General features: G+C 39.4%; 1 protein-coding gene across 2 annotated transcripts; it reads right to left on the reverse strand.

Moving 5' to 3' along the window:
• Positions 1 to 20888: 20888 nt before the first annotated feature.
• Positions 20889 to 34380, reverse strand: LOC130873106 (C-type lectin domain family 2 member D11-like). 2 transcript variants are annotated; one of them, XM_057767666.1, is made up of 5 exons: positions 34230 to 34380; positions 26561 to 26692; positions 24969 to 25147; positions 24292 to 24398; positions 20889 to 23432 (listed from the first exon to the last, which is right to left on the reverse strand). In XM_057767666.1, the coding sequence occupies exons 1-5, from the start codon at positions 34294 to 34296 to the stop codon at positions 23288 to 23290; spliced, it is 630 nt and encodes a 209-aa protein (XP_057623649.1). In that variant the 5' UTR covers positions 34297 to 34380; the 3' UTR covers positions 20889 to 23287. The 2 variants fall into 2 exon arrangements, with proteins under 2 accessions (XP_057623649.1, XP_057623640.1); XM_057767657.1 differs by having other exon boundaries at positions 34221 to 34378.
• Positions 34381 to 72089: the final 37709 nt, after the last annotated feature.

Consider the following 72089-nt stretch of genomic DNA (forward strand, 5'->3'; position numbering starts at 1 on the left):
TTTAAAAAAAAAATTAATCTAGGGGAAAAAGTAATCTAGGAAGTGAAAAAAAAAAGAAAGTGTGGACTCCATTACTAATGACATTATATGAGCTCATTAGTTGGACTAATATATGCTGTTAGTGTGGGATGTTAATGATAGAAAAACTGGCTATGAGTATATGGAAACATGCCTTCCGCAAAGTTTTGTTGTTATTCAAACACTGATCTAAAACAAAAGGGGAATTGTCTGTTAGAGTAGAGGGAACTACAGCCAATGCCTGTTAAAAGAGGTGAGAATTCATCTCCAGGCTCTAACATGTTTCTCTCTTTGAAGCCTCAGTATCACAGGGCCATCAGACAAAGACAAATGAGCTGTCCTCAACTGGAAGTGTATATTCTGAAGGATGTCAGTACCCACTTAAATGAGAATGAATGAATTTTCCAGACTATGGTCTAACATGTGAATTTAACCCTGAGAAAAACCACAGCCCTTTTAGTGAATTGAAGTTTTCCAACTCAATTACATCACTGAAATTTAAACACTATTTTGCATTTGTGATTCACAGAGATTCCATCTCTGACACATATTTGCCTTTCATGCTGTCCTTTGACATCATGGTTGATCCCCTCAAGAATGCTTGTGTTCTATAACTCTGAAAAATAAGAATCACATGACTGGCCTCAAAGTCGTCCACCAGCACAAAGTGTCCTTTGACCAGCTTGAACCAGAGCTTCATGGATGTGGAACATAAAATTAGCTATCACAAGTCCACTTTGTCTAGTACGTTGTGACTCTTATTAAGGGGTATTTAGTATTTCAAGTTAAAAATCAAACAACAACTAACTGTGCTGCATCTTCACTGGAAAAGAAAGTAAATTTTTAGAGGGATGTTGACCGTTCTCTTTGCATGCCATAACCTGTATACCATGACATAAAATTAATAGTATTTCAATACTAAAGTAAAATCAATACATCTTATATTTCATGATAAAATAAGGAGAAAACAAAAGAAAGATATTCACTCAGTGTACTTTACATTTGATCACAGACAATATTCACAATGCCGTGCCTGTTTATATGACATATGGTCATAGCCACTCTTTACAACTCACTTCTTTTACTATTTAAAAATAGAGAAAGATGTATGCATAACCTAAGCAGTCTTGTCAAGGTGTATTCCATCACTGATCTATCATTGTATCCAGCCTCTCTTGCAATGTGGTTGAATAACTTGCCAGAACTGTGTGAAATCCCCTCCTAAGAACAAGTTCCTCCTCTGGAAGTTCCCAATGTCTCAGACTTCTGCTTCCCTATAGTATGGGATTTCTGGGGAAGTTTAATTGTTTATATATTTTGTTTCAGTGGTGTGGTATCTGATGCAAACGCTACCTGGTGTTTTTTCTTCAGAAAAATCTCCTTTTCTTGTAAGAAACAAGGAACACTAAGAAGAAGCTAATTGAACAACAACAGTAGAAAGATTCCAGTTAAAATATCCTAACTTTATCTGTCATATTCATCTACACTGTTAGGTCATACTTCTTAAAATATAAACAAAGTTCCCTATACGGTCACATATGACGATGAATGGAAGTCTGCGCAGAGTGACACCCAGAAAACCATGTGTATGCTTCTGTGTGGGAACTGAATATGGGGATTGCACTCAGGTACCTGGAACTATTAGGTACTATGCAAGCCAAGTACAGGCAAAATCAAGCACAAGACAGAAACAGGGGTAATCCTATGCCTTCATTTGGATTCCTCTGAGGGGTAGAATTGTAAATTATCAACAGAATAAATGAGGGGGAGGTAAAACCTAGAATGATAAGTGTTGACTCCACGCCAGGCCTATCCCCACCTCAGAGGCTGAAGCAGGAGAATCAGAGTTCAAAGCCTGCCTAAACTACAGAGTGAGCACAAGGCTAGCCTGTGCAACTTAGTGAAGCCTTTCCTGACATAAAAGGTAAAACAAAGTCTGGGAATATAGGTCTCTGGAAGTATACTCAAGTATGTACAAGGCCCTAGATTCAATCCATAGCACTTTAGAAAAAAAGAAGAGAGAGAGAGAGAGAGAGAGAGAGAGAGAGAGAGAGAGAGAGAGAGAGATCCGATGGAAAGAAAATGCTGGCTCCATTCCACATCAATCTCTGAAATGGGTTCTCAGAAATTGTGGGAATATTAGATCGTCTTGGCTATAGTTCACATGAGATAATCTTTTTGAAAATATTCTTTCTTTGGGTTCACCTTCTTAATTAGCTTCTCTAGGATCACGCATAATAGGCTCAACGTTTCCTATTCATGGCTAGAAACCAAATATGAGTGAGTACATTCCATGGTCCTCTTTTTGGGTCTGGCTCACCTCACTCAGGATAGTGTTTTCTATTTCCGTCCATTTGCCTGCAAAATTCAGGAAGTCATTGTTTTTTACTGCTGAGTAGTACTCTAATATGTATATATTCCATACTTTCTTCATCCATTCTTCCATTGAAGGGCATCTAGGTTGTTTCCAGGTTCTAGCTATTACAAACAATGCTGCTATGAACATAGTTGAGCATATACTTTTGTTGTATGATAGGGCATTTCTTGGGTATATTCCCAAGAGTGGTATTGCGATGAAAGGAGACAGAGACAAAGACCCACATTGGAGCTCCGGACTGAAATCTCAAGGTCCAAATCAAGAGCAGGAGACAGAGCACGAGCAAGGAACTCAGGACCGTGAGGGGTGCACCCACACACTGAGACAATGGGGATCTTCTATCAGGAACTCACCAAGGCCAGCTGGCCTGGGTCTGAAAAAGCATGGGATAAAACCGGACTTGCTGAACATAATGGACAGTGAGGACTACTGAGAACTCAAGAACAATGGCAATGGGTTTTTGATCCTACTGCATGTACTGGCTTTGTGGGAGCCTAGGCAGTTTGGATGCTCATCTTACTAGACCTGGATGGAGGTGGGTGGTCCTTGGACTTCCCACAGGGCAGGGAACCCGGATTACTCTTAGGGATGATGAGGGAGGGGGACTTGATGGGGAGGGGGAGGGAAATGGGAGGTGGTGGTGGGGAGAAGGCAGAAATCTTTAATAAATAAATAAATAAAAAATAAATAAATAGGGTTTATAATGGAAAAAAAAGAAAATATTCTTTCACAGTGCACATGGTCTATTACCCAAACTTATTTCCAAAAATTACATTGCTTAATGGAATTAAATTGCTGTGTAGTCATTTATGAGCCAATCTCTCATCACAATACTACACTAGATAAAGCCTATTGCCTCTGCTAAACTATGAGTTACTGCTTGCTTGTGTTGGCTTTTATTTTGCAGATTTTGAAAATTAGCAGAGTGTGATTAATGATGTTGAACACATTCTCATATACCTGTCAGCCATTTCTATGTCTTTTGTATAAAAATCTATTCAAATCCTCTATCTACCTATAAGCCAGGTTACTCATCCCTTGCTATCTCATCCATGCATAGAGTATTGTGATGGTTGGTGCTGTCTGTTATTATTAACTTGACTGGATTAAGAGTTATCTAGGACTGAAGAAACATACCTGGTTTTGTGGAAGTGTTTCCAGAGTAGATTTTTTTGGCACAGTAACTCTGACAAAGAATACGCCTTCAGTGTGCACATAATTCCATTCATGTGACTGCATGGAAAAACAAATGCAGAAGGAATTAGCCACACCTACAAGTTTCTTCTTTATGAAGAAGTGTATCTACTGCTGCTACTGCTGCAGCTGTTGATGTTGGTCTTAATGATTGATGTGGGATTCCTCCCTGTATGCTGTGAATACCATTGGTTAATAAAGAAACTGGCTTGGGCTGATAAGGTAGAACAGAACTAGGCAGGGAAAACTAACGTGAATGCTGGGAGAAAGGGCAGAGTCAGAGAGAAGCCATGTAGCCCTGCCAGAACTTTACCTAGTAAGCCACAGTCATGTGGCTATACATAGAGTAATAGAAATGGGTTAAATAAATATGTAAGAACTACCCAATAAGAAGCTAGAGCTAATAGGCCAAGCAGTGATTTAATTAATACAGTTTCTGTGTGGTTATTTTACGAGTCTGGCCAGCCGGTAAATGAACAAGTGGCCTCCTTAATACAAATGATAATGATGGGGTAGTGGTGAAGGTGATGGTGATCAAGATTATGTCTAGTTTCTTTCATCTGACTCTAGGTAGTTTTTCAGTCCCTTGGTATCATTCTGAGGCTAGCAAGTTTCCTGGATTGGGGACAACCTAATTCTCTGCCTCTCCAACATGCAGCAGGCCCACTCATATTGGATTACCCAGCTGATACTGAGTCAACCAACACAATAAATTCATTACTGGGACTCTCTTCAAAGGGAAGTCTAAATTTGTCAAGCTGAGAGTTTAAGTTAGCCATCATGATTTTCTTTATAATATATATTCTTTTGCTTTCGTTTCTCTAGAGAACTTTGCCTGATGCAAGTGCCTAGTGCTATCGGCACTTTTGTTTCTCAAATAAATATATGCTCTTCTTCTGGCCTGAAGCCTACAACAGAAGAAGCAGAATCATTTGGCTACTGGAAATTTCTTCAATAGCTAAATTAACCAAGATGAAAAAATCAGAAACCTAGTATTAACTGAGTCTTTGCAAAACATATAATCTACTTCAATTTAATAACTACTGCAGGAAGATGGATGAAACTAGGGCTGCATCCAGAAAAACAAGTCTCAGATGTCCATCTGTAGAACCTAGAGAGAAATGAAAGACTGCAAACATGAGTACAATGGCAGCAGGAGAAATTGCTCCATACAACTGATTATAGCAGCCTGAGTGAACTCCAACTCTGGTGAAGCTGATGGTCTTGATTTCCACTGCGGAAAAAAAAAAAAAAACAAATCAGGATGAGACAATAACAAACAAATTTGGAATTAATTTTTAAAAATTATGAATTGAATTTAAGCATGGGTATTGGGGTATAGCAGTGATACACTTCCTACGGCAAAGCATGACCTGACAAAAGAGGTACATCAAGTGTCTCTACCAACACTTACATGATTATTCAAGAAGGTTGAATTATGTATTTTATTTTAAGTGTATGCCTGTTTTGCTGCATGTATGTTTCTGCACCATATGCATGAAGTTCTTGGAGGCCAAGAGAGGTCATCAGATCCTTTGAAACTGGAGTTATAGATGGTTGCAATCTTCCTCGTGGATGCTAGGAACTAAACCTAGGTCTTCAGCAAGAGTCACCAGCACTCTTAACCTCTGAGCCATCTCTCCAAATTACAAGATTTTGGAGCTTACACTGCTCAAAGGATTTAAAATTTTTAAATGGACTTATCTCAAGAAATTTCTCTAGTAAATAGGTCATAAGGTGTTTGTTTTCTGGGGTGCATTGTGTCAGGTGTACGCAGTGAGAAGTAACCAGGAAGTTCTCTGCCTATGTTGTACCTATAAACATGTCTAATCTTGATTGTGGTGTTCTCAGAAACTGTTTGTAGATGAAAAAGAAGGTTAAATAACATGGTGACTTATGCTTTCTTTCTAATGTGGTTCCTACCATTTTAATATGCTTATTTGAAGCAGATCTATTGGGTAAAAAGACTGTTGTCTGTATGCAGGTAGTATTCACAGCATGTTTTTGTTAGTTGTGCTGAAATTCTTGACTCTTAGACATTGAGAGATTTGAGTCCAAGGTGAGTTGTCATTTCCTTGCTGTACCTCTTTCTCTTTCCCTGTCTGTCTTGACTCACAGTGGATGGGAAAGGCATGACTTCAAAACTCAGTGAAACCACAGTGAAACACATTATCTTGCAATATGCTAATAAAAAAGTAGATACACCCAGTGTCTTGATTTTTAAAAAAGATAGCAAAGTTGGACATCTTTCAGATGCTTACAGGCAAAATTAACTCAAAATATAGCACATACATGTAGGATTTTAAATATTATTGCTTTTAGAAGGAAGCAATATTAGACAGACACTAAAAGAAATACTAGACACTGTCAGCATTATACTCTAGTGTATCTGAAAAGATGTCGTTGAAAAGGGGCGAAGTTAAGCCACCAAGCGGAAGAAACTATTCGAAAATCGTGTATCTGGTAGGAAATTTATGTGTAAGGTATATAAATGTCCTATACAATTGAAAATTTAAAAGATAACCCATTTTTAAAATGTATTTACAGGTGTGTGTACAAAGGCCAGAAGATGGAAATGGTCCCCTGTAAGTGGAGTTACAGGAAGATGTAAGGCATAACATGTGAGTGCTAGGAACTCAACTCAGCTTGTCTGAGGAAAAAGTGCTCTTAACCACTAAGCCACTCCAGCCAAAGATGTTACACTATTTAAACAGAGAAAAGAACCAGGCGTAAAAGCATATGCCTGTGAATCCAGCATTCAAGTGTCAGAGGCAGAAGGACTCATACAAATTTTGAAGTATAGCCCTTGACCACTGTTCACACAGTTGCTTTTTCTCTAGAGCTGCAGAATAGTTTCCTTCCTTAAAGAGCTGGCCTCCACAGTCTTTCATAAAGCCTTTGTGAATTCCATAGTTTGTTGGACACTGAAATCCCAAATGCTGTTCAGCCATCTTCACATGGCCTGACACACACTGGGGTCAGCACTTAGGCTGTGAATATCTCTTTCAATTCATTGAATTTGTTTTGGGTTGTTGAAAAAATGTGTTCATTGTTGGAGCTTACAAGACTTCGATGATATCTCTATGTAACAAATGGTTTCGACAACCAGCAGTTGCTACATGTAATTCTTAAAATGAGATGTAGGCAGCATCTTATTTTGGCATCACTAACTCTGTTTAGTAAAGGAAGACATAAAACACAGCTCTAAATATTTAAGAGCACCCGCTTTGAGCTGAGACCATAAAGACAGCAGTGTGTAAAAGCTATCCCCCGTTAAAGGTCCAACACTAGTGTTTTCTAATAGATGTCCAGTCCAGTTCCCTTATCAACTGCATACAGCTCTATTTCCAGTACTGATGGATTTATCATCATAAAGCAATCATCTCAAGTCTTCTTATCTCTCTAGACAATCAAATTCCTGGTAGACATAATGTCAATGTCACTCTTCCACCAATACCAAAAATTTTTTAGCAATATAAAGATTATATAAATACAAATTGAGATTAAATTCTGTAGGGCCCAAATTTACTCATCCTAAATATGTTAGGACTATGATCTTTTTATGAATAATAGGTATTGGTGTCACTTGTAAGTTGTATGGGATTGGCCTACAATTGAGCCAGTGGCAGTTTTATATAGTTATTTAGCTGCTCTAAGTAGTACTTTGAAGATTAAGAGTTAATCATGAATATTAAAGCTTCTAATCTTCATAGTCATGTTATGAGGTATAGGTGGACTCATCCAAGTGGATATGTGCATTTTGATTTTGTTTCTGAGGTAAGAAGCAGATAAAGAAGCTCAGATTGCTCAAACTAAATTACAAATTCCTGTTAATGGTGACACAGATGTGGCTGGAATTGAGTCATGTTACCTCAGAACAGTAAGTTTTCCATTCCAGGAGCAGTTTGCAGTTTGCTTTATTTTTCTTTATGCTTAATCTTAAATATTTTGAAGTGAATTGTGAGGTAATACTTGAAATTTCAGACAAAGTAGATTCAGATATAAATATCACTACTGGGTTTTCAGAATTTATCATCTTATCTATCCAGTACCACTCATCCATTGTCAGAATTTACATTGCCCCATTCTGCCTAATCCACTGGTTAGAGAGGCCTATGGATCTCAAAAGGAAATCATTCAAGATCATGATTGACACCCTAAATGTATAACCCATGTTTAGTAATACCATCATGGCTGCAATAACTGTGCTGACATTTAATTTAATGTTAGACCTTTGTCTTCCCCTTTATTTTCTGACACAGATTATGTCATAAATATTGAAAGTTTGTTTTTAATTTTCCAAGTTAATCTTTAAGCTAGTATACTAATATGGCGTGTTATGACATGGTCCTACATTTTTCTCATACATTTGTTATGACATCGTCTTCTGTTTTTTCTCATACGTTTGTGATGTTGAAATTGTTCTTGCGCACTTCTCTTTCCTATTGCCTCTACATGTCATCTTCCCAATTCAAACATTAGTTTCCCTTTTTTCTTCCCTGGGAAAAATCTCTTCTGCTTTCTTGTCACATGAATTCAATGGTGCTTCTGTTAAACCTGAGACTCTCAAAGAGAAAAAACCAAATCCACAATTGTCAAATTAAAGCAAACTGTATTTTGGGGTGCACCTGGGAATGGCCAGCCAGCTATCTCATTGTAAGTCAAGATTTGAGAGAACAACCATCTTGACCTCTTTAGGTGCTTTTCTAGATGACATAAGGTGTACACACAGGCAAGAGAGTCAATTGTTGTACATTGTAAGAAAAAACAATGAAAGGGAAGGAACAAGGGTAAAGATAAACATCATATGAACGGGGTCACAAGTTTAGTGTAGATTGAAAAACATGCTTTGCAATTTATACCAGATCTAAGAAACAGGAACTTATTCTTAGTTGCAAATAGAAACTTTAGCCTTTAAGGACTAAACAACACAGGAAGAATGAGAATATATTCTTTAAATTTAAACAGAAGCCTTAATCTGCATGGTATAAACAGGAGCTTATTCTTAACTGCAAGCAGAACCCTTAACCTGCAATGGATATTATTATTGTTGGTCTCAAACTCCTACTTCCTCAACTCTTATGTTTGCTTTCTCATTGTTTATGACTTGTTGTTTATGATTTTTTTCTTTCCCTCCTCACCACTTTGTTTTGTTTGGTAGGTAAAGTATCTGTTGAAAGAGGCTGCTTGTTGGTCCCGACAGCCCAGCTAGCTTAGACCCAAAATAATCACACAGAAACTGCATTAATTAAATTGCTGCTTGGCCCATTAGCTCTAGCTTCTTATTGGATAACTTTTACGTATTAATTTAACCCATTTCTATTAATCTGTGTATCACCACGTGACAGTGGCTTACCAGCAAAGTTTCGGAAAGTCTGACTCTGGCAGTGGCTCCATGGCATTTTTCTGACTCTCCCTTCTTTCTCCCAGCATTCAGCCTAGCTTTCCCTGCCTACCTGAGTTCTGCCTTGTTATAGGTCCAAAGCAGTTTCTTTACCTATTAATGGTAATTACAGCACACAGAGGGGACTCCCTCATCAAGTCTCTTCATGTAATCCCCACTGTCCAGGAGATGACTGTGTACATCAAGATGACCTCAAACTCACAAAGGTCTCCAGTCTTGGCCTCCTGAGAGCACTAGAATTAAGGGTGTGTATATACACCCACATGCCTATAGCCATTTCTTTCTTATGGTCTTTCTAGATTTTCATGGTCATTAACATGTATCTCCAATTGTTAATTTATATATTTCTGTAAACAAATATACATCTATCTATCTATCTATTTGTATATAGGTATATGCGTTTTTATACATATATATTTGAGTTTTAGAGAGAGGATTTCTCTGTGAAACAGTCCTACCTGGCCTGGACAGAGATCTGCCTCCCTCTGCCTCCGAAGTGCTGGGATTAAAGGCATGCACCACCACCACCTGGACAGTAAATTACATATTTAAAAGAGAGAGGTTGCAAATGATGCCAAAATTCTTTCTCACCTGCATATATTTCTAAGATTATGATCATTTTGTGCCACAAGTCCACATTATGACCTGTGTCCTGTCCATTGCCGGGAAATTTTCCATTAACATTTCTCAGAGAGCAGTTCTACTGGCAGTGTCTTCCTATGTCGATTATCTGCAATTTATTTCATTTCCTTCATTTTTTTAAAGGACGCTTTGGCCAAGTATAGCCTTAATTGACATGGCTACAAAAGAGCAGTTTTGAAGGATCCTGGAAGGTCTATGTGCTAAAACATTTTTGTCAGCCTGTGCCTCTTTTGGGAGTAGTGGAACCTTTACAAAATGAGGTCATAAAGAGAGAATGTGGTTCTTTCGAAGGATGCCCTTGAAGAGACTATCAAAACCTTGAAACTGGACCCACCACCACCATGCTCTGGGTTTGGGCTGCCGTGAAGTGAACAGGAGCTGTCCACCATGCACTTCTGATATGAAGCACCTGCCCCAAAGCAACAGTACTTCTGATTGCCCCTTAGAAGTCATCTGGAAAAGAAAAATTTCCCCCTAAGTTGATTCTTTCAGGCAATTTGTCCCAGCAATGCCAAGTTACATCTCAAACACAATAGCACATATCTGCAGCCCCAGTAACGGGGAGGCTGTGGCAGGAGCAATGCTATAAATCTTATATGAGTAAGCTACAGTTTGAAACCTTGTCTCAAATACTCAGAACTACAACAGTTCTGATTGGTCCTCCTCCCCCTCCAAATAGGTCCTCCCACTGTCTCTAGAGTATCTGCAGTTTCTCATGAGAAATCAGATATTTTTAATCCAAGGATCAAATTAGCTCACTCCGTATACTTCTCTGGTATGACTTTCTCTTTGGTTCCTTTTCCTTTCTCTAACTCTTTAATGACATTCTTATTTGGTTCATATATGATTTTTCCTGGCCTCTTTCCACTCTTGTCTCGTTGTCTTAAATGCATTATAAATATTTAAGATGGCTGATTCAGTATCCTTAAGTAATAATTCTAGTCTCTAAGTTTCAGGGCGGGGGTTATTTCCAAAAAATATTTTGTTTTACAAAAGAGACATTCGTTGTGCATTTTCAATGTTTTGTTGAGGACCGGATGCTATGAGGCTTATATTAGGGTTGCTCTGATACTTTTGTTCTCCTGGGACTGTGATAGATCTTGCTTTTGAAGGGGTGTAACTATCTGTAACTTTCCAAACTGTTTTTGTAGAGTCTACATTTCCGCTTTTACATAGCCATTAAAATTGCTTGTCTGTTGTCTCTGCCGTTAACCAACTATCTGACAAAGACTTCATGGAATGCTTCCCCTCCAGAGTGGAGAGGGAAAAGAAAACCAATGTAATTCCTTTTAAGATCCTAATCCACTTCAGTCTGTTCTGTGTCTGATCTGAGAAAGCAAATGCTTCAGAAATCATATACTTGGTTCTGATATTCGAATAAACAGGTCTCCATTGCTTACTAGACTCCAGCAGCTACACAAGAAACACAGCCAACCCAGCTCATAACACGATGGGATGTTGGAGAATAAGCTTAAATGTGATCAAAATTTATCAAAGTCTCTTCATCAAAGTATTTGTTTGGTGACATAAGTGTTCAATTAAGACTTAAAGGCACAAATTAGACTCAAGAAGGCCAAAGCATAGGTGATCATAGCTCAGGATGACTTAACTTATGACTTCGGATTTATGGTAGAACAAAATAAATGGGCTTCGATAGAAACTACATTTTGAACGCTGAATTTTTATATTGGTGGGCTAGTTGGTGTGATACGAACTTTGTCATGGCACTAGGCATTGCAGTCACACCTCCTCATCAGGCACACGGTAAGCAACTGACACTCTATGTATACTGCATGGCTAAAACATGACTCTCAGCATGTAGGGTCAGCATCCCAATCCAATCATCACATAATGAGCACTGGACTTACTTCAAGTAGAGTATGAGACATGAATTGTTGTTAGACCGAAAGACAGATTCCTGAAGTTTCCAACTCCAGCATCACTCCTGCTTGTCTCAGCTTGAAATGTTCATGGCTTCATACACAATGCTGGTATGTTCTTCAGCACTCTTAAATATTAAATATTTTTTTTCCTGTAAGGAGAATGGTGAAAACCAAAAAGCAAAGCTTCAATCTAAAGTAAATCATCTGTGTAGTCTAAACTCAGGATTAAGTTAATAATGTTGTAGATGCTGGGCCTGCATTTAATTTGCTTCATCTGCTCAACACTAGTGCTTGGCAGCAGTATACACAGTAGATATCAGCTGCTGATCACATGTCTGACTCAGAGCTGTGTCTCATTGCTACAGACCTTGGTCATAAGATATCCTACCCCATATCGCCAGCCTAGCAGATCTAAATTCCGCTTTCAAATCCTGACTTCTTGGATTTCAGCTGTGTTACATTTCCTTAAACATCAGACACAGGAAAGCAGCAATTAAAGCATAGTCCTCAAATGTTCTCGATGGTAAATTAAGCAAGACACATGCCATAACATCCTCTGAGGGAAATGCTTTGCTGTGTATGGGAAGTCCTGCAAGTATAGAATCTGTTGTACTCGGGACAACAGATTAAGAGTTAATTAGCTGCCCTATAGTTTAAAGTTGGTAATACTCTATTAGCCAGGTCTTTCTGACCTATTCCTTTTATAACCAAGCAAAAAGGTCTGCTAAATAGAATCCAGAATGTGAAAAGTCTCTCCAGAGAGTTGTTCCTTGGCTCCTAGGAGATGACCGTTGAGGTTCAATGACCAACCACCATCTCCTGTCAACTCATTCTTGACAGTAAAGCATCTATCCTGTGACAAATGGAAATTAACTCACAGCATCGTTACTAAGGGTCACCACTGCCCTTGGATTTAGCTTCTATGAGATGGGAAACAGTGCCAGACGATAGGTAATAACTGTGATAACTTGAATATCAAAGTATTTAGCATTAAGAAAATATTCTAAGGCTGGTGTGGGAGAATTGTCTGTATTTTGAGACACATTATGACTGTCACAGGAGGATGTGTCATCTCTGTCAACCCAGGACTGTCCTATTTCCCATGAGAACGGCGATGGCATGTTTTCTGAAGCTTCCACTTGCTGACATTTTCTTCTCTATTCGTGTCTTTCAGTTTGTGAATGTCTTCAGTTAACTGTGATTTCTTGGAACTATCAGATATCAGACCTTGCTATTTGATCTGTTAGACTGTGTCTTTTAATTGATTGTTTAAACCCATTTGCATTCTGGATTATAATTGAAAAGCCTTTACTATTGTTAATGCCTTTGCTGTTCCTTGTTCTCATTGGTTTACTTATTGGGAATTCCTATCTTCCTTGCCTGGATGTGGTAGATGTTTGCTAGTTTACTGCTTTGATTCATTTCTTACCAGTTCTCCTTTATTCATCTGTTGTTTTCATGGGTTGTCTTTTTTCCTGTGTCCTTCCTTCTTGCTCTTCCTTCTTTCTTGCTCTTCCTTCTTGCTGAGTAGAGTATTTCTTTAAGGATTTTCTGTGGTACTGACTTCACTGTCATAGATAAAAAAAATTAACTTGTGTTTGTCTTGAAGTAGTTTTATTTCTACATCTATTTTGATAATTTTTTGAAGTATATCCATCTTGATCAACAGTAATTAGTTTTCAGAGCTTTGAAATATATCATCTGTCTTTCCCTAGCTTTTGTGATTGCTGACAACAACTCTAATGTTATTCCTGTATTTCTGCATTTGTATGTTAGTTGGTATACCTCTTATATCTTTTAACATTGTTCTTTTGAATGTATTTTTGAGATCTTAACTATGATATGTTATGGAGGAGTTTCTTTCGTCATGTCCTTTGTGGTTCTTAATATTCTCGTGTTTAGATGTTGCTTCCTCTATGTTTAGGAAATTATCATTGAATAACTAGTATAAGTCATTTGGCTTCATCATTTAATTTTCTATTCCATGGAATCTTACATTTGGTCTTTAAGAAGATACCATATTTCATGGGCAGTTTAGTTATTATCAATGACTGTTTTTTATATATGAGTTTGTTTTCCATCATTTGAATTGGCAGGCATTAAGTTCTTGACCAATGCTTCTTCCTGGTGAAGCATACATCTCATGCTTTCTTCACCCTGTTTACCAGAAGACTGCCCACTTTGTAACACACATCCTGTAGAAGCTGTGGGGGATTGAGGTTGGTTTATCACATTTCTGTTCTCTGCCCTTGAGCTATGCACCCCACTCCCACCCATCACCCACATCCTCCCCACAGTTCTGTGGTTCACTGGCTCCCTGCACTGCAGGTGAGAGGATGTACTGACTTTAGTCCCCTTTAATCTTTCTTTGAATCTGCTAAGCATCTCTCCTTTGCTGAATTATGGTAGGTAGAGACTAGATCCTGCCCAACTCTGTTCTTCCCTTTTCAGATTGTTTGGCCCTGAAGGTGACAGAGGAGGATGATTGTGGGACATTGAATTTCAGATTTTCATAATCATCATCTCAAACTTATACAAAGTTTTCTGGGGATCAGTTTTCCCTTCTCTGCCTGGGTTCAGCCTCACACTTCAGTTTCTGGTAGTGAGAACTGCTTCTCTGGTCCTGAGTATACTGGGTGCTTTCAGGTCACCTCCTTCAGCTGGTTCCTTGAGACTGGGATTAGATCAACCCACCTGAGAAGCCAAGCAGAAATAACAAGCTCCAACTAGACTCCTAGTCACCTCTTCCTTGTTCCTTCTTCCTGATTATGAAGGAAAGGTGGGGGCAGTGTTTGCCAGGTGTGACCAAGCTCTGGATGCTTCCTAAGTGGAGAGTCCTGGGTGGTTATACATCATTTTGTTTGTTTGTTTGATAGCTGTCAATTCTTTTCTTTCCCCCACCCAAAGTTCTTCCTTTATATCTCTCCTTTTCTAACTTTTTTTTTTTGGTCCTCTCCTTAATTGGTACACTCTGAGGGAGTCTCTAGCTTATGATCTTAGTATGAAGCCCCCTCTAAATATATTATTAAGTTCAAAGTGGCAGGAAATAAGTCTATGAAGAATCTAAAAGGATTTGCACAAAAAGATGAATTATCTATGTACGAAGCATCGCAAATGTTGCTGATTTTAGCTTGTCATAGGCATTAGAAGGCTCAATTTAATATTACTTCTGAATGCACAGAGGTTTTGATTGCCTCTTATGCTTCATGTCAGACATACAACAGAACATATCTCTAACCATGAAGATCTCCTTTGGCTCTTTTAGAGCATGCTCAGCAAGGAAGATTTTGTCTCTGGGGAAAGCAAGATCTATCTGATAAAATAAGTAAATAATAATAATAATAATAATAATAATAATAATAATAATAATAATAAAAGACTGGAACATGCTGGAATAGCTACAAGATGATGAAGAATTAGAAACAGCAAGTTATCATAACCCCCCCCAGTAGTTTTAAAGATTTATTCTGTGCCTTCATGCATGCTTAATAAGGAAGTAATATAAAATTTATGCCTCTAGTCAGAGGGGAGCCAGGTGGGCATTAGCCAAATGTAAATAGGCTTTCTTTCAACTTCATATTTGGCTTGCAAAATTCAAAGGAATAGAAGAGTAACCTTGGTTCAATGTTCACTCTGAGTAAATGTTTACTGTGAATAATGTTTAACTCAGTGATCTTGATAGGATTTCCCCTTAACCTCACCTTTTCCTGTAATCTAAGACAATGGTGGGGAGGCTGCCACTACAATAAGGAAAGGAACAGCAAATAATTTTTTAAGTCTTCTTCTTTCAATGGGAATATGTAGATACTTTACATATTCATAATGATTTAATCCAAGTAGTATGTTAATACAGTATATATAATTGTTTCTTTCATTTCCTTTGTGCTGCAGCAAAGGATTTGTTTTTGTATTTTATATATTAGTAGCCCTTCACATCTCAGAATACTACAAAGTAGACCTTTTCTGACTGAGGGATCCTGTTTCTTTGTGCTTTGTTTTTGGTGGTAATGAGGATTGATCTACTTATGTATGCTAGAAAGGTACTCTAGTCCTAAGCTATATCACTAATCTGTGGCAGGGAAAGATTCTTCCAGAAGCTCACAATGAACATTAATGTTTTAGGAAATATTCATATTTTTAACAATATGCTTGTTATATTTTGTCAATAGAATATTTTGACCTGTCCTACAAATAATATCCACTCTCCAGGACTCACACCCAAACAATCTATCCTTATTCTGCCTCATCTGTGCTCCTGTATTCAGCACCAGATATGTGATGAGCTATGAGGGTGTTAACAAAGTAAGAACAAGTATTTATTTAGTATGGAAATTATGAGAAATTCCATAGATATATCAGACTTGAGCATAGCTAGTGTCTTAGTGTTCTGTTGCTGTGAATAGATACCATGACTGCAGCAATTCTTATAAAGAAAAACATTTAATTGGGGTGGCTTACAGTTTCAGAGGTTTAGTTCATTTTCATCATGGCAAGGAACATGGAAGTAGGCAGGCAAATAATGGTGCTGAGAGGTTGAGAGTTCTATATCTGTATATACAGGCAGCAGAAGGAGAAAGCCATTAGGTCTTGCTTGGACTTCTGAAGTTGCGAAGCTACCCTCTGTGATGTACCTTCTATCAGAAAAGCATAAAACTACAGCTTAGTGCTACCCACTGTGCTACAGACATAAAATCACACATTTCAGCCAATAAGGCTAAGAGCAATAGTTTCACATTCCTGATGAGCTCTTGTGAAGAGGTTATTATGTCTAAATTCACTGTAAGTTATAAAGGTCATAGCTAAATGATCTAAATGGAAACTTCTGTAAAAATAAGGCAGGAAGAAAAGCAAAGGTCCGAAATGAATTTTTATGACTCTCAATGGTTATGCAAATATAAAATAACTCAGTTTCTGTATATCTCATACAATGAAACTTGTCTATACATGAGTCTTGGGGTTATAAAGATATGAATAATAGTTTAGCATCCATTTATCTCTAGACTCTGTTATCTGCCAATCTGCCTGAAAAGAATACCTGGGTTTGATTTGTCTTGAGAACTTAGAAAAGGTAATAATTTGCACTGTGAACACTAGTATAAGAAAACTGAGGGGACTGGAGAGATGTCTCAGAGGTTAAGAGGACAGACTGACTGTTCTTCCAGAGGTCCTAAGTTCAATTCCCAGCAAACACATTGTGACTTGCAACCATCTATAATGAGTTTCTGGTGCCTTCTTCTGGCATGCAGCACACATGCACACAAGATGATATACAAAATAAACAAATTTTAAAAAAAGAAAGTTCAGAGGCAAGAACTTAGGTAGGAAATGCTCGCACTATTTTAGCAGAAATATGTGTAGGAGTCATAACATTGTACAGAAATCCAAAGCCATCTGAGATACCATGACTAGTGGTCAGAATGTCCACTGGGAGGTGAAGTGTGAAAGAAACAGCTGCATCGATGGCAATGTCACTTAAGGGATTTGTTTCTCCCTCACAACATTTAAAATAAAGGGTCTATTTAGAAGACAGAAATTAGTACCTAACTGAATACAAAAGTAAAATGTCCTTTGAGCTAGTCATTACCATAGCACAGAAGAATCTCCAGTGATTAATATCGAAGACCTGTTTTGAGGTTGATTCTTTGCACTAATTGAACATATAAAGGTTAAAAAAGATTATGAAAATTTCTCACCCCAGTTTTTCTCTGCCCCACTGCTCTTGGGCCCTCTACCTTTGATAACAAGATGGGTAGAGATAATACTCAGGACCCCATTGTCCTAGTTGGTGTCTGTGCTGCTATGACAAAACACTGATCAAAAGCAACTTGAGTAGAAAAAAGATGATTAGTTTATACTTTCTCATCACATTCCATTACTGAGCAAAACTAGGGAAGGAACCTAGATACAGAAACTGTTGCAGACCTGCAGAAGAACACTGCCCACTGGCCTGCCCCTCATGGTTGGCTCAGCTTGCTTACTTATACAACCCACTGATAGGGCTAAGGCCAAGCACTAAGAACATAAAGGAAAATGTGGCATGACCTCCCTTCTATATAGAGCTGCTGTTCTCACATTGCAGAAGGTCAGTTCCTGAGCTGACAATCCTCACCTCACTTGAGCTAAGGCAGGGCATCTTTTGATACCTAATTCAAATATCAACACTGAATTGCCCAAAGACTGAACCCTAAGTGCCATGCAGCTGCCCTACCACCTTAAAAATTGAAATATATTAATGGAAGTTTCAAACACCTGCTCAACAAGATTAGAGACAAGATTTCCATATGAGTAAACAGTACTCACCACCTGACTGTGGCTACATAGGTCCCTTACAAATGGGCAAGCATGAATAACCAAAGTACCAAGTCCCCATGAAAATTAGTATTTCCAGAATAATGTCCTCTAGGAAAAGCAACTCAGGTGATGTACAAGACAATGATCTCAAAATAGCAATACTGAAAATAACCAAAAAACTCTAAGAGGGTATATGTAAATGCCAGAGTGAACACCACAAAACATGGTTGAATGAAGTTACAAAAAGTCAGGAAATGAAAACAGAACTTAATACATAGAACCTCTGAAGAAAAGCTAAAATGAAATCGTGTTTAAAATGAAAAATTCAAAATTTAAACAAAAAAATCAGAAAACAATATCATCAATAGATTGGATCATGTGGAAGAAAAAATGACAGGTCCTGAAGGCAAGGTAGAAGAGTCAGATAATTTAGTGAAAGAAAATATCTAATCCAAATAATCCCAAAAGCCAAACAAGTAGGAACTCGGACATATGACAAAGACCAAACATATAAGAACTAGGTACAGAAGGAGAGGCACAGGTCAAAGGTACAAAAGATTTTTCCAACAAAATAATAGGGAAAAAAAACTTTCTTAGCCTGAAGCTAAGGTGCTTATGAAGATCTGACAGAATTATAGAACATCAAGCAGATATGACTAGAAAAAAAAACTGACCTCTACTATGAGATAACCCATTTGTAAATTGTAAATATGTTTTATTACCATTCGTTAATAAAGAAGATACTTTGGTCTATAGAAAGGCAGGATAGTGCTACTCTGGACATCCAAGCAGAGATACAGGGAGGAGAAGGGCAGATTTCAGGGGCAGATGCCAGCAAGCTATTGGAACAACAAGATGTACTAGACCACAGGTAATGCCTGGAAGTCAGGTGGCAAAATATAGATTAATAGAAATGGGTTAATTTAAGTTGTAAGAGCTGGTTAGTAATATGTCTAAGCAATACACCAATTTGTAATTAATATTGAGCCTTTGAGTGGTTAATTTAAAAGTGACTGCAGGACCAGGCAGAACAGAAAAGCCTCCATTTGTACCTTTCATCATATCAAAATGCTAAATGCTCAGAACAACAAGAATAGCAGCAGCAACAAAATGATATTAAAAACAACCAGAAAAATCATGTCATATACAAAGGCAGACTCATCATAATAACAGCAGAATTTTTAATGGTGAATATAAAAAACAGAAGGGTCTAGATTAGTGCTCATAACCTAAAGAACCAAAGCAAGTCTCAGCAAATATAGGAAAATTAAAATTACATTTTGCACTTAATCTGGCAACTATGTATTAAAACTTCACATCAACAAAAAAAGAACATGAATTCATGGCATTTAAACAACACACTACTGAATCAAATTCATGGAAAGAAAAAATCAAGAATGAAAATTAAGCATTTAAGGATTCCCAGAAGTGAATAAAATGAAAAAACATAAGGCAATTGCAAGAATAAAACTTAACTCACTATATGCCTGTATATAAAAAATTTTGAGAAATCTCAAATTAATAATTCATTGATTCATCTGAAGGCTTTAGAAAAATTTATAAATGTAATTAGCTTAAAAAATAGAAACCATATAATCATCTCATTAAATACGGAAAAGACCTCGAACAAAATCCAAAGTTTTTTCATAATAAAGGTCCTGGAGACACTACGGGTACAAGAAAAATATCTCAACATAATAAAGGTAATAAATAGAAAGTCCTCAACCAACATTATCCTAAATGGAGAAAAGCTTGAAAACATTTCCATCAAAGTCAGGAACAAGACATGAACGTCCACTTTCTTCATACGTATTCCACAGTACTTGAAATCTTAGCTAGAGCAACAAGACAACTGAAGGAGATACAAATGGGAAAGGAAGTAGTAAAAGTGCCTTTATTTGCAGATGATATGATACTGTGCAAAAAAGGTTAAAATATTCCACCAGAAATTCTCTAGATTTGATCACTATATTTAGTATTAGATCAATACATTGATACAAAACTATCATACAAAAATTGGTAGCCTTTTTATATGCAAATAAAAAGCAAACTAAAAGAATTATGAAGAAAATATCTTTCATAATAGCCTCAAAATAAAATATTTCTGAATAAATATAACCAAGAAGGGAAGACATGTAAGTGAAAACATTAAGATATAGAAGAATCTGGGCCGTGGTGGTGAAACCTTTAATCCCAGCACTTGGGAGGCAGAGGCAGGCAGATCTCTGTGAGTTTGAAGCGAACGTGGTCTACAAAAACTAGTTCCAGAACAGTCTCCAAAGCTATAAATAAACTCTGTCTCAAAACAAAACAAAACAAAACAGAGGAAAAAAAAAACATAGGAAGAAATTGAAGATACAAGATTGGAAAAGCACTCTTGCTTGTGCTTTGGTAGAATTAACATTGTGAAATCGATATTTTACTAAAAAATAATATACAGATTCAATACAATCCCCACCAAATTTCCACTATGATTATTCATAAAAATTTGAAAAATAATATTAAATTTCATATGTAAATGCAAAATATCCAGGGTAACCTAAAAAATCCTAAAAAACAAATATTTGCTAGAGATTTTACCATCTCAGATCTTGTTATATTACCAAGTTGTAGTAATAAAAGCAGCATAAACAGCATGTTGCTAGCATAAAACCAAACCCATTAATCGATAGAATAGGATAGCAGCTGCATATAAACCCACATTTCTACAGTCATTTGATTTTTTGAAAGAAAAGCTAGCAATACACATTGGAGAAAATATAGTATCTTCAACAAATGTTGCTAGTCAGACTGGATAACTGCATGTAGAAAAATGAAACTTGATTCTCTCTCACTCCAAATGGATCAAGGACCTCAGCATAAGATCTGATACTCTGAAGCTGATGGAAAAAAATGGTGGGTGATACATGTGCATTCTTTGACACGAAAGTGACATTCTGAGTAGTGTCACGGTAGTGTAGGCATTAAGATCAACAATTAGTGAATGAGACATTATGAGACTAAAAAGTTTTGCACTTTTTAGTGCAAAGGATACTATTACTTAGGAAGAGAGACAAGCTACAGAATGTGAAAAAATATCTTCATTGACCACATATTTTATTATAAGAATTCAAAAAATTAAATACCAAAGAACAAACAACCTTTATCTAGGTACTTTAAAGATAAAATACAAATAGCTGAGGAACATTTCTAAAAAATATTTTACATACTTAGTAAATGGAAATTAAAACTACTTTGAAGTTTCTCATCTCATCCTAGGTAAAATGGCTAATCTCAAAAGACAATAAATGACACTGATGGTGAATTGAAATCTGGTGTAGTTACAATGAAAATCCATGTGGAGTTTCCTGGATAAGCTAGAAATAGAGCTACTACATGGACCAGCTCTGCCACTCTGGAGATTTACCCAAAGGACTTTTGATAGTGCTTCTATTGCTGCAACAAAACACAATGACAAAAAGCAAATTGGGGAGGAAAGGATTTATTTGGCTTGTACTTCCTCATTATAGTCCACCATTGAAGAAAGTCAGGATAGGAAATGAAACAGGGCAAGATCCTGAAGGCAGGAACTGATGCAAAGGCACAGAGGAATGCTTTTTATTGTCTTGCTCCCCCCTGGATTGCTTAGACTACTTTTTTTTACAGAACCCAGTTCCACCAGTCCAGGGAATGACATTACCCATCATTGTCTGTGCTGTCCCTATTGATCCATTCCCAAAACCAACATGAGTTTACATGTCCAGTTTCAGGGTGATGATGCCTTCTGATCTCTGCCAGCTCAGGTGGTGCACATTTATCAGTTCAGTTCCGGAGAGCTCATTCCTTCTGAGCTGTGTCAGTCCAGACAGTATATATATATGGATATATATATATCCTTAAGCACAAGTAATAGATACAAAAGGAAGTAGATATAAAAGTATTTTTTGAATAGAACAAGGAGGAAAGGAGGAGATGAAGAGTTCAAGAGATACTTCGCAACCTGCTATTTCGTCCTTTTTGGGACTCATCAGTACAGTGTAGCTGCTCTACAAAGATTTTAAATACCTTGATTTTAGGAGCCAATAGTACACACACTACTGAGAGATTAAGTCTTGAATGCCTGAGGAGTGTAACTCCCCTTTGATGTGAAATAAATCCAAGCAAACCATTAAACAATATGGCATTTGTTTTTAAGACGTACTTAGAAGAGAATAATTGGAAACAGAAACATTGAAAACTAAAATAGAGAAACAATTTGACAATGTCCTTAATGTTTTAAATTGGAAAGTATGAAGTAAATCTTAGTGTTAAATACTTTTTTAATTCTTCAGCATGTTGGAACGACTTTTGAAAAGAATATTTAGTGTGTGTCCCCAAATTACAGGATGGTCAAATGGATTCTCATCTTCCTTATCATTAGTATTCTCATACTTTCAGATCCCACGTGTGAATCTGTGACCCTCCTGTTTCAATCCTTAAGTACCTGGAGTTACAGGTGTAATTAATTATAGGTCCCAATCAAAAATACCCATTCTGCTTGCCTAAGTAACTGAATTGGATTTGGGAGTACATGCTTTTACTTTTCGGAAAACACAAGTAATTTTCTAAAAAAACCAGCCCTTCTGCTTTTCATCTCTTCTTTTCCTTTTTTTTCCCCTGAAACAGGATGCTTAAGTGTAGTTTTGGTTGTCCTAGAACTTACTTTGTAGACCAAGCTGGCTTCAAACTCACAGAGATTCACCTGCTTATCGCTCCTGAGTGCTGGGATTAAAGACTTTTGACACTATTCCCTGCTGCTTTTCTTTCCTTCTTCTTTTTTATTTTTATTTATTTTTATTTTTTTAGATTTTTGGTTTTGGTTTATGACACAGAATTTCTCTGGGCAACAGCCCTATCACTCTTAGAACAGCTCTATAGACCAGGCTGGTCTCAAACTCAGAGATCCACCTGCCTCTGCCTCCTGAGTGCTGGGGTTAAAGGCGGGTATCATCACTGTCCAACTGTTTTTGAATTATTAAAGTCCAAGGGCAATTGCAATAAATTTAAAAGGAGGGATATCTGAACAAAAACGTCATTTCATAAAAGTAGGGTTCACTAACATTAACTGTACTTTTGGCTTAAGGTATGAGTGCTAACAAGTATTTCAATCTGATCTATGTTCTTCTAAACCCCTGGTTGTGCAGTTCTCCAATATGTTTCTCATTTGGATGTAAAGAAATATTCTCAATTCTTTTTTTTTAGATGGACATGCTTGTCTATGCTTATGTGAAGATTTCAATCTTGGCTGAATGTTTGATCCTGTAGGGTACATACCACCTCTTGCCAAATACTTGCTGTCCCAGGAGCGCTCTGAGACCTATTGTCATCAGGGAGGCTGCAAGATGCCTGGATGCTCTTGTGACCCAGTTGGCAGTCAATTTTTTTTTATAACACTGTTGGCAAACAGGGGATAGAGCAGCAACTGTAGATATTAGGTTGCAAAGCATCTCTTGACAAAGACTAGAAAGAGGCAAAAGGAACTTGGCATTCGAGGATATAGCTGTTGGGCATGCTACAGATCCATCTCCTGTCTGCATAGATCCTGGCACTGCTGATCCCGTTGTTGTTCAGGTAGGCATAGTCTTCCACTCCTCGGATGGGAACCCTGAAAATAAACCCAAAACAGTAAATCTGCAGAGCCCAGAACTGCATTCGCTCCTCAGTGAAATCTTGTCTGTCTCTAGTACTTATTTGTAATATGATCAAAGGCAGAGTCCAAGAGAATCATCGGCCCTAGTTTTGTACCTACTGTCTTTTTCATTATGAGGATTTGATTTGAACACAGTACCTTTGACATTCATCCATGTTGAACCAACCCTTCAATTTGTGTACAAAGAATCTAACTAGTGCTTGCTACCCAGTTCAAATGATCTACAGCCATAGGTGGCCTCTCTGAGGATGATTTCCAATTCTGTTTTGAAGCATTTCACATAAGGGAAAAACCACTTCTTAGTAAATTTCTAAATGGACTTTAATAATGGACAAGACTGGGTCTATAATGGCTCCATTCAAAGCATCTATGCTCACATTCAAAAATTGTCTTGGGTGCTCTCTAGTTAGATTTTAGAGGAGGTTTTCAAGGATGTGAAATCTCTGCTTCTGTGAACAGGTGCAGCCAGACACATGGTGACTGATGGGTCTCGGGCTTGCCCTTCTGCAGTGGCTTCCTGGAGTCTCAGGGCTCTCATTGCCCATCTAATGTTATTTCTACATTTCACACAGGACATTTATCAACAACAAAGAAATTTAAATTAGTGATGGAGCAGACAATAGTTACGTGCCATCATCATGCTAAAGATCTTGAGGAAAATCACACTAAGCAAAGGTTTTAGAAATGATGGCCAATATACCTCCAAGGCAGTACAGCTGGATTCACAAAACACAGACATTCCTCTCTAATAGACCCAACTCACACACTTCATAACAAATGATCACAGTAGAAGGAAAATGGTTTGAAAACATACAAGCTGTTATACTCTGTGTGATCTATCCACCTCCAAGTGTGCTTTGGTGACTCTCTGTGCAGGCCGATCCAGTAGTCAAAGGTCCCTTTGTATCTCCTCAGGAAATTCTGTCATAAAACATGGAAAGCAAATATATGTGTCTCTCTGTTTCAGATGACCACTGAGTGTCCCAACCCCACAGCTTTCTCTTTAGATAACAGGAGAGTATAAGTGAGGGACACAGCCTTTGGAGCCATAATAGCCCTCAGTTCTCAGTGGATCCAGTTTACAGTCATAATTCTTAAGTACCTCATTTGAATTAAAATGCCAAGTGTAACGACATATTCTTCATGGATGGGTGAGTTCCTGGTTAAGCCTGCCCTTGCAGTTATTAACAGTTGTCACCTTCAGGATGCAGCACTTGCTAGCTTAGAGAAAAATGCTCATCACCAGCAGGTATATTAGTAAAGTGGCATATCCGACCTTCCAGGTTGACTATGAGCACTACCTGAGAAAATGTTTCACGAATGTCTGAGGACTCCAATCAGGAATATTATCACCAGTAAATGGCACACAATGTGTTCCCCATGTCTCCATCTGTAAGGGGTGATCCTTCCTCAAGCTTCATCTTTAACCAGTCTATCTCAAGGAAAGACATATTCAATAGAACAAACAAATCAATTCCGATCCTTTCTTACCAGTTCCTCCATGTTGTCAAATTGAGATAGCTGAGCCTTTTGTTTCATGCAGATTTCCTTACTGAATGTCCAGTTGCTTGTGTCTTCAGAAAAATAAAAACATTTACTCCCAAAACCAATCCAGTCTCTTGGACAAACAGCATAGGTATTTTTGACTGAGACCTGTTCTGGCTTTTCTCCTAAAATTTAGACAATAAAATGAGTTATAACAAGAATTGACATAACGTACTGAGCTCAGATGTGAGGTGTGATTTTGACTATAGTCTTCCTAACTGATCTGTAGGGGTCTTCTCCTTAGGATAATGGTCCTTTAGATAAAGGCATCCCATCTCAGGCCTGTACCCCAATCTCTCTCAGGTGCTCACTGACAATAGGGGCCCAGAAACTGAGTTCCTATAATATTATCATTTTTTGTGCTTTATGATTGTTCACTACAATTGGGCTGCTAGAGCAACAAGCACCCTGTATGGACACCTACTTTGACAGTCAGCCTGATAATTTAGATAACAATGAGGACTATTGGGAAGGCAGTATATACAGTGTGGACCTGTTACATTAAGGGACTACTCAGATGTTGGAATACATGCTGACTCATTAGAGGTCACAGTCTGCCATAGGCTAGCAGCTTTCTCTCTAGGCTTGACCATAAGGAACTTCCTCCTTCCCCAACAAAGCTTCCTGCTCTCTGTCTAGCCTCATCTAGAGGATGTCCCCGGGCCTGGAGGACTGATGTTATCTGGAAGCTGTCTCTGAACCAGATACCTGTTTTAATACCAGATGCTTGATTCATCCTTAGCTTGCCCTTGATACAGAGCCCTGCTAAGAAGACTTATCCTAAAAAGTCTATTCTAAAGGACCTTACTGCCACAAACCAAATCTACAGTTTATCCCCAGGCTTCTTAATCATATATATTTCTTATACTTTGGAATAAACTTTAGATGATCCACTTAAGTCTGTCTCCCAGAGGCTTCTCTTCATCAGTTGTCATGGACTATACAAAAGCTTTCTGTCACCTCTTCTTAATTTTTCCCCTCTCAACTTGGTGGCCAACCAGTCAAGAGGGAAAGAGTATCCCCCGCCAGTTGGCAACAGTACAAGTCTTTTATTACACTATTCTGAACAGTGTAGTTCTAAAATTCTGTAAATTGATCACTTGGAAACCTTTCATTGAATACTATCAAAATATAGTTGAGCATGGAAACTAACACCATGGGTAAGAGGGGAAGGTGCTGTATCATCCTGGACATAGTTCTCTTCTCTGTCCTCACAGTTCCTTGAGCTTCCTTCTTTGGGTATTGCTCCCCTTGTTTTCTATTTTGAATAATTCCCCATGGTAGACATATGTCTCTTGCATCTGTTGAGAGGTTGCTCAATGGCATTTTTTCACAAGCCTGGCCTCCTGTGAACACCACAGCCTGTACTGATCATTGATTGCACCTTTCTGCTAAAACCTAAGCTCCCAGAGAACAGGAATTTCCAGTGTGTTGTCTCTCCTGCCCTTCAAACAGTGCCTGGCTCACAGTGCTCAGAAAGTGTAACTGACAGTGTGGATGTGGACAGAATGCTGCCGGATCTGGAGAATGTCACTCACCCGACAATGACAGAGCAACAGAAAGTGCAATCACAGCTACAGTGAGGACGATAATCACTGCATAGCAGCCGTAAAGCCAGGCAGGAGACATGGGGGAGACAATTCTGAGACATTTTCCTTGGAGCTTTTTATCTGAAAAATAAAAGAATATCAATCTCAAGAATCTTTCATGGAAAAAGCTGTATTTACTCAGAATCATCTGTTGATTTGGCTTGTACTCCTTCTCTGCAAACACCCTTCACAGAATGTCCTGATCTGGAAATGATGTCTATGGTTCACAGAAAAGTTGAAGAAAGAAAAGCAGAAGTGTCACCATGAAGTCCTCCAGTTATTGAACTAAAAGCCAATAAACGGATTAGAAACAGAAAGAGTGGAGATCAGGATGAAAAAGGAACAACTACAACAGGAAAAAAATCCACCTGTGGAGTTAGTTTCTTAAGAATAGACTGGTTAGGACTGAGGGAAACATTGTGGGGGGTTGGAGGTGGCAGGATTAAGCAAGAGGCTGGAGATATAGACAACTGAGAAATTAGAAACTGTTGTTGCTCTTATAGAGGACCCAAGTTTGGCTCCTGCCTTACACATGGGACAGCTAATGACTGTCTGTATAACTCCCCTTCTAGTCAATGAGATAAATATATGGGTACACTTCTGCAGTTCTTGTGCTAGAGATGCAGAAGTTGGAGAGCCATGGGTACGAGACCAGCCTTGGCTATAAAGAAGGTTTGAGGCCAACCTGGATCAGTTTCAAAAACCTAGTAAGTAAATAATTTAGCAAACACATCCATAAATATAACAAAGCACATTAGAACCTAGTGAGTAAATAAATTAGTAAACACACTTAAATATAATAGAACACATTGACATAATTAATGGTTGAAATACGGGAACATTTTAAGAAGTTTTCAATATTGTGTGAAATAAATTAATATTAGCACAAAATAACAAAAGCTCTCAGCAGCTAGTAGTTGAAGGAATTCTTTCCAACACATTTATGGATATAGGACATTTCAAAGAAATAAGCAAGGTCTGTCATTCTTATTAACTTTAGTTTTTATTTTATGCATATGGTTGATTTGCCTGCATATATGTCTGTGTTGCAGAATATTTGTGCACTGCGAAGATGTGTCTCTGCCAAGGCACTTTCTGATTGGTTTAATAAAGAGTCGAAAGGTCAATAACTATGTAGGAGAGATAGGTGGGATTTCCTTGGAGAGAAAGGAAGAGGCAGAAAAATCGAGATGTCAATGAGATACTGAAAGTGTTGAACATACAGAATAAAAGCAAGGTAAAAAAAAAACTACAATGCAAAACATAGGCTAATAGAAATGGGTAAATTTAAGTTCTAAGATCAAGTTCAAAAGAAGCCTAAACTAAGGCCAAACTTTCATAACTAATAAGAAGTTTCTATGTCATCATTTGGGAGGTGGAGGGACAAAGAAAGACTCCTTTTGTGTCTGGGCATGATGTGCATGCCTGATCCAAAAGGAAACCAGAAAAGGGTACTGAATTCCTTGGAAATGGAGTTACAAATAGTTGTGTTGGCCATGAAAGTACAAGAGACTAAATCTGGGTTCTCTGCAAAAGAAGCCAGTACTTTTAACCATGTTTAGCCATCCAGCACAAGATAACCTTCAAATTGTATGAAAATACAAAAGAATTAGTCTAGCTGAGCAACTTAGAAAAATAAAGAGGTCAAATTTGCAGAAATGACACCACCTAATCATAGAGGGGCAGAAACAAAGATTTAAGTATGTTTTGGCTTCTGCCTACCCTCTGAGGCAATCTGCATCACATACTAAAACTCATTTCTCCTACCTTCTATAAAATGTTACCCAAGTATGAAGCCTAGGACCATGAAACTATTTGAGGAACAGAGTGAAAAAAAAGTCTTTTGTGACCTAATGGTGAATAAAAGTGTCTCAGGTATAATACCAAAATCCCAATCCACATTATAGAAAATGGAACACTTGGATTTTGGCCTAATTTTAAAAATCCCTCTTTTCTGAGTCTTTCAAAGGGAATTCAAAAAACAATATTTGCAGGACATAGATCAAAAAGGAGTTGTATCCTGAGAGTTGTGAGAACTTAATGTTTTAGTTTTAAGAGATGGAGAGAGAGAGAGAGAGAGAGAGAGAGAGAGAGAGAGAGAGAGAGAGAATAAAAATGGACCAAATACTTGAATACTGGCCAACAAAGTTCATGTATTAAATACGTTCAGCATGAACAGGTTTGAGAAAAGACAACTGGAAACAGATCATCAGTTTATATAAATGAGAATACACTTACTATAAGTCCAGGCCCTGCTAGCCCCATGTTCCCCCAAGAGAAATAAAAACCCATATTTCCACTAAAAAATAAAATCTACATATAAATATTAATAGTAACTCTCGAGAATCTTAGAAAAAATATAAAATACTTTTTAAAAGTCACATCTGGAATCAAGCCAAATATTCTCTAGCTTTTACAATATAAATCAATATTACTGAGCACTGTGGATGGGGCATTTTAAAGGAAAACTTGGAACATATGCTTGTGCCTGACCATCTCTCTTACTGTGCCCAAGTGTTCCTTAGGCTTAGATCCTCCACAGCTCTAGAGTAGTGAGCTCTGAGCCAGTTGTCCCGCAGCCAATCTTGAGAATCTTATAACAAAGCTGTGTGGGGTTTATTTATGTCTCTCCAAACATCACTAAATTGTTTCTGCTTTACCTAATCTAATCTACCAGTGTTCCTGTTGGCTTTTCTTATCCTTTTCCAAAATAAAAGCTAATGTATTTCAAGCTGCTTTCAAAGTTCTAAATTCAGAACTATTTGTGGATCAGTGGTGCTTGGAACATAACTCTGAGGTCAACTGTTTATACTTGACACACAAGTAACAGATGTGGATGACTACCAGTCTGTAGTATCCATGGGAACAGCAAATGTCTGGAAAAACAAATATCAGGAAAGAGTGTCTGGGAAGAATCTGCAATGTGCCTCAGAGGAATTTGAGTGGAGTTATAAATCTTTATTTTGCTGTGATGGAGACGTGAGCATATGTCTGACATGAGAATACATCTCCAAGTCTTAAGAGGACTGATATTTAAATTAACAAGAAAGACAATGCTTAGGATTAGAGGATTGTAAGAATTATATAATGTCCTTTGGATTTTGACTACATACAAAACTCTCAACATTCATATTTTGTTGTTCATATTAGATAAAAATTCTATCTATGTGTTGCTTTAATTGGTTAATGAATAAACCTATTTTGGCCAGAGGCATTACAGACTAGAGCTAGGAGGGAAAATTAAACTGAGTGCTGGGAGAAAGAAGGTGGAGTTTCAAGCCTCATGTAGACCCCTGTTGCAGGAGACAGATGAAACAGAATCTTGCTAGTAAACCACAGTCATGTGGCGATATATAGATTAATAGAAATGGGTTAGTTTAAGATGTAAGAGCTAGCCAATAAGAAACTAGAGTTAGTAGTGCAAGCAGTAATTTAAATAATAAAGTTTCTGCATGATTATTTCAGAGTCTGGACATCCAGGAAACGAAGAAGTGGCCTCCACAAACAAACAAAAAAAAAAGTCTTTAGAAACCCAGTTATCATTATTTCTATTTTTTTCTTTCTACTAAGGTGATACTCAAAGTGTCCTTTAATCTCCCCCAATAAAGACCCATTTTTTCACTGGTCTTCTGAAGGTCAGTTCATCTGTAAGTCATTCTTCATATTTTCTTCTCTTCTATTTTTTTAACATTTGAAACCAAGGCATTTATTATTGGGAATTGCAAGTTTATACAAAAATAAAGAAAAACATGTTAAATTCTCATGTGCTCACTACCAACACTGGTCTGCGTGTGAGAATCTGATTTTCATCAGTTTTCTATTCCTCTTGTCGCCCCATCCCCAATATTACTTCTGTAAAAATATATCAGATTTCTAGACACCTTCAAACTTGAAATGTCTACACTTACCTATGATTGTGGAGTTTAGAATTGTACTTAAAATCTCTCCCAAATTCTGAATTAATAGTCCATACTCATAGCCATTCCATCTAACTGTCAAGCAGTGTTATGCCCTCTGTGCTTGATTAATTTTACTCAGCATGTCACTCAGGTCTATGCATGATGTCACAAAAGATGTCATCTCATCTTCTCTTTTGTATATGTCACAATTTTCCCCATTTATTCACTGATAGATGAAGATAGGTTCCATGGGCTGGTTATTATGAGCAATGTCACAATACATACATGGGAATTAATGTCTCTTACAGGTCTTGGGAGAGTAAAGAGGAAAAGGGGCAATATTTGGTACAAAAAGGTATCAGCTCTGGCATCAAAGGCACAGTAGGATAGAGTTCACAATAATGTATAGTGTCCCTAAAAATAGCTGAGGGAGTTTCTAATGTAGTCACCTTAAGGAAACAATAAAAGTGTGTGGTAAGTGTAAAATGTCAATTAAAAAAAAAAAGGAAGACACAAAAGAAAAAAAAAACAAACTGTAAAGTTTGGGATTGTGTTAAAGAGCAATAACTGATATGTCTTCTAGTAGAGATTTCAAGCATCTAATCACCCAGGTTCCGATAGGATTTCACACCAGACATTTCATATACATTATCAACAGCAAGATTTACTGATAGTTGTTCATATTTACAGTTGAATAAAATTTAATACTGTCTGTTTCATCTTGGTACATAAATGGTGTAACTTCTTCCTTTTACTGGGTTCAAACAGGATTTCACACCAGACATTTCATATATGATATCAACAGCAAGATTTACTGGTCATCCTCTACTTACAGTGGTATAAAATGATACCACCTGTTTCATTTTGATACATAAATGGCAATTTTTCTGTTCACCTTTCTCATATATACATGATCTCCTTCTAAAACCTAACGCATTCCGTAACACAGTTGTAGCATAACTTTTGTGTCTTATTAGGAAATAATATTAGAAATGATCTCTCAAAAAACAAAGAAATGAAACATTGCTGATCTGGTTTTTAGTTTATTTTTTAAAAAGTGGCAGGAATCTTTAATCCCAGCAATCAGGAGGCAGAGGCAGGTAGTCAGATACCTGCATTTGAGACTAGCCATGTCTATAAGAGCGGTGGTGGCGCATGCCTTTAATCCCAGCACTTGGGAGGCAGAGGCAGTCGGATCTTTGTGAGTTCGAGACCAGCCTGGTCTATAAGAGCTAGTTCCAGGACAGGCTCCAAAACCACAGAGAAACCCTGTCTCAAAAAACCAAAAAAAAAAAAAAAAAAAAACAAAAAAAACAAAAAACAGTACAGCCAAGGCTACACAGGGAAATGTTAGGAATATTTCTTAGATGAGCCTCTCCGCGGAAGCAAATAAGTCCAATCAGACCAAATAGAAAACGCCCATGTTTAATGCAGTGCTCCCAAGTGGCACCAAGAAAGTGAGGGGAGAGAGAGAAGTGGAGACCACATGTACAGTCTCTAGGGAGCAGTTTAAGTAACCTGAGGGCGTGGTCTTGACCTCCCCCTGGGAGGAGTTACCATTTGGCAGCCCTTGCGACACTCCCTGGGGAGGGGTAATTCTTGGCGGGCTTTCTCAGAGATGGAGTTTGGACTAAGGCAACTTCAGGGGATGGAGCTTGAAATGGAGTTTCTGCCCAGTATTTCAAAGATGGGTGCCAGGGGCTAGGATGAGGCCCTCGATTATAATTTTCCAGATTCTTTGTATAAAGGGGTGTTAGGGAGCTAGGAAGCTTTTGACCTAACAGGAAACCCTTTCTTGAAAAACTAAACAAAACACAATAAAACAAAAAGCCTGCTTCACTCACAGAACCAGCTATAGTTTCAAATGAGAGACAAGAGACAAGTTACAAGTTGCAGAATGCCTCCAGTTACACAACATTCACCCTTTGGACAGAAGCTCCACATTCGTAACAGGTGTTCTCCTATTGGGTAAGTACTTGTTTTCAAAAGTCAACCCGCTGGGGCAAAGGGAACAGGAGTCAGTTGGAATAAAGTATGAGATTGTCTCAAAGAATTAGTCAATCAGCAGCAGACAGAAGCAGCAGCAACAGCAGTAGCAGGAAAAGCAACAACAAAATAATAATAATAATAATAATAATGGTGCTAATAATAATGTTTCAGTTAGGAGAATACTCAGTTTAAGTGGTAAGTGTTAATATTTTGTCATTACTTTTATATTTTGGTAAATATCAGTCTTGTTTGGATGAAGAAAGTATGGAATATATACATATTAGAGTACTACTCAGCAGTAAAAAACAATGACTTCCTGAATTTTGCTTGCAAACGGACGGAAATAGAAAACACTATCCTGAGTGAGGTAAGCCAGACCCAAAAAGAGGAACATGGGATATACTCACTCATATTTGGTTTCTAGCCATAAATAAAGGACATTGAGCCTAGAATTCGTGATCCTGGAGGAGCTAAATAAGAAGGTGAACCCAAAGAAAAACATATAGGCATCCTCCTGAACAGTAACATTCATCAGGCGATGAAAGGAGACAGATACAAAGACTCACATTGGAGCAGCAGACTGAAATCTCAAGGTCCAAATCAGAAGCAGGAGAGAGAGCACGAGCAAGGAACTCAGGACCGCGAGGGGTGCACCCACACACTGAGACAATGGGGATGTTCTTTCGGGAACTCACCAAGGCCAGCTGCCCTGGGTCTGAAAAAGCATGGGATAAAACCGGACTCGCTGAACATAGCAAACAATGAGGACTACTGAGAACTCAAGAACAATGGCAATGGGTTTCTGATCCTACTGCAGGTACTGGCTTTGTGGGAGCCTAGGCAGTTTGGATGCTCACCTTACTAGACCGGGATGGAGGTGGATGGTCTTTGGACTTTCCACAGGGCAGGGAACCCTGATTGCTCTTAGGGCTGACGAGGGAGGGGGACTTGATTGGGGGAGGGAAATGAGAGGTGGTGGTGGGGAGGAGGCAGAAATCTTTAATAAATAAATAAATAAATAAAAATAAATAAATAAATTAAAAAAATCCAATATCTTTTCCTAAATGAAAAAAATTAAGGTGAAGGGACGGGGATGAAGAAAAAAGAAGATAAAAGAGTGAAATATAATGAAGCATAGACATTTTCAAAACGCAATAAACACAAATTCGCTTTCTTTCTGAATACTAAAGTAGAAAACCCATTTTATTCCCTAGTATAATTTACTAGAAGCTCAAAATGCAGAGGATTTGTTCCTAGGTGGGGTCAGCCTGGACCCCATGTCTCCAGTCTCTTCCTTCCATCCTTTTCCATCACAATGGATCTGCAAAGCAAAAGCCCCAGCTTTCCAGGCACCTCCTGTCACTGTGCACAGTGCAAAGCTGTTGTTTGAATTTGTCTTTGCTGTGGGAAAAAGAAAAGGAAAAAAAAAAAGAAAAAAGAAAAAAAAGCCTTCACTAAGGCTTTTGTATAGCAATTCACTGTTCATTTCTCTTGTGTGAGAACTATTTAAGTGTTAAATATTATATACTCCAATAGAATAACTAATGTAAAAACCTCTTAGTTAACTAAACTCCTGTCTGCATTCTCTGGTTCTGCAGAAACCCACTGTGGCAGGCTCACAGTCCTGAGGTTCAGCTCCTCTGCCCTCTGCTTCTATTCCTGTCCCTGACAAGCAGCTCTCTGCTCTTGTAGTTCCATTCGAATATGCATTAAATACATACCGTTCTCACCTTCCTGCAGTCTGTCTGTGGTTCTGAACATGCCCAGAAAAGCCTCTGCAGGCTCTGCAGCACTCATCTCAGAGCTGACAAGCTGAGTTTCAGCTACAAGAAACTGAAAACGTTGAGAGGGAAGAAATGCCGTTTATGCTTCGGGGCGGTTCCACTCCCGTCCACTCAATCGTCAGCACACTTCTTCCTGCCTGACTCTCACACAAAGAGCAGGGATCCTCTGGAGTGGTGAACCCCATCATTCTACAACTCAGAAGATTGAAGAAATCACTTAAGAAGCAGGCACCAGAGCCAGGTCAGAGGATTCTGTGTGCTAAAAAGATCCAGAGACTGAATGTCTGTGAGACAAGAGTCAGAATGGAGAGAGCTGGAGACACACTGTCCACAGTCAATGTACACATTTCTCTCCTCTCCGAAAATAAGAGATCATTTATTGTGGAGCCAATTATGAGTCATTCAGGCTGTCTCAAATGACAGTTTCAAATATGGGAATGTTTAATTGGTGGTGTGGGGACAGAAAGACACATCCCCCTGCCACCTTCACCAGTCCAAGAAATGCCTCTAGATCAGTGGTTCTCAACCTTCTCAATGGTGTCCCCCATTAAAACAGCTCATCATACTGTGGTGAGACCCAATGATAAATTTATTTTATTACTACTGTAGTATTGCTATTGCTCTGAATCAGAATGTAAATATTGCTATGCAGGATATCTGATATGTGACCCCTGTGATATGGACGTTCCATCCCCTCCTGCCGAAGATGTCACAGCCTACAAGTTGAGACTCTTTTCTCTAGATTTTTAGGGACCTTTGACTCAGGCCTGATGTAGAAGGGTCTTCATCTATCTGTTGTTTCATTGGTTGATTAATAAAGAAAACTGCTTGGCCTGATTGGTCAGAACATAGGTAGGTGGGGAAAACAGAACAGAATGCTGGGAGGAAGTGAGGCAATCGCCATGCCTCTCCTCTCTGGGGCAGACGCGATGAAGCTCCAGCCCAAGATGGACGTACACTAGAATCCTTTCTGATAAGTCACCACTTTGTGGTGCTACACAGATTATTAAAAATGGCTTAGTCCAGATGTGAGAGTTAGCCAAGAAGAGGCTAGATATAATGTGCCAGGCAGTGTTTATATGAATACAGTTTGTGTGTTGTTATTCAGGGGCATAAGCTAGCCAGCGGCCAGGAGCCGGGCGGCAGGAATGCAGCCCTCTGCTCCTTCTACACAGGCCAAACCAAGATTCATAGCTTTGATGCCAAGAAGAATTTCAGGGATAGACAGTTTATGAAACAGAGTTGGAGTTTTTCTAAAATTATTTGTGTTGGTTTAATTATATGTGTGTGGGTATGCCTTTCTGTAAGTCTGTGTCTGTGAGTACAGCTGCCTGAAGAGGTCAGAAGCGCATGTCAGATTGTTCCAAAGCTGGAATCACAGGCTTGAAAAGTTTAGATTTATAATGTAGGTGCTCCAGAAATATAGCAAAGGAATATCATCATCCTAAAAAATAAAAATAAAAAACCAAACAACAAATTTGCAATGTTGTCATCATTTAGAAACATATGCCAAGGAAAACTGTAAACATCTCAGAAAAATTTTAAAATACTAGAATAAAATATTTGCATGATGTGAACAGTAGTATATGACTCTGACCCCAGAACTGGGGAGGCTGTGACAGGTGAATCTCTACGAGTCCTAGGCTAGCCTGGTCTACAGAGTGTGCTTCTGGCCAGCCAAGACTAAGTTAAAAAATACTCCAAACTTAGGAACTGGAGAGATGACTCAATGGTTAACAGCACTGGCTGCTCTTAGAGAGGACCCAAGTTCAATTCTCAGCACCCAACTCACAACTCTTTTTAACTCCAGTTCCAGGGGATCTGAAACCCTCACACCAATGCACATAAAAGAAATCAGTTAAAATAAATGTTTTAAAAAGTACTACAAATTTGATATATTAATTATATAAAATATGCCAGTAAAATGTAATCAATATAGCAATATAACATTATATATAAACATATTATGTATACTATAAAATATGAGATAATAGATATGTAGTCAGAGGGGCTTTGGATTCAGGTATTTGGGGTACTCAACTGTCAATGTAGCTGGAGATGAGTGTCACCCAGATTTTCTTATGTCCAGGTATGCTGCAGGATATTTGTTTATACTACATGAAAATATGTCTATGTTTTGCCTCACCTGCCTAAGACACCAAATTGATTTAATAGAAATCTAAATGGCCAATAGCTAGGCAGGAGAGGATAGGCAGGGTTTCTGGGGAGAGAGTGGAACTCTGGGAGTAAGAAAGGAGGAGATACCAGTGAGACACAGAGGGAATTGGACATACAGAATGGACAAGAGGTAAAAAGACACATTGCAGAATGAAGACTAATAGAAATGGGATAAGTTATAAGAGCTAGTTGGGAAGAAGCCTAAGCTAAAGGCTAAACTCTCATAATTAGTAATGTCTCCATGTCATTTTTGGGAGATGGCAGTCCCCCAGAAAAAGTTTGACAAGAAAGTCTTGTTATACGAGTAATTATTTCCTCACAAATCAGCACAAGTTTGAGGTACAAAAGTAGAATATATGAGTATATCTCTTGAGGTTTTGTAGCGTAGGAGGTAGCTAAATGTAACCCAACACCAATTTTTTTTTCTGTCCAAGTTGAAGGCAATCTTTCATTAGTGTCTTTCTTAACTAATGAAGTCTCTTGGTTTTGGACCTCATTCATTTCTTCCTCATCCTCTTGACCTAAGGCAATGCCTGGCAGCTTAGAAAAAAGTCATGGAAGGCTTTTAATCTAGCTAGTAGCACACCCTGTCTTCCACAAACCCACACAAAATCTTCAAATCCTGATCCCTTTCCCTGTCATACTCTGTATAGCCTCTTCTGATTCTCTTCTTTCTCTCTCCCCGTCCATTCTCTCTCAATTCCGTTTCTCCCTCTCCCTCTCTACACCTCTTTCTGCTTCTCTCCCTTTCTCCCTTCCCCTTCCACTCTCATCCCTGTGCTCTCAGTTCCCCCTCTCTTTCTATCTCTGGGTCATAAAATCCTGCTGGAATAGGACAGGAGTCCATGGCAGTCATGGTGGCGCCATCTGAAGACTGACTTTTAATTTACTGATTAACTTTGTGTTTCGTTTCTCTTTAGAGCTCTGTCTTGAAGTGAAACTGTTAACACAAGAGACCTTACTAAGCCCCAAGGACTTTCAACCCTCCCCTAGCTGGAGGCCTCTTCCTCTAACCCCATGATTCTCAGCCAGAGATAATAAATCATAAGTGTAGCCTGACCCAGTGATAAGGACAGTAAAGGCTGGCACAGAAATGAGGACAAAGTGAACTCTTGCCCAATGATAAGGACCTACAGTTTTCTTCTTATCCCAGGTCTGCAGCAGTTCTTGGAGTTGTGGAGCCCGAGAGAGGCATAGGCAGAGTCAGACTCCTAGTCTGGGCTGGGGAGACATAGCACTGGAAGCCCAGGGTCGGTTAGGCAGTGAGGCCTCAGTGTGTAACAAAGTAAGGGTGAACACACGTACGTGTCCATGATTCCAGACCCATAGAAGGCACACTGCCAAGAGGAGGCAGGCTCAGGTTCATAATAGAGTCAATATTTATTTCTACACTGGGCATGTGTGCTTCTCACTTACTCACTGTAGGGTGTTGACCTTAGGAAAATGGATCCGGGAAAGAACAGCAAATGCAAAAGTCTCTGTACTTTCCACTGAGTTTTCCTGTGATGCTGGAACTACTCTTGAAGTCTGCTCCCTTACCCCACCCCTCAAAAAAAGAAGGAAGACAGAGAGCTTTGTGTGACATTGTAATTGCTAGAATTGTAGACCGCCAGGTAGGTCAGAGATTGTATACTTGACCAGGAGTTTTCCCTGAAGGGCCTTTACTATCACTGTAATGGTTTCAGAAGTAACTGCAGTTTGGTTGCCCTGATTCTCAGGAGCTATAGGAAAGCAGTGATGGAAAAAACCCAACTTTCTTCCTTAAAAAATGTATTTTACTGAATAATAAATAATTATATCCCCTAGCCATATTCACCTATTGGAAACATGGAAGAGTTACCTATCAGCCAATAAAAACCAGTTTACTTACAACTGAAGGGGGGCACATCCATACCACAGCATATGTGAGAGGTCATGTGGTCCCAGGAGCCAGTTCTGTCTGATTCCTTGTGTTATACTTTCTGTCTTGCTTACAGATTTGGAAGAAATCTGCCTACTCTTTATTTAATATTAAAAATAGAGTAGTGAGCATGTTATGATTTCAGCCACAATAAGGCTGACACTTCCGGGTTCTAGGTCCATGCATGTGCTGACAAGCCATCAGGAAGAACTGCCTATTGGTCCCGGACATGTTAAAGGGCTCACTTGACCCACGCACATGCCTGGTTGCATCATCCACTTATGACTCTGCTAAGCCCTTGTGCGTACGCGGAAGAAGAAAACTATTTTTAAAATTTATGGCTAATCACTCTGCTTTTAACAGAAGAGGTCCTAAAATAACAATAACAACAACAACAAACCTTAAGAACAAATATAAGGGGCTGGAGAGATGGCTCAGCAGTTAAGAGAACTGCCTTCTCTTTCAAAGGTCCTGATTTCAATACCCAACAATCACACAATGGCTCACAATCATCTGTAATGACGTCTGGTGCCCTCTTCTGGCCTGCAGGCAGAACACTGTATACATAATAAATAAATAAATATTTAAAAAAAAAAAGAAAAAGAAAAAAAAAGAACAAATATAAGAGTAAATTTATTACAGCCCAACTCACCAGGGGATAGGAAATACATTCTCTATTCAGCTCACCTTTCCTCACAGAGAAGGAAAAATCACCTTTAGTTGACTCTAGCCTTCTGTGTTGAAGGGAAATGCCCAACTGCAGCTGCTCTAGGTAGCCGCTCCCTCCACATGGAAGGGAAGAACTGAAGATACAATGGGGAATTTAAGGTCAGAGCACAAGGACACAAACAGCCTGAGAGACATTATCACACTTCTCTGACCCTGCACCTAACCAGCAAAATAAAGGTCTAACTCTGCACTTTTTTTACCTGGAGCATTGTGTCTGGTTGTCTAGAAAAATCATAAGGCACTGAGCAATTCAAAACGTGACTGGAAGATCAAGAACAATGTTTAGAAGAAGACATGTGAGGGGTTGGGGAATTACAACCAATGCGACATCACCTTCTACCCACATGGTGAACACACTAAGAACACAGTTTCCCCAGTAAGAATTAAATGTTAAGTGTGGGAGAGAATGTGGGAAAATTGATGTCATTATTCACTGTGGTGAGGAAATGTAAAGTAGTTTCACCACAGTGGAATACTGTGGTAAGCACTCAAAAGAGAGACAGAGAAAGAAAGAAAATAGTTTAAAAACATGCAGCTGGGCAATAGTAATGCACTCATTTAACTCTTTTTAAGTCAGGGATACACAGAGAGGAACATATCTCAAAAAACAAACAAACAAAAAAAACCAGCCAAACAAACAAACGAAAACAGTACCTACAATCTGATTTCTGGATATATTACTGAAAATATTGAAAGTAGGGTATATATTATGTCCCCACCAAAATTAGTCTTGAAATTGGATCCCATCAAGAAGAAATAAGATGAGAAATCCTCCATGAAGAAATCCACTACAGATGCATTGTCAAATGTACATATAGATACAATTGTGTCAAAATATTTAATTTTATTTTTGTAGAAGAACCAACTCCAAGCCATGGTCAGAGAAGTCTTTTTCTGAAATAGATGGTGGAAAAAGAGGAGACTCAGAGAGAGTCAAATACTGAGAAAAAGTAACTGCTCAGTATCGAAAAAAACATCTATGTCACCTCCTTCAAGACCCAGAGAATAGTGTGAAATAGGTGTAGAGGGACTGACTGTAGGAGCTGAAGATGAGGAGGAGTGAGGTGGGATGCTGTTTTCTGGACATGACAGGGCCATTGTGAACACTCAAGCTTGCAAGGGAACCAGAGGGCATGGGAGAAGAAAAGAAGCATAGAAAAGAAGGAAGGAAGGGGAGAGGAAATAAAAAGAGAAGGATGGAAGGAAATACAGGTAGATAGAGGCCAGACTGAGAAGAGCAAAAGGTCAGAGCAAGTAGAATGGTATGAGAATGGTGAATAGACGTGAATGTGACCATTTATGCAAACACACAGATATTTGGGTTGACTAGTTTTATGTAGACTTGACACAGGCTAAATTCATTTGACAGGACAGAAACTCAATTAGGAAAATGCATCTATAAGATTAACTGTAGGCTAGCCTGTAGGGTATTTTCTTGTTGTAATATGAGCGGCAGGGCTGTGTCCCCGGCACCCAGCCGCCCGCATGGCTAGCTTATGCCCCGAAATAATTACACGGAAACTGTATTCTTTTAATCATTGCCTGGCCCATTAGTTCCAGCCTCTTATTGGCTAGCTCTTATATATTGATCTAACCCATTTCTAATATTCTGTGTAGTACCACGAGCTGGCTTACCAGGAAAGATCTTAACCTGCGTCTGTCTGGAGTGGGAGAATCATGGCGACTCACTCACCCGGCTTCTTTCTCCCAGCATTCTCTTCTGTCTACTCCACCCACCTAAGGGTTGGCCAATCAAATGGGCCAAGGCAGTTTCTTTATTAGTTAACCAATGACCTTCCTCCATCATTTTCTTAATCAGTAATTGATGGAGGAGGTTCCAGACCATGGTAGGTGGTTCCATGCCTGGACTTGGTCCTGGGTTCTCCAAGAGAGAAGGGCAAGCAAACTATGAGAAACAAGTGAATAACCAGCACTCCTCCACGGCTTCTGCAACTGCTCTGCCTCCAGGTTCCCTCCCTGTTTAAGTTCCTGTTCCGACTTTATTTATTTATTTATTTATTTATTTATTTATTTATTTATTTATTTATTTATTTAAGATTTCTGCCTCCTCCCCGCCACCGCCTCCCATTTCCCTCCCCCTCGCCCATCAAGTCCCCCTCCCTCGGCAGCCCTAAGAGCAATCAGGGTTCCCTGCCCTGTGGGAGGTCCAAGGACCACCCACCTCCATCCAGGTCTAGTAAGGTGAGCATCCAAACTGCCTAGGCTCCCACAAAGCCAGTACGTGCAGTAAGATCAAACACCCATTGCCATTGTTCTTGAGTTCTCAGTAGTCCTCATTGTCCGCTATGTTCAGCGAGTCCGGTTTTATCCCATGCTTTTTCTGACCCAGGCCAGCTGGCCTTGGTGAGTTCCTGATAGAACATCCCCATTGTCTCAGTGTGTGGGTGCACCCCTCGCGGTCCTGAGTTCCTTGCTCGTGCTCTCTCTCCTGCTCTTGATTTGGACCTTGAGATTTCAGTCCGGAGCTCCAATGTGGGTCTCTGTCTCTGTCTCCTTTCATCGCCTGATGAAGGTGAATATTCAGGAGGATGTCTATATGTTTTTCTTTGGGTTCACCTTCTTATTTAGCTTCTCTAGGATCACGAATTATAGGTTCAATGTCCTTTATTTATGGCTAGAAAACAAATATGAGTGAGTACATCCCCTGTTCCTCTTTTTGGGTCTGGCTCACCTCACTCAGAATAGTGTTTTCTATTTCTGTCCATTTGCATGCAAAATTCAGGAAGTCGTTGTTTTTTACTGCTGAGCAGACAGAAGCAGCGGACCCGGACCCCGGCCCGCACAGATGGAAGTGGCTCTGACTTTTTGATGATGAATAGTGATGTGGAAGTGTAAGCCAAATAAACCCTTTCCTCCCCAAGCTGCTTTGGCCATGGTGTTACATCACAGTAACAGTAACCCTAAATAAGACACTATTATCAAATATAAAAAGTTAATATAACATGTTAAAAAGAAGTGAGGCTTTTGTGGAAGTGATTAAATCATGACTAACAAATGAATTAGTGCTTTATATAGATTTAAGCCAACTTCAGAGTCCGTTTGTTATTTTACTGAGTCCTGTATAGGGACAGAGCATTCATCACTCTGCCTTTTCATGCCTTTCCACTATGTAAAGTAGCAGCCAGAAAATCCTCATTAGACACCGGAGACCACGAAGGTAACATCTGTGCTTTTATACTACTGTCCAAGGTAGTACTGCTTTCAAAAGCCAAAATGAAGATGGATCCCAAGTTTTCAACAGCATATGGTTGGATAAATTTCTTATACAGCAATGAAAGAGATGGCTTAGAAAATCAGACCACAAACAACTCTACCAGAGGACCTGAGTTTGATTCCCAACATCCTCATGACCAACTGTAACTCCAGTTCCGGGGGTCTCACACCATCTTCTCGCCTCCCTGGCCATCAGACACACAAGTAAAGCATACATGTTGATCAAATTCTTTTTCTTTTTTTGGCTTTCGAGTCAGGGTTTGTCTGTGCTTTGGAGCCTGTCCTGGAACTAGCACTTGTGACCAGGCTGACCTTGAACTCCTGGAGATCCTCCTGCCTCTGCCTCCTGAGTGCTGAGATTAAAGGCATGTGCCACCACTGCCCGGCACCAAATTCCTATTATAAAAAAGTATTTAATTTATATTTCAGGGTGTCTTTTCTTCCCCGTTCTACCTGCATATCCCTCCCTTCCAGTCCCTCTCTCCCTGATAACCTCTCTCCTTTCTTCCCATCCTTCCTTCCTTCTTCTCTTCTTTTCCTACCTCCCTCCTTCCTTCCTTGTTCCTGTCACATGAACACTCTAACCACTTTTATGTTTTCCTATCTTTATATCCTTTTGTTAATGTAATGATAATTGCAGCCCTGTTTTGTCTTTTTTTGATTGTACTTAAACTACATTATCAAGAACCATCAGAGGAAACCCTACAGTTTCTGTCATTGCACAGAATGTCATGCCCTTTCCGGAGATAGTTTTAACTGTCATTTGTCATTATAAGCATGGGTCTCCCCTAAAAGGGGTGAGAGACAGTTTATTCTAGAGCCCAACATGAATGTCCATGGCCCAGTAACACAGATAAAACTTTCCACCAAACTCCATGATCCGAAGTTTATACTAATAGAACACAGAATGACATGAATCAAGCCACTTTTCAAATACATTAATGGAAACTTCAGATGGGCAGATTATAGCACCCTGGGGAAATCTCTGCTATAGGTCTCATAGGCTACCTGGTGGCATTCTTCGCATTTTGGTTGGTTGAAGTTTGGAGTCTGTTAACACTTTCCAAACATGTCGCCTACAAATATGGAAGCCAGTCACATGCGCGGGCAGTGAGTGGATATCACTTTAAAGATAAATAGTAATTGGGCTCTGGACCTGCAATATCCCTGACTCTCAACCGTCAGTGAAGTTCTACTCAAGCAAGCAGGTTTTGTAGAAGGTTCAAAGGGGGGAGCAATTTTCGTTGCATAGTATTTAGTAAACTCTTTATAGGAAGTGGTGATCACCAATACATGTGTCTGAGACCGGTACAGGCATGAGAATATGGCTGGCTCACTGCCTCTTTAGAAAGGACACTCACTAGACTTTTATTTCCAGCCATTGAGGAAACTGACAGAGACAGACTCATGTCTGATGTTTCCACTGGTTTCAAGTCATTCGTTCCATATATAGAAAATGAGCATCTTCATCAGACTTCCATGGGATTCCATGGATTGCACAGACATATTTGTCATTTCCTGAATTTTTTCTGTATTAAATTTTAGCTTCTTTTCCTGTTGCCTATTTTTCAGGAATATCACCTTTATACTCTCCAATCTCTTAATTCTTTCAACAATTACCATTTTATTGCTTTAACTTGGCTGACAGAGCAACTTCATATTCACCATTTCAAAGGGAGTCCTCCTACTTTAGTCTTTATTGGCTTTCACTTCTCTGCTGACCACTGAGACTCATTTATTCCCTCCACTATTGTGATTATTATCTGAAATTAAGCTGCTATGTGAGTTTTATTATTGAAGTAGTCCCTAAGTTATTAGAGTATGAAGAGCTTTCCATATGAGTATATTTTATTTATCCTAAAGAGTTTATTCTAATGCAAATTCCTTGTCAACTTTCAGATTTGTTTTCCCCAGACTCTGATGTGGTTTGTGATAAAAGAATATCAGAACCATGTCTACGTAAAGTCCCCAAGCAAGTTATTCTAGTAATCTCCTGTTGTGCACATCTTGTGTAGAAATGTCAGAGACCAGCAGGGTGAGGGTTCTTTCCTCCACTTGGATTGCAAGCAGTTTCTTCCATTTCTGTTTGCAGAAGTGTGGCACAGCAGCTGACTGGGAATCAGCAAATACTGGCACCCTAAAGTGTTCAGTGCTTGTGCAGGTTTCAGTGATCTTTGTCCTCAGTCCTTAAGTGTTCAGACCCCAGGACTCTGTATTGTACTCTTAGTGCTTAGCAGAAGGCTGTGTTGCAGCTCTCACCAGGTCTGAGACCATTGTCTGTAAAGACTTGGTAGCTCTCTTAAACTTCTTTGGCAATAAGGACCTGCTGTTTCACTTCACTTGCTCCTCACAGCCTTTATTCTTCTTCAGCCTCAGCTCTGTCCACTTTGTCCTCTTTCTACTTCTCTTCTCCCTCCTGGCCTGGATGCTCAAAAATTGATCACCTGCTTCTTCCTCAACTGTCAATCAACAGCTGCCTTGCTGTGTTCGCTGCATGAGCTAACTACACTCAGCTGCCCATGCCTTTGCCATTCTGCCTCTGCCATTCTGTGGCCTGTGCTGACACTGTTGCTCTCAGCTGCCACTGCTGATGCTTCCCTGGTTTTACCAGCTCAGCCTGACTGCTTAGAGCAGGTAAGAACAGGCTACTTCAGGGAAGTCTTTGTTAATACTGATGTTGAAACACCCTGGGAAACAGCACAGGAGGGCATAGAGCTGACTTGGTGAGGCAGAGCAACATTCCTGAGTAACTTCAGAAAAGTCACAGTCATTGCCATCAGTTTCTCACTAGTCACAGCACTTTGTGTAGGTCAATCACAACCTTAACTTTTGCACCGGTAACAGCCTTTGAGGCTTATTTTTGGACCAATCACAGGCTGGGCTCTTAACCTCTGTCATAAAAGTGTGCTTAGTACACCACCAGGGGAGGTGTTTCCCCTCTGCCCTAGGTTGAAATCATTGCAGCATCATGTAGAGCTCAGTGGACCTTCTGATTGCAAACAGTCTGGTTTAAACTGTTTCCAAAAGCTAAAGCAAACATAGTGATTCAATAGAACAAATGTAGTCTGTGTGTGTGTGTGTGTGTGTGTGTTCGAGGGGGCGGCGGGGGAAATGTGGATGTGTGTGTGTTTGTTCTTGAGTGTAGGCACACATGTGGTAGAGTACACATGTGGAGGTCAGAGGACAACTGTGAGCATGACTGTCAACTTCTTGCCATCCAGGTGGAGGTAAGAATCCTCAGCCAGCTAAACTATGACATTTCCACACAATGTGTAATTACAAGAATAATTTGCTTGGGGACTTTGCACAGGCATGGCTCTGACTCTCCTTTATGATAAACCACATCAGAATCTGGGGAAGCCAAATCTGAAAGTTGATGAGGAATTTACATTAGAATAAACATCTTAGAGTAAATAAAATATACTCATATGGAAAGCTCTTCACAGAGCTCTCACCTTTCTACCTTCTTTTAAGGTATCTTTTTATTTTCCATTAGTCAGACTAACTGGCCTAAGACCTTCTGAGAATTTTCCCACCTCTGACTCCCTTCTTCCCTCAGAGTCACACTAGGAATTACACACATTGTCTTGCTGTCATTATCCAAATATCTGCCCCTCCACAAGAAAAAAAAATTCCAGAGGTTCAGTAAAGAGCCCAGAGCTGAACCCCTCTGGAGACAGTTTCAGGGAACAGGCTCTGCTTTGCTGTAACTGAACAACTACTTATAGAATGGAAGCCTATGGACTGTGATTGGTTAAAACATTACTTTGCATTGCATAGTGAGTGATCACACCACTAAGGTCTTTATATGGGAGAAGCACATAAAGGAGACCTGAGAGTGCAGACTCTTGAGCAAGCCAGTTACAGGCTGCCAGTGTTCCGACTTCTGGGGATACCCAGGAGCATGTTGTGCCATGCTTCTTATCTAGAAGGGGAATGTTCCAGGTAGGCCGACTCCTAAGTCATGACTGTATTTTCTCCTTCATTCCCCCACCCCCACTAATAAGATTTTGCAATCCTGAAAACAGTGCTTCCAGAACAAAGAGCTGAATATTTCAACCAATACATTACATGAAAAAAAGATAATAACTTAGGTAAATAGGTTAGAAGGGATATGAAAACAAAGAAGGTTTCTGGGAATGGGAATATATCATCTCAAATTTTAGAATCTTCTCTCATAGGACTTATATCAGGAAGTAGATTGGAAACATTAACAGACAGCTGAGTACAAGGTCCTCTGACCTTCACTTAACAAGGGAGGGTTAGGTACCTATGCCCAATAAATTCCAGCATTGGCATTTTCTGAACTTCATGCAGTAAGCAAAACATAAGCAGGACAGGTACTTGCTGCTTTTTCTTGAGGCTGTTCAGTTTCATCTGCTTTGTTGCTCAAATCAGCTGTCCAGGGTCTGGTGAGCTGGGAAGGGATTCAGATGTGCTGCAGTCCATTTTCTGCAAAGACACAAGCAAAACCTCTTGCAATGTTAATTAATGGTGTTATGATTATCATTTCATCTGTTATTAATAAATACATCTTTCCCAGTCACCAGATAACCTGATAGGCCCGGACAAAGTCCAACTAACACACCCTGTAAATAAGGAAAGAAATGAGGGAACTGTGGGTTTCTATGATTCTTCTTCATTCCCTATTCCTGAAATGTTCCCTTTAATCTTTGATTCCATCTCTTTAATAAATAGATTTAATAAATATTCTTAAAACTTTTATGATTGAAATTACTGTTTACCAGAACATATCTGAAAATATGTGCTATTAAACTTTATGACCTACTTACTCTATCTAATTCAGGCCTGGAGTATGGCTAGTATAGAGTAAGCAGGGAGACCCATATCACACAATCTCAGGGCCATTTCCAGGATCATGCAGCAAATTGTCCATAGGTCTTTGCCATGTGGGTCAGGGTCTCCAGGGTCTCTCCACAAGAAGAGTTTTTTTCCATTAGTCAGACTAACTGACTTAGACTTTGTCCCATAAAGAAGTTGCAAGGCTACTGTCATTAGTAGTGCAGATGTTTTTTTTAGAGTTTCTGTCCAAGAAAAAGGAGAATGTGCCTACCAGTGTTGCCCAGTGAACAGTAGTAGCAGAAATCATGTAAACAATTAGTAGATTTGTAGCAAGTCCAATAGTCATACTTTATAGTATTCAGTGTCCAGGAGTCTTTAAGGTAAGAAAAGTGACAAAGCACTTGTGAGATCCTGTCACATGTAATCTATGGTTGATGCCCCATTCTTGATCTGCTAATACCATTATATAAAATCAGTTCATAACGTGTGATGGCATCAAGGGTGAAAACTATCTTAGGGGACTATACTTACAGGTGCTTGGGAGAACAAATGTGATAACACATTAAATGTGTGCTTGGGTATGAGTTGCATTCTTATCTTAAACCTCAAGTACGTTCACATCAGCGTCAGTGAACTCTACTTTTATGACCACATATGAACATTTTTAAAATTAATTCTTTCTTTGAATGACTGGTGACCTAAAAAACAGTGGGTGAATGAAACCATAAAATAATTCAATAATCACAAGAAAGATGATAATTTGTCTGTGGCCTCCAATATTTTTAGAAACAGTCAACATTATATTACAAAATTCCATGACAAACACGAAGAAAGTTACAGAGAGGATTATATACTGTATACTCTGTAATTTAATTCTTTAGGATCTTTGTTAAAATTCTATTGTTCTTTATTTCTCAGTTTATATTTTTTAATTATAGTGAACTAAAAACTTTTGCAAGCAATGCCATTTTACTTTATTAATTTGTTTTTTGATAATTTTATATATCAGTATGTCATTTTAGTTTTACTCTTTATTTGATTCATTTAAGATCAGGAAACAGTTAATTAGTGAGACTTCTTAAGTATTTGATGATATTCTTGTAACAGTTTACATATTCTTGAGTTGTAAGACCAATATATTTTAGTTTTTGTTTGATCATTCATGGCACTGTGCTGACGAGTCCCAAAAAAGGTAAAATTACTGGTTACAAACATCTCCTTAGTTAATTCTGTCTTCTTAATGCATTGACATATAAAGTAACTCACACATGTCTGGAAAGCATTCAGTATTAATCTCTGCCACCATCAACTTCTATAAACTTATTTTCTAACAAGGTCTCTATGTAATTCCTAGATGGCCAGAATTATGGGTACATATCACCACGTAGGCTTTATCATTAATATTCACTTTTCAACAATTCTTTTGTCCTATCAGTGTTTTTGTTTGTTTTAAGATTTATTTATTCATGTGTTTAAGTGGTCCGTCTGCATGCATGCCTGCACACCAGAAAGGAGCATTGTGTTACATCTCTGAGGGGAAAGGCTTCACCAGTGAAAGTGTTACAGCCCTGAGGAGGAAGGTTCCCACAATGAAAGTGGTGCAGCTCTGGAGGGAAATGTATCATGGCAGTGGGGACCAAAGAATCCACAAAGTCATACTGCACAACAAACATCACACAAGAGATTTATTGGGAGGGAAAAATGCAGGAGGGTGGCTCTCTCTTCTTGGGCAAGAAGCAGCAAAGAATTTAGCAGAAGACAGGGTTTTCTTGATAGTGTTTCTTGAGGAGAGGATAGATAGAGTTTCTTGAGGAGAGGATAGTAGAGTTTTCCAGTGTGGCAATTGGTGGGATTTGAAGACGTGAGCTTGAGCTTTTAAGTCTGTAAGGGAGACCATGACTGCCTGTATCTGGAGGGGTTGAAGTTGGCTTTATAAACTTTAGAGAGTATTGTTGACAGAGTCCAGGAGTTGGAGGTCCTCGAGGGTGGGACCTTGTCATTTGCTCATACCTTGAGGTGCTTACAGTCATTAGATCCCTTATAGATAGTTATTAGTCATCAAAAGGGATGGCTTGGTTTTTTGGGGGGATGGTGGAAATTAAAAGGTTTTATTTGACTTATATTTTCATATCATTGTTCATCATAGAAGGAAGTCAGGACAGGAAATCAAATAGGGCAGGAACCTGAAGACAAAAGTTGATGCATAGGTCATACAGGAGTGCTGCTTACTGGCTTGCTCTTCAACATTTGCTCAGACTACTTTCTCAGAAAATCCAGGACTACCAGCTTAGGGATGGCTCCACACACAATGGCCTGGACCCTCCCCATCCATTATTAATTAAGAAAATGTCTTACAGGCTTTTGTGGAGACATTTTCTTAAGACATTTTCTTAATCAAGATTCCCATCTCTCAAATGACGTTTGCTTGTGTTGTGTTGCCCCAAAACTATCAAACCAATATTTCTATGATGGATTTCAATTTATAAATTAGGTACAGTAAGAAATTAACACTAATAAATAACAAAATAGAATGTTAACTATGGTGGTTTGAAAGAAAATGGCCACCAAATGGAGTGGTAGTATTAGGAGGTGTGGCTTTGTTGCAGTAGGTGTGGCCTTCTAAGAGGAAGTGCATCACTGTGGGAGTGGGCTTGATTTCCCCTTTGCTCAAGATACATTCAGTGCCATAGACAATTCATTCCTCTTGCCTGTGGATCAAGTTATAAAACTCTCAACTCCTTATCCTTATTATGTCTGCCTGCATAACACCATGTTCTGCCATGACATAATTGACTAAGTCTTTGAAACTGTAACTCACCCCAATTAAATGTTTGACTTTATAAGAATTGAAGGGGCATAAACGACCAGCAATTAGAATTAACCAGACTAGCTTTAATATAAAATATTCAGCTTTAATAAAAAGAAGAAGGGGGGCTTACGAAACCAGGGTTCCAGTGGAGCGCAGGAAAACAAAGAGAGGGAAACAAATGCACATGGATGATTTTATATGGTTTTTTTTGGCCCAAGGGGAACACGCCCAAAACTGAATGTGATTGGCTAGGTTCCCCATCAAAGAGTTGCTGTTGTCATGGTGTTTCTTCACAGCAATAGAAATCCTAAGATAGAAGTTGGTACCAGGGACTGGGGTATTGTTGAGATAGGCCTGACAATGTTTTTCTTACTCTAAAAAAACATTTTTTTTTCATTCATTTTACATACTGACCACAATTTTCCCTACCTACTCTCCTTCTATTCCTTCATGCCACCTCCCCGTTCATTCCTCCTCCATCTGCTCTCAGAAATGGACAGGCCTCTCATGGACTTGAAAAAAGCAAGACCAATTTTCCCCTGCATCAAGATTGGGCAAGGCAATCTAGATGGGGAACAGGTTGCCAAAAGCCAGCTAAGCACTGGGGACAAGTCCTGATCTCACTGTCATTAGCCTTACAAAGACACCAAGCTACACAATTGACACAGACATGGAGATAGCCTCCATGGGTCCCATGGAAGCACTGGAATTGTTGACCTAGATTGCATGACTCTCATGAATTCAGGTCAGCTGTTTCTATGGGTTTGCTCATCTTGACACCCCTGGCTCATACAATCCTTTTGTCCCCTTTCCAACAAGACTCCCAGCTGTAATCAGGTTGGTGACTACTCTAATTGTTATCAGAGATACTCTATCCAGTGACTGATGGAAACATATGCAGAGATCCACAGAGAAGTACTAGTCTGACCTTTGTACAAATTTTAAAAGAAGAACACACACATACCCAGGCATAAGCAAGTATACTTTGGCAACACTATTTACACACATATTTTAACAAACATACAAAGAAAACTTTTTGCAGGAAACTTGTACAACTTTTAATTCTGGATTACAAAAACTCTAAAAGCATCTCATGGTCTGCCAATGCAAACATAGGCAGGCATCATTTTGGCTAAGGTCAGAAACAGAGGCCATACAATTCCTGTTCTGTCCTAAAAACAAGGTTTATAACAATGCTGATTTACTAAGATATTAAAATTTCTTTTCATACTGAAACCACATTTCTCAGGAAATAGGTTGGGAATCTGAAGAAGCATAAAACCAATTTAAGTAACAAAACTTGGTCAACGGAGATACTTTTGGAAATGGTACAGACTGATAAAAATTTATTGAAAGGAACATTTAGTACTCTGGAGATGGAAACAGCTGATTTGGAACATAAAACTCAATCAATGACAGTGGGTACTGAAATATTATTTGAGAAAATTCTCACTGATGAATGTATTAATCATACTCTGTCAAAGGGGTATGACAGACTGATTGATAGAATGTCTCTCCAGGAAGGTAATATGCATGCTATAAAGATTATGTCCAAGGATGAGACATTATCTCTACTGGAAAGAATTCATACCTTGGAATCTTCAATAAGGACAATAGAGCAGAACACTGGACAGGAGATGCAGACATTACTAAAGACAGTGGTAAACAGATTTGAAAAAATTGAGGAAATTGTAGAATCTGATGACCAGGAACAAAATGTACAAAGGCAAAATTGAACCTTGTCAATATGTAAAAATCTCTGGGATAGCTTCCCCGGAGTTCTTCCTGACTTTAGAGTAATAACAACAGAAAAAGTATCTGGCCCCAAGTACCCCAAGGTTGTCGAAGTATTTTCAGCCTCCAGGGAAATGGCAGATGTGGTGACTCCTGGACCACAGCATATCTCAGTTTTGTGTCCAACAAACCATCCAGATGGACAATGGACTCATTAAACAACAGTTATCCAAGCTCTCCCATTGAACACAGGTTATCTTGGCCCTCCCTTCTCCCCATGGTCCTGACTTGCCACAGGGCCACCTCATGTTCCCCTATGGGCTTGAGCCCTTTTCAGCTGCTTTATGGCATGCCCTTTCTCCTTAACCATAACCTCCCAGTCCAAACTCTTCCAATGGCAGGGTACCTACCCTACCTCTCCCTTTTAAGGTCTCTTCTCCATTCACATGCTGACAGTTGTCCCTCTGCCCCCACACCAGTGGACCCTAATGCCCCTAAACCTGCCCTGCTCACCATAAGGGACAGAGTACTCCACAAACGGTTAACTCTTAGGTCTCTCGAACCTCAATGGACAGGACCTTGCATGGTAATCCTCAACAACCCCTTGGCTACCAAGCTCCTGGGACACCCATATTGGTACCATCTTTTCAGGCTCAAGAGGGCACCTATGTAGGACACTTGGTCTGTCCAGCAGACAGGACCTCCAGTTTTCCAGGATGCCACAATGAAGGGCCTACCTGCTCCTCATCTTAGTACTCTCATCTTTGGTAATAACAATATTTTCTTCCTAGACACTTGCCTTCTCAACTCCCCCAAGGAACAGGTGTCTGACCTCTCCAGGATGACAGTACATGGGATGTCTTTGCAGCCACACCTCTCACTGAGCATGGACCCAACAACATCTAGCTCTCCTCTTACCCCCATCACCCTATACCCTCAGGAAGTAGCCAGACTTGAGTCAATGCCCCTTTTCCTTAGAGAGACTATCACTTCAATTTCCTGTCATCCCTATATCCAAAGAGTATGGAATGTTAAGTTTGAAGCATAGCACCCATCCCCCAGGCCTGAGAGTAGTATTGGTCTGGACTCCAAATCTGAGCATGCCAGGTCCTCACCCCCGCCCCCCACTACCATGGGGTATTTAAGTGAACTCCCAAAAGAGGAACACATGGTTCCTTTCCTTTCCTCCCAGTGGTTGTGTTTGCAGCCTCCCAGCTCCCCCGCGGGGGATATCTTTAAGGGAATTTTTTATTTCCACTTTAAATGCCTCTCTTATCTTCATGAAATTATTTTGAGGTCATTTTCTTCTGCTTCATCTTTGTTGGGTTGTTCAGGTCTTCTTGCTGTTGAAGAACCACTGGGTTCTGGTGGTGCCCTATTACCCTATATGTTGTTGTACATATTCTTCTTACACTGTTGTTTATCAATCTAGCTTTGGGTAATTATAGACATGTATGTATTATAGGTACAGGTGTTGATTATTGCTGTGTCTGTTGTATAGGTCTTTTCTTTCTTCATTGTCTGTTTTCTTTGTTGTCTTTTATCATGAATGACCAAGGGTTCTGTTTGCTCATTGGTCCTCAAGTCCAGTAGGGTTGTCTCAACTGAGGTTTGTGGGGTTTTGGGTGCCTAAGTGCATTATAACCTCCAGTTCTTCTGGCTTGTGTGGGTTTTTCTTGTGCCTATGAGGTCAGTTCTTCCAACTGGTATAGATAGTGCTGTTGCCTATAAGGACTGCTGTTCTAACAACTGGTTTGGGTAGCCCTTGTGACTGTGCGATCTGCTGTTCTTTCAACCAGTGTGGAAGGTGCTTGTGCTTATAGGGGCTGTTGTACTTCTAACTGGAGTAGGTGATGCTTGTATAGGGGCTGCTGATATTGTGGTGGATGGTTTACCATGGGGAGGATGATGGCATTAGTTGGTGTTGGGTGATGGTGCAGTCATAAATTTAACTAAGTTCAGTGGTATCAGGGGTGGTGATATAGCCTGCCCAAATGTCCCTTAGATGTTGGCTGGCTGCTGGGGACTGGTCCAGAGCAGTTGGGATGCCTGTTTTCTTATGGTCTTAGATCTCCTATTTCTCCCTTCTTGCTCACCCTCTATATGAAGCAGCCCCGGGTCCCTCTCACAAACCCCTTCTTATACCCATTACCAAGCCCTTTCATACATTTTAGCAGGCCATTCCACCCTGAATCATAGCTCAATGGTCCAAACTAATGGCTCACATATATGTCTTTCAATTAGTAAAGGGACAGTCCAAAACCTTTATTCAGACTCCAAATGTGTCTTTGATATCTCCCATCACACTGACACCGAGTTATCACTAGCTATCACTAGTTAATACTGTGAGTTGAACACTAATTACCCTGCTCTCATGGCCCTTGACATCTGCCCCTTTCGTATTTAAAAAGAAACACGTAAATATCTTTTATGGAAGCAAGTAATGTGGATAATTAAAAGTCTGGAGATGACTGGAAGAATGATAATAATTTTGAAATTGGTAACCAATAATCTATATTGATGACAAGTTGAGATCTAGTTTAACTGTCTTGTAGGTGAGTCATATATGATTTCAGAATATCTTTGATATTCTATAAGACAGAGGGGTGTGTTTGAAAATTGTTGTTTTGAGTTATCAAAAAATGAATGTTAGTTTAGAATGTTAGTTTTATGTATTAATCTTTGATTATGATTAATCTGTATATTGACAAAACATTATTAGGTAAAGAGTTTACCTGAATTAGAATGAGCATCTTTAGGATGAAGGCTATAATTGAAGGTGGTCTACTAAGAGAAATTTGTAATCAAGGCAATAATAAACATATTAATTATGAGTGGGCAGTATCAACTTGTCTCAAAATATACATAGCAAGATTTTCATAGCAGAACAATTGCCAGGAATACATATGGAGAATGTCTGGTAATATATGTATATTACAGGGTCATGAGCTCAATTTATACAATTGGATATAGAACATTTTTAAAGACAGTCCGGCCTCTGAACTATAGAGTTCAATATAGCAATAGGGGTAAGTGACAAAGGGATATAGAAATGGCTAATGGTTTCTTCATGCTGATACGGGGGTAAAGCTGGAGATCGTGAAAGCTGGAATACAGTGGAAACCCGAGAAGAGCAGGGTGTTTCTGCCTGGTGAGGCCTGTAGGCAGCTTTGGAGCTGTCTGTGTCTGGAGAATGCAACAGTGCCCCCTGCTGTAAGAACTGGATGGTGGGGATGCAGGACTGTAGCTAGAGAGCAGCCATAGCCAAAGGATGAACAATGTGTAACATGCTAAAATGATTATAAATCTGGGCGAATAAATAAATATTAATGACAGAACATGGGATTAAGGGATTTTAGAGAGGAAGCTTTCTCTCTTAGGTGTACACTTAGAATTTTTAAGTGCAGTATTTTGGAAGATGTCATAAAGAACATTTTTGGCCAGGGAGGGAAAGAGAGGAAAAAATCCTCCTCCCAGAAATAGACAGGTAGGAAATCAAACTGTAGACAAGTAATGCTTTCCTGAGTTTATTTTGACCTGAGATGATGTTGATGTATCTAAATTGACCTCTTGCAGCTTATAGGAACATTTCTTATTAGGCAAAATGTCAGATATGTAAGGTTATTATTATTTGGGATTAGGTAGAAAAGAAAGTTATTATTTTTTTATTTGATGTTAACCTAAGGAAGTGAGGCCTGGGACTTGACTTTTACCTAATGAGAAACGTTGAAAAGGCATCTGAAGCCTAGAGAAGGGTGTTTGATATATTTAGTCATCGCTTTATAAGTCAGTGAAAACCAATGTTAAATTTAGGTTTTCAGATTATGTTTGGAAAGGAGTAAATTGGAGGACTGATCCTGTCTTGTTAACAGATAAAGGAAGGTGATTGACTCCAATGTATACATAATTAAAATATCAAGCTCAAGCAGAAATTAGAACAAGCCATAGTTTTGTTAATTTATGAGACATTTAAACAGCTTAAATGGCAGAATGCTAAGTAAGTAAATTATTTATATCAAAACAGTATATTTATAAGTATAGTTTCAAATATATAAGAGAATATATTCAAAATTATTAGAATATATTTGAATATTTATAAGATTAGTCAATAATTGGTATTTTTAATTAGCTTCTAATTTAAGTGAATTTTTAATTAATAGGTTGTACAGTTTAAAGTAAATGTATTCTTAACAGTTTATAAGTTATTTGATTAGATATTTAATGATTAGGCTGTATTTTTAATTGTTCTTAAAAGTTTATGATTTAAGCAAAGCTAGTGTTAATAGTTTATAAGTTAGTTTTCTTATAAAATAGAAACTTTATGTTTTATTTCTGCTAAATTTAGCTAGAAAAATAATAATTTTGTACTGAAGCTATTTTAATATTTTATTCTTTATTTTATGCTTATAGTAGCTATGCCTACATATAAATCTATGTTGCAGAATAATTGTGCACTGTGAAAACGTGTCTTTGCCAAGGCACCATCTGATTGGTTTAATAAAGAGCTGGATGCCAATAGCTATTTAGGAGAGATAGACAGGATTTAAATGTAGAGAAATGATGAGACAAAATCAAGATACCAATGACACACTGAAAGAGATGGACATACAGAACAAAAGGAAGCTAAAAAGCTTCAAGGCAAAACATCTGTTAATTGAAATGGGTAAATTAAAATTCTAAGAGCTAGTTACAAACAAGCCTAAGCTAAGGCCAAGCTTTCAGAAGTAATAAGAAGTTTCTATTTCATTATTTGGGAGCTGGAGGGACTAACAAATACTCCTCATATGTCTGTGCAAGATGGGCATGCATGATCTACAAGGAGACTGAATTTCTTGGAACTGGAGTTACAGATATTTGTGAATGACCGTGAGAGTTGTAGTAATTAAACCTGGGTCCTCTGCAAGAGCAGCTAGTGCTTTTAACCATATTGTAGCACAGTTAAGAAAAACTCAGAAACAGATATTGGGTTTTAACCTGAAGATCAGAAAAGTAAAACAGTCAAACCACTAGAGAATTCTTACCTCTAAGAAATTCTCAGACTAAAAAAGAACGAGTTCCTGTCTCAACATTGAAGTATTTCTCTCTAGTGTTTAAATTAAAGGTGTGAGCCACCACCACCTGGATTGTTTCTGCATGAATCAGGATAGCCTCACAGAGATTCATTTGGAGGCACTGCCTCCAAATCCTGGCATTAAAGATGTGTGACACCGGTGCCTGGCCTCCAAGTGGCTTAGTTTGACCTTCTGGACTTAAGGCAAGTTTTATTTATAAAACATAAGTAAAGTATCACTATACCATATGCTATCTCTCCAGTACAAGATAACTTTCAAATCACTTGAAAATTCCAAAGAATTAGTCTAGCTGAACAATTTGGAAACAAAACAAAACAACAGAAAACAAAAAACGAGAACAAATTTGTTGAAACGACACCACCCAGTCACAGAGTGACAGAAACAAAGATATAAGTATGGTTTTGGCAAAGTATGGACATCTAAACCAAAAGAACAGAAAATAATAATAATAAAACAAGAAACAAGTCAATCATGTGGGTCAGGCATATTAAACTGGGCTTGACATATTTAGGGAGATAATGTTGCTGCATGTCATCCTCCCAGGAGACTGATCTTTGTGCACACTGCACACTGCTCTACTCCCTTCTACTTCATGCTCCTTCTTTCCTCCTAATCTGAGACAATCTGTATCCACATGCTTGAAGTTCACTTGTCCTACCTCTTATAAAAATACTACTCAAGCATGAAGCCTAGGACTATAAAACTATCCAAGGAAAAAAGAAAAAAAAAGAACCTCTGTGAACTACTGTTGAATAAAAATGTCTCAGGTATAATAGCAAAATTCTTATCTACATTATAGAAAATGGAACAGTTTGATTTTTGCCTAATTAAGGAACTCTCTTTTATAAGTCCTGTAAATAGAATTCAAAAACGAATTTTTAGCAAGACATAGATGAAAAGGGCGTTATATCCTGAGAATTGAAAGAACTCATAGTTTTAAAAGAGAGAGAGAGAGAGAAGAAAAATGAGCCAAATCCCTGAATACAGGTCTGATGGAGGAAGGTCATTGGTTAAAAATAAAGAAACTGCTTGACCCTCATAGGTTAGAACATAGGTGGGTGGAGTAAACAGAACAGAATGCTGGGAGGAAGAGGAAGTGAGCTCAGATGCAGGGCAGCTCCTCTGAGAGACAGATGCCATGCTCCCCTCTCCCGGCCAGACACGATGAAGCTCCGACCCAGGATGGACGTAGGCTAGAATCTTCCTGGTAAGCGCACCTCAAGGTGCTACACACATGAATAGAAATGGGCCAAGCAGTGTTTAAATGAATACAATCTGTGTGTTGTTATTTCTGGTGTAAAGCTAGCTGTGCAGGAGCCGGGCAGGACGAAAAGCAGGCCCGCAGCTCCCCACTACACTGGTCAATTAGGATCATGCATTAAATATGCTCGGTGTTACAAAGTTTGAGAAAAGACAATTAGAAACAGATTATCAGTTTGATAAATGAGAATACATTTACTATATGCCCTGGTTCTGCTATCCACAGATTTTCCCAAGAGAAATGAAAACCCAGGTTTCTATTATAAATTAAAATCTGCATGTGAATATTGACAGTAATACTGGAGAGTCTTATAAATATACTTTGTTTTTGAAATATACATCTTGCAGCAGCCAAACATCCTCCAACTTTGAAAATATAAATCAATATTACTGAGCACTGGGATGGGGCATTCTAAACTTGGAACATGTGCTTGTGCCTGATCATGTCTCACACTGTGACCATGTGTTCCTTAGGTGTTAGGATTATGATTATGCTGACCTGCTATACCTAGCAGGATGAACCCTGTCCCTTTAAGAAACAAGCTTCTCCCCTCCCCCCACCCCCTCCTCTCTTTTTCTCTGCATACCCTCCCAACTTCCAAATAAACTCTCCATACCCAAGCTCTCTCTGCATGACATATTCTGTTTCTTGCCTGCCTTCCTACCTGCTATAGTATGTGTCTCAATCTTTCATTAGGCTTAGATCCTCCACAGCTCTAGAGCAGGGAGCAACAAGTAAGTTGTCTGTCATGCAGCTCTGATCACAGAACTGTGTGGGTTTTTTTTTTGTTGTTGTTGTTGTTGTTTCTTTTCTTCCATTTCTTTTTTTGATAGCTCCATTCATCACCATTTTTTTTTTCTGCTTGAGTTAATCTAATTCACCAGTTTTGCTGTTGGCTTTTCTTAATCTTCTGCAAAATAAAAGCAGAGACTGTACTTTGAGCTGCTTTCAAAGTTCTGAATCCAGAACTGTTTATGAATCCATGGTGCTTAGAACATAAATCTAAGATCAACCATTTGTACTTGGCACTCCACTATCACATATAGATGACTACCAGACTGTAGGATTTATGGGAACAGCTTCTGTATAGGAAATATCAGGTCAGAGGAAAGAAGTGACTGGGAAGAATCTGCAATGGGCCTCAGAGGAATTTGGGTGGAGTTAAAGATTTGTATTTCACTGTTATGGAGACATTATGAGTATATGTTTTCAAAACTCAGAAATAAATGTACACCAGGTGATGGTGACTCAAGCCTTTAACCCCAGTACTCAGGAGCCAGAGGTAGGCAGGTGGATCTCTGAGGTTAAGGCCATCCTGGTCTACAGAGTGATTTCCTGGACAGCCAGGGCTACACAAAGAAACCCTGTCTCAAAAAACCAAACCAAACCAAACTAAACCTAATCAAATGGAAAAAAAAAAAAACAAACAAACAAAAAACCAACCAATGAAACAAAAACTCTTCTTCACTCACAGAACCAGCTATGGTTTCAGAAGAGTGCAGTTGTAGAATGCCTCAATAGACAGGAGCTCCAATTAGCAACAGGAATGTCCCATTGGGTAAGTATTTGGTTTTAAAAATCAGCTCTGCTGGGCAAAGGGAGCAGGAGTTATAGGTCAACTTGGAATACAGTATGAGCCTGTCTCAAAGAATTAGTCAATCAGCAGTAAGCAGCAGCATCAATAGTTAATAATTGTAATAATAGTATATCTCAGGAAAATACTTGGTTTAAGTGATAACCAATAACATTTGTCATGAATTTTGTATTTTGTTAAATATCAGTCTTGCTTTCTCAAAATCCCATTTTTTTTCTAAATGAAAACAATTAAGGTGAAGGGACAGGGAAGAAGGAAAAAAGAAGATAAAAGGCCGGGTGGTGGTGGTGCACGCCTCTAATCCCAGAACTCATGAGGAAGAGGCAGGCAGATCTCTGTGAGTTTGAGGCCATCCTGGTCTACAAGAGCTAGTTCCAGGACAGATTCCAAAAGCTGCAGAGAAACCCTGTCTCGAAAAACCAAAATACTACTACTACTACTACTAATAATAATAATAATTGAAACATAATGAAGCATAGACATTTTCAAAACTCAAGAAACACAATTTTGCTTCCTTCCTGAAGACTGAAGTAGAAAATCCATTATATTCTTTTCATAATTTACTAGGAGCTCAAAATGCAAAGGATATGGTCCCAGGTGTAGTCAGCCTAGACCCAGTGCCTCCTTACATTTTTTTCCCCATTACAGTGGACCTGTAAAACAAAAGCCCCAGCTTCCGAGGCAACTCCTGTCACTGTGCACATTGCAAAGCTGTTGTTTGAATTTGCCTTTGCTGTGGGAGTTTTAGAGCAAGCATGTTCCACAGAGACTTGTTGTGATTCACCAGAGTATAATTTACTAGATGACTGGGAAAAGAGTGGGCTAGCAAGCCAAGAAAAAAGGGAGAACACCCCCCCACACACACACACACACTCAAATAAGCCGTGCCTCTGGCTTTTGTATGGTAGTTCACTGTTCGTTTTTCTTGTGCAAGACCTATTTACGAATAGAATAACTAATGTAATAACTTCTTCGCTAACTAAAACTCCTGTCTGCATTCTCTGGTTCTGCAGAAACGCACTGTGACTAGCTCACAGATATGAGGTTCAGCTTCTCTGCCCTCTGTGCCCCTTCTGTCCCGTCCCTAGCAAGCACCTCTCTGCTCTTGTAGTTTGGTTAAAATATGCATTAAAAACATACCCATCTCGTCCATCGGCTGGCTGTGGTAGTGAGCAATCTGACTAAAGCCTCTGCAGCCTCTGGAGCACTCATCTCAGGGCTACGACGTTGATTCTCAGCTACAAGACAGAAACTTAAAACGTTTTGAGGAAGAAACAGTTTTTTTTTTTTTTTTTTTTTTTTCCTTCCGGGGCCTTGCTTATAGGGCGGTCCCACTCTGCCCTCTGCCCGTGTATCTATCTTAGCAGAACAGGTCTCCTTCGCATTTGACACTTTACTGCTTTGAATGCCACACAAAAGGCAATGATCCTCTGGATAGGTGAGCCAAATGTTGCTACAACTTTGAGTATTGGAGACATCACTGAACTGAAGAAGAGGTGCCAGGGCCATGCGAGAGGGTTGTGTGTGCCAAGGATCCAGAAGAGAGTCAGAATCTGGAGAGCTGGAGGCCACACTATCTGTCCGCTGTCAGTAAGCACATTTCCCTCCTCTCCAGGAGTAAGAGATCGTTTATTCTGGAGCCAATTATAAATTATTCGGGCTGTCTCATACATCAGGTTCCAATATGGAAATGTTTGATTAGTGGTGTGAGAACAGAGAGGACACATCCCACTGCCATCTTCACCTGTCTAAGAAATGCCTCTAGATCAGTGGTTCTCAACTTTCTTACTGCTGCACCCCTTTAATAGAGTTCCTCATGCTGTGGTGACCCCCAACCATAAAATTATTTCATTGTTACTGTAATTTTGCTATTGATCTGAATCAGAGCAATAAATAAATTAATATGCAGGATATCTAATACTTGACCCCTATGAAATGCTCATTCAACCCCGTCCTCTCAAAAAGGTTGTAACCCCCAGGTTGAGAATCATTGCTCTAGATTTTGAGGGAACTTTGACTCAAGCCAAACCAAGGTTCATAGCTTTCAGGACTAGACAGTTTATAAAGCAGAGTTGGAGTTTTTCTAAGATTTATTTGCATTATATTGAATTATATGTATTTATGTGGGAGTGCCTGTCTGTGGGTCTGTGCCTATGTGTGCAGGTGCCTGCAGAGGTCAGAAGAGAATTTCAGGTTCCTCCAGAGCTGTAACGGTAGCCTTGAGGCATTTGGATTTAGAATGTAGGTGCTTCAGAATTGTAGCAATGGAATATCATCATCATCAAGAAAAACAGAATTTATATTGTTTTTATCGTTTCAGAACATATGCAAAGGAAAATTATAAACATCTCAGAAATTTTTTAGAAACTTGAATAAAATATTTGTGTGATGGCTACAATAGTATGTGAATCTGATCCCAGAATGAGGGAAGCTGTGACAGGTGGATTTCTATGAGTCTGAGGCTAGCTTGGACTACAGAGGAGCTCCAGGCCAGCCAAAGCTAAGTAAAAACAGAACAAAACAAAAGTACTACAAATTTAGAGGCTGGAGAGATGACTCAGTGATGAACAATATTGGCTGCTCTTTCAGAGAACCCAAGGTTCAATTCATAGCACCCTCATGGCAACTCACAACTCTCTGTATCTCCAGGACCAGGGTATCTGACACCCTCATACCAATGCACATAAAAAAAATCAGTTAAAATAAATGCTTAAAAAGATACTATAAATTTAATATATTATAGAAAATATATCAATAACATAATCAATATAGTAATATAACATATTAAATACATTATGCATACTATAAAAAATGAGTTAATAGATATGCAGTCAGAGGGGTTTTGAATTCAGGTACTTGGGATACTCACCTGCCAATGTAGTTGGAAATAAATGTCACCCAGATTTTATGATGCCCAAGTATGTTACAGGATACTTATTTATAATACATGAAAGTATGTCCATGTTTTGCCTCAGCTGCCAGAGACATCTGATTAATTTAATAAAAAGGTGAACAGCCAATAGCTAGGCAGGAGAGGACAGGTAGGATTTCTTGGGAGAGAGGAATGCTAGGAGTAAGAAAGGAGGGGATGCCAGTGAGACACTGAGTGAGTTTGACATACAGACTAGAGAAGGAGTAAAAAAAAATACATTACTGAATGACCATTAATAGATATGGGTTAGTTATAAGAGCTAGTTGGGAACAAGCCTAAGAAAGGCTAAGATCACATAATTAATAATAAGTCTCCACATCATTATTGGAAGCTTGCAGTCCCACAAAAAAAAAGTCTGACAAGAAAGTCTTGTTACACAAGTAATCATTTCCTCAGACATCAGCACAAGCTTGAGGTACAAAACAAGAACATAAGAACTTATCTCCCAAAGTTTTATAGTACAGGAGGTAGCTAAAAGTAACCTAACACCATCTTTTCTGTCCAAGCTGAAGGCAATCTTTGATCAGTGTCTTTCTGAACTAATGAAGTCACCTGGTTTTGGTCCTCATCCATTTCTTCCTCATTCTCTTGACCTAAGACAAAGCCTAGCAGCTTAAAACACATCTGTTCATAAACCACATAAAATCTTCAAATCCTCTTTGATGATCTATCTTCAAATGGTCATCAGGAAGCCCTAGCCAGGTCTTGCCTATTATCTGTAATCAGTAAAGAAAAAAAGGAAAGAAAAAAAAAGGAGAAAGAAAAGAGAAATTATAAAGCACCAAGCATAGGTTGGTCAGTCCTGGACCTATGTTCAATATGACCTCAGAAGAAAGATGTCATTGTTCTTTGTAGGTGACAGTAGAGACATTAACTTCCTTAATTACTGTTTTGTTTTTTAAGACAGGTTCTCACATTGAACCTGAAGCTCACAGATTAAGCTAAGATAGCTGACCAGTAGGACTGAAGAAACTGTTGGTCTCTACCCTCCTGGAACTGAGTTATGACTTCATGTCACCAGACCTAGCTGTCTTGTGTCAGTTCTAAAGGATTGAATTCAAATCCTCACACTTATGTGGCAAACACTTTAATGACTGGACCATCTACCTAGGCCCTGAAGATGATATGTAGGAAAAGCATATAGAATATGTTCATTACCTTCAGAATAAAATAGTTGTGTGCAAAAGCTGTTAAAAAATATTTTGAAAACTGGCCCTATTCTCCAATCCTTATTGTCATCTTAATGAAGGAATCATAAAATTTATGTGAAAAGTGACTGTCATAGTCTGTTCTGTCACTTTAAAAGACAAGCCATGTCCACTCTCTTTGTCAAGGCAAGCTGACTTTCAGCTTCCAGCTTATTCCCTTCCTTTCCTTCTGTCTCTCCAAGAGGCAGCTTGTGTCTCACTCTTCTCCCCACTTCTTTCCCCTCTCTGTTTCTCTCTCTCTCTCTCTCTCTCTCTCTCTCTCTCTCTCTCTCTCTCCTCTTCATTCTTTTCCCCTTCCCTTCTATAACTCACTAAATAAATATCCAACTTCACTTTTGTATGGTGTGCCTATCTGTAACACCCAATTCTGCATTACTCCCTTGGTAGAGTTTGTGTGCCATTGTGCCATACACGAGCCGGGCCAGGGCCTGGAGATTGAAAGAACATACAAGAGACCTGGGTCATTAGAAAGATCATCTGAATGCCCTTTACTCAACCTTGGAGAAATCCTTATATACCTAGCTGCTACACAAGGAAATCCACCCAGGCAGGTGGGAAATTGCCACACCCAAAATGGAGTAAACAATGCCCTACAGCTAATCACCAGGCAGGGTAGAGGGAGCATAGGAAGAATCAGAATTGTTTTAGCTGGCTGACCAGAGACTATCCTCAAGATGGACCCCAGAAGCAGGGGTAGACCCAGGCCCTACAGGTTCCCCTTTTATATAAATTATATGACTAGGCCTGTCTTAGGTGGCATTGGGCATCAAGCAATACCCCTTACCTGCCATGGGAAAGTATCTAGGTCGAAACACATTTCCTGTCTTAGGTTGGGGCAGCCCCAGAAAAACCTTTCCTATCATTGGCTCACTAGTCACCCATCACCCATTTCAGCCAGATTTGTGCTGAAAGATCCTCTGGGGCAATAGCTAAGAGGACTAGCCATGTGGTGACATTGACCTGAGTTTGCCTTTGGCTCTGGCACCATGAAACCATGAAGATGATGCTCCAGCACATATAAGCACTCCTTAAGGAGGCTGTGACTGTTCAATCCTTAATAAATCTGCTCAAATTCGAGCCCTTTAAGTGAGGTCTAAGTGCTGCTGGGAGGAACCCTGGTATAGTTAACTAGAAAAATCTCAAGAGCCAGTTTGTAAATTGTGCACTTCAGGGTCCATAATTAACAGCAATACAACTTATGCTGTACAACTTAGCAGTGATCTTTAACCAAAACCAATTACAAAATTAACTGTAATATTCATTTGTAAATTTAGCTCAATTTGAGTGGCCAAGGCATTTGCAACCTGCCCTGTTAAGGTATCCACTGAGCTAGCAGAAGCAACTGACTGACTAATGAAAAATCCATCAGCCCTAGTCACTCTGGCAGCCACAGCAATGGCTGCCATTATCATAGGATGGGTTGATAGGTAGAGAACAATCCTTGGCACTTGGACGAACCACAGCCAGCTCCTCAGGATCCCAACAACTCTTCTGTTGACAAGCCAGTGTCTATTTAATCTCTTGACTCTGTACTGTTTTCAGGCTTCTGGACAGAAAAATCCACAGAATGCACCAGATGCTCAGGTATCCATATTGGACTGTCACCGTCCTGCAGTAAAACACAAACAGCCCTTCTTCCCCATTCCAGTACAGGATCTGGACCATACCCAGTGCCATCTGCTAGATTTTTCCTTTTGACATGAGGCATCCTGGAAGAATCTGACCACCAATGCTGGTTAGCAGTGGTACGAGATTGAGCATCAACAGTCAAAAAATTTAAAATGTATAAAATAAAAGATAAATGATTTCTGGGGGTGGAACCATATTCCCCCTTTTCATTTTATGCAAATAGACTTTGAGCATAAGGTGTGCTCAGTCCACTATAACTTGTCCATGGGAATTATAAAGTATTCCCATGTTATGAGAAATGGAGAACTCAGAGCAAAAAATAGCAAAGTCATTGCTGGTGTAGGCTGGTCCATTGTCAGTTTTAACAGCTTTTGGAACTCCCATGTAGGAAAAAGCCTGGAGACAGTGACTTCTAACATCCTGTAATTTTTCTCCTGTATTGGCTGAGGCAAAAATAAGATGGGAATATCTATCCATGGTTATGTGAACATATTGCATGCACCCAAAAGAAAAAACATGGGTAACATCCATTTGCCATAAATGATTAGGAGTAAGCCCATGAGGATTAACTCCCAAATGGGGAACAGTTAAAAGTTCTGTACACAGAGAGAATTTTTTAACAATATCAGTGGCCCGCTCAAGATATCTTAAAGTGAAATCTTAAAGACCCAGCATTGAGATGAAAACAATTATGAGCTTTTTCTGCAGCTTCATAAGATTCTTGACTAACTTCACAAATTTGGTGAGTAAGTTGATCAGCCGATGCATTCCCTTCACTCCAGGGACTAGGAAGGTCAGTATGAACCCACAAAGGCCCTACATAAATGGGAAAAGATCAGGCCCAAAGCAAAGTTTGAATAGCCAATAACTGCATCTGGACTTGAGATACAGAGGCAATATAAGATACAGTTTCCAAAGGTGCAAGAATTTTGATTATATATTGACTGTCAGTAAAAAGGTTAAACAAAATATCATCATATTTCTCTAAAGCCATTTGTACAGCGATTAATTCAGCCACCTGAGAAGATTTAGCATTAACAGGCTGAATATCAAAATCAGGAGGAGAGGCTACCACAAGCTCTCCAGGTCAAAGACCCATCAGTAAACACATTCCATGCCCATGACAGAGGCTGCAAAAAAATTACTTTAGGGAACCATACCGGATGATTTTTGAAAAAGGTGACCAACTTATCAGAAGGATAATGATTATCTAACCTGCAGGGATTAGTGCATAAAAACAAGGTCCAATATTCAGGAAAATTTTGGAGCCAAGTTATTTCTGCCTTGGTATATGGTGTAATAACCTTATCAGGTAACATTCCAAAGGTTTACAAACTAAGTTTATGCCCTTTCTGAATAACATGTAGCACAGCAGATGGATACGAGATAACAATTTTTACAGGTGACACATGTTCATGTACCCATAGGATGGGTTCTTGCTGCCAAAAAACTCCAAAAGGACTATGCTTAGAGGGAAAAATTATCAACAGCAGTGGCAGACTACAGTCAACATAATGAATATGAGCAGAGGCAAGCTTTTCCTCAATTAAAGTAATACATTGCCTTGCCTGAGGTGTCAACTTATGAAAGAGGGTTGGATCTAGATTCCCCTGTAAAATGTCAAAAAGTGGTTTTAAGACTCCAATAGGAATTCCCAGATTGGGCTGGACCCAAATGAGGTCTCTAAGCAATTTTTGAAAATCATTTAAAGTTTGTAGTTTATCTAAGCGAAGAGTAACTTTCTGTGGTTTTACTCCTGTCTGCAAGAGCTGATGCCCCGAGTATTGATATGGATACTGCTGTTGTACCTTTTCAGAAGCAATCATCAAACCAGCATGTGCTAGGCATTCTTGCAAGTCAGCAAAAGCCTCAAGGACTATATTTGCATCCTATCCAGCTAATAGGATGTCATCTATATAAAATTTATACCTTATTGGGGCAATAACATGAACCACAAACATTTGGCAGATGACAGAACTATTGGCCATGCCCTGGGGTAATGTTACCCATTGGTAGTGTCTATACGCTTCTTTGAAATTTATAGACAGTACACTGAAAACAAATTTATCAGAGTCTTTTGGATGCAAAGGAATGATGAAAAAACAATCCTTCAGGTCAATAACTAAAAGATGGTATTTTCTGGGAATACCCACAGGCTGAGGCAACCCAGGTTGAGTTGTCTCCATAATTTCCATACAATCATTTACTGCTCTAAAATCTCACAGCAACCTCTACTTACCAGGCTTTTTCTTAAGAACAAAGATAGGAGTATTCCAGTGAGCAGTGGAAGGAGCTATGCATCCTGCTTCTAGCTGTTCCAGGAACTCATTCTGTAGACCAGGCTGGCCTTGAACTCATAGAGTTCTGCCAGTCTCTGCCTCTAGTTGCTGCAATTAAAGGCATGCACCTCCACACTTGGCTTTTTCCCTGGGCTGATTAAGCTTACCTTTACCCGCTGGGCAATTCCTGGTCACTTTATGACCAGCATAGCTGAGTCCACATCCCCAAAATTATGACTTCCCATCCAGTCAACAAACTCAGAATAAGGTTCTGAGTTTAAACAGTTGTTCTCCTGCTCCTTTGTTAGGTAAAGCTTTCCACAGTTTACCGCAGCTGAGCATAAACAGCAGGATCGCAAGTGATCTGTGCTGTGAAACCAGCATACTGTCTTGCACCAGTTAACACATCAGGGTTATGCTGGGAAAACCCACAGTGTCATTACTCAGTGCAGTATTTTTGCAATTTTACTGCATTTTGCCTGTCCATAACAAATAATCTCACCCGTCTCTCGAAAGACAAGCCCTACAAAGCTGCATCTAGTCACTGGGCATAAGGTTGAGTTCCACAAAGGATTCCAATAAAGCCACAATGAAGGGGGCATGAGTTCCCTAGGCTGTAACTGCTTCTTTTAATTGTTTAATGTCCTTAAAGGCCAGGGGTTATGTTGCCTGGTCCTCTGTCCTTGTGGATCAATAATTTCCACAACAGGATAAATTTGCCTTTCTCTACTTAGATTATTTAGTCTATTTTGAATCTCTCAGCTTTCTGCCTCTAAGTCAATAGGGGCAGAAGCAGCAGTACAAGGATTTATAGTGGCAAGGCATGGATTTTGTGGCAGAAGTCTCATGGAGACATCTCTGCTTGTTCTGTTGGACCCTAGTGTCCAATTACTGAGGAGAAGGAGTCCCCAAGAGACCATCTCTTAATATCACAGCTGATGTAAAAGCATGAGGATTTTATTAACTCTGTCATGACAGGGTCTTCCAGCAGTCGGGAGGCTAGAAGACCCTGAATGTCTGGTACAGGCTATTTTTAAAGGGAAAAACCACAGAAGGAAGGGGTGTCTGGGGATTGTTCTTTAACTATTCTGATTGGCTTATTCAAAAAGGCTATTACAAATAATTGACTGGAGAGTGGTTGCCAGATCAGATAAGGTAAAGGGAAACTTCTGAGGGTCACTTAGCCCTTTTACCAGGGACTAAGGCAAAACATCAGTAACTGAGTCAACACCTAAGGGTTATCTTGCCCCTATTCAGAGAGATGGAAAGTTCCCAACATCTCAGTACATGCATGCATAGCTATTATGTCCTTGGTTTCCAGGGGAGGAGGGGAAGTACTGAGAGTTGTCAGAAATGGCTTCAGAATTGTCTTAAAGTTCTACAGCTCCCTTTCTTTCTTATTTTTCTAACTTCTTTTTTATCAGTGCAATCTCCTTTGCTAAAATTTCTTCTTTCTCTTCTATATCCCTTCTAGTATTCTTAACTTCCTGATCCTCAAAACTCTTAATAGAACTTGCAGATTCCACCTCCTGAATCCCCTCAAAGGTTTTGTCCAAATTCTCTAATTGCTCTTTTAATTTTACATCATTACTGAGAAGAGCATCTCTTACTAAGCGCCATAGTGACAATATTGCTATGGAGAATTCTTCTGGCCCTCACTCTTTCAGTGCTTTTTGAAAGTCAGTCTTTACCTGCTCTCAATCAGTAATATTAAAGAGCTCTGCTTGTAGAAACCAGGGACTAAACTCTTTCAAAAAATTAGGCAAAAAACTACCTTACACAAAATAAAACTGTCTCAAAAAACTCTTGTGCTGCCTAGTTTTAATACCAGTGCTTTCCTTGCCTTGCTTCTTTAAAATAACTATTAATTGGCCTGTCAATCAATTGGCCCATCATTGCTGAATTACTAGCACCCATTTTCAATTCACCCTCACCACTCAATTTCTTACCTGCTGGCCAGCCTTCATAGGGTGAATTCTCAGGGGTCCCCCTACTTCCCAATCTTACTGATGGGCCTCTGACTGTAATTTCTGATTATCCCAGTGGTGCCTCCAATTGTAATACTGGATGCTGTATTACACCCTGGGTACAGTTCGTGTGCCACTGTACCATACTCAAGCCAGACAAGGGCCTGGAGATTGAAAGAACACACAAGAGACCAGGGCCATTTGAAAGATCAGCCTAATGCTGTTTATTCAACCTTGGGGAAATCCTTATATACCTAGCTGCTACACAAGGAATTCCCCCCAGGCAGGTGGGAAATTGCCACACTCAGATGGAGTAAACAATCCCCTATAGCTAATCACCAGGCAAGGCAGAGGGAGCATAGGAAGAAACAGAATTATTCTAGCTGGCTGACCAGAGACTGTCCTCAAGATTAACCCCAGGAGCAGGGTAGACCCAGGCCCTACACCTATCCATCTCAATCTCTCACCCACCACATGGCTTCCTGCCTAGGACCTGGCTGCCTTTGTGGCATGCTGTGGTCTCAGGACCTACTGCCTGCTGCCACTAGGGAACCTACATTGTGTGTGGTCTCATGTCCCACTGCCCACAGTTGCCACTCAGGGACCTGCAACATTTTACTTCAACCATTACATTGGTGCCATCAGACCCAGTAGCCCCCCCCACTCCTCTCCCAGGGTCAGGATCTGGGATTGGGTATTTTTTTCCACAACAACAATGTGTTCTATCTCCCTGAGCACTAATCTCTATTTACACCAGCAGCTTCGGTGGTGAGTTTTCCCCTCCTAGCCCCCAACTACAGCCTTCATGGCTACAGTTGAACCCTTTGCTGATGTGGGAGTTTCATATATCAATCTGTTGATTTCATTGCTTAATTAATAAAGAAACTGCTTGGCCTGATAGGTTAGAACATAGGTGGGTGGAGTAAACAGAACAGAATGCTGGGAAGAAGGGAAGTTAGGCAGATGCCTAGCCTCTCAGACGCGATGAAGCTCCAGCCCAAGATGGACGTATACTAGAATCTTCCGGAAATGGGTTAATCAACATATGAGAGTTAGCCAGTAAGAGGCTAGAGCTAATGGGCCAAGCAGTGTTTATACAGTTTGTGTGTTGTTATTTTGGGGCATAAGCTAGCCAGGGGGCCAGGAGCTGGGTGGCAGGAACACAGCCAGCAGCTCCTTCAACACTTCGCTGCTTTGCATAGCTAAAAATGTGACCAGACGACCCAGGGTCAGTCCTCCTGTGCTAGCACTGCACACGCTGTGTGGTGCATTTGTCTTGGAGTCCAGGATTCCTGGGGTTTTTCTTTCTACTTCTTTTCCCTTTCAAACGACTCATCAGTGGTCCCATTGTGAGAGACTGCTTGGAGTGGCATCTAGCCTCTCTGGCTTCTGAGTCACCCAGACTGGAGCCAGTTAAGTTTTAACACCATATCTGCAGATAAAGGAAACTCTTCTACAAGCCCTGTGGTGTTTGCCACCATTTCACACCACACCTATAGAGAGGAGACGTCCCTGTATAAGACTTGTGATGTCACTGTTTTCACGGCTTTTCACATTTTCAGCTATGGTATAAACCCTCACTCAGCTGGTGGCCCACCTGCTCCACTGGCTCCACTTTCCCTCAAACTGTCCCTGGCCACCACTACTACTGTCAACAAGATTGGCTGGATCCATGAGGCATCTGTTTTCAATTCCAACCCTTTGCTCCCCACCACGGCTTGTAGCACAGCGGCTTGGCAACAGGGTGGACCACACCTCTAGGTCTCTCTTTTATATAACATGTGGCCCCTGCCATTTTGACTGTCAGATGACTTTACCACCATCTTAACTGAGGTAAGGTGTCTTCACTGCATCAAATGACCAAGTCCCGTCATCTTCCGTGGCTTAGAAAATGTGGTTTTTCCATACAACATGTGACTGCCACCATTTTAACTGAGATCAGATGACCTTACTGCCATCTTAACTAAGGTCAGGTAACTTCACTTTCATCTTAACTGAGATCCAGGTCAGGTGACTAAGTCCTACCATCTTTACTGAAGTATACCCTGTGTGTTCCCATGGTTTACTTATGTTTTTGTCTCTAAATTCCTATTGCTAACTCTGTTGCATGTGTGTTTTGTGCAGTGGCATGCCTTTGGTAGGGCCCACCAAGAGCATCCACTTCATCCAATTTCTGTTCACTCTATGTGTGTATGTTCATACATGTAACTTAAATCACCTATGTTTATTGCTAAATGTCATAATTGTCTGTTCATCACATCTCATTTCAGACTACAAAAGCAATAAGCCTCATATTTTAAACTGTTATGTATTTTTAAGTCTCTTACAAAAATATAGTATATTTAATACAACCCTGCTTTACCTGTTAAGTTGAGAGCCAGTACAGACAAGCTTGGACCCAGCTCTTCAGGAGGATTCTACCCTGTAGTTGTACCTGATAAACAGCCCTCAGCTGCTCAGAGATCTGGGGAATATGG

The sequence above is a fragment of the Chionomys nivalis genome, chromosome 1 (assembly GCF_950005125.1).
Source record: "Chionomys nivalis chromosome 1, mChiNiv1.1, whole genome shotgun sequence".
NCBI classification, from domain to species: Eukaryota; Metazoa; Chordata; class Mammalia; order Rodentia; family Cricetidae; genus Chionomys; species Chionomys nivalis.

Excerpts from the sequence above, each read along its gene's own strand:
- LOC130873106 (XM_057767657.1), bottom strand. The coding sequence starts at position 34,296 with ATGAGTGCTGCAGAGCCTGCAGAGGCTTTTCTGGGCATGTTCAGAACC. Across the intron at positions 24,399-24,968 it reads TTGACAACATGGAGGAACTG|AATTTCCTGAGGAGATACAA; the intron begins GTAAGAAAGGAT and ends GTTTTATGACAG. Across the intron at positions 23,433-24,291 it reads CACACAGAGTATAACAGCTT|GGTTCCCATCCGAGGAGTGG; the intron begins GTATGTTTTCAA and ends GTTTATTTTCAG.